The sequence below is a fragment of the Oncorhynchus mykiss genome, chromosome 14 (assembly GCF_013265735.2).
Source record: "Oncorhynchus mykiss isolate Arlee chromosome 14, USDA_OmykA_1.1, whole genome shotgun sequence".
NCBI classification, from domain to species: Eukaryota; Metazoa; Chordata; class Actinopteri; order Salmoniformes; family Salmonidae; genus Oncorhynchus; species Oncorhynchus mykiss.
The window spans coordinates 15,473,386-15,545,474 of record NC_048578.1 but is presented as its reverse complement, the minus strand read 5'-3'; the positions used below and the strand labels follow the sequence as shown (position 1 = coordinate 15,545,474).

Below are 72,089 nucleotides of genomic sequence, written 5' to 3'. Positions count from 1 at the left end.
TGCCTCAGTAGGAATCTAATCTTCATCCCAAGGAAATCCACAGATTCACTGAGGCAACAAAGAGGCACATTCCCTCAATTGCTTCGGGACCACACAATTATATGAATAACAAGGAGAAATGATAAAAGCACGATTGACGTTTAATCGGTCCAAGAGAATAATAGTAATCCAACTCCATTCATTTACTCCATGCAAGAGTAAATCACATGTTAATGAACTCAAGGAAGTCTGGTGGTACTTCTTAGGTTGTAGTCAGAATGTGGGATGGAATAACATGAATTCTACTTGTTTTGTGTTTGTGCCTTGAAACCACTGAGTCTAACGTCCACCAATGGGAACAAAGCAAATTTTTTAAGCATACAGCCAAAGCATCACTTGTTAGAATGCACTAGAAAAGGGGATAACAGTGAACCACTAAACTGTTTGATGACTATATTTCTATGTAATGCTTTTACAACACAATGAGAAGAACACACTAACTATATCAAGTTGAAGATATCTTTCTTTCTCTTACTCGCCCCCCCTCCTCTTTCTCTCTCCTATTTTCAGACAGCATGCATTCCAACATGGAAATTAGAAAACAATTTATATAAATCCTCCCGTGTTCACTCACTGTTTACATTTTTCCAGGAAGGCACACTGAGCCTCGTCTCCATGGAAACTGCCCGTGGCCAATGGTGGGTCTCTTGGCCTGACCATGTGACATGACGCCTGTTGAGAGACATATTGAAGTTGGCAGTCAGGCTGTGTGCTGACTATGTTTTATTGAAAGGAAAATAAGAACCATTGAAACGGAAAAGCTCCTTATACTGCATAAAAGAGTATTTTGTTTATCTCAAAGCTCTTCCTCTAACCCATTATATTAGTGATGATTGTTTTTTCCACACCTCACAGCATGTTTTGAGGGTGGGCAGCCTACAGTGTGTTGTTTTTTACCCCTGCTCTCATTTAAGTTTATAGCTTATGACTGCTTTGAAATTCAACAGTTCCCTTAGGAAAACCTGCCCATTTCTATCACCATTAGTTCATAAGCAACACACACACACACACACGCAATCCCTCAGAAAATGTGCTATATCCCTGGGACTCTAGGAACAGTCTGTCGACATTGATCACAGTCAATGGCTCTAATAGTTATTAGTTTGAGTCTGTTATATGGGGAAACATGTTCTTCTCTTTCCCACTTCAGATGACACTTCTAGTCTCTGGCACATCAGGCACATTCTTCTCAATCACATCCATTTTAAGTAAGCGAAATCAAGATGTGATAAAGATGTTAAATTCCCAAATTGCAATTTTTACAAAGGCAATAGAAAAATACAAAGTCCTAATGAGTTGACTGAATTGAAATGAAATTGCATCCTTGCCATTGCTATGATGTAGTGTTGAGCAGCATCATACCAGCTTTTACCCCTTCAGACAAGGTATTGGGAAGTTAAGCCTTCATTCCCCTGCGATAGGGTGTCATGTCACCATGGTCTCATCTCCCCCGACTGAGCGCTGTCAAGATCCAGGGTAAGCCTTACTTTGTCACTCTCAGTTCCTGATCTAGCCAGCAGCCTCTTTCCTCTCCTATTTTCTGAAAGTATCAATAATGACCGCGTAATTACATTTAGATACAAGCTCCCACAGCTAACAGACAGTCAATCAATTTCCAGCTCCTCTTTTTCCCAATCATTGAACATGTTAATCTAGCCAGGCTAAGGCAATTTGATTTAATGCTGTCGTAATGCTATAATAAAAGTTTAATAGAATATGTAAGCATGGAAATCTGGTTGAAGAAGTTATTAATGTGGGCCATATTAATGCAAAGCTACAGTATGTGATCTGTGAGTCATGACAAAGCAGGTACACTTATCAGCCAACAGATGGCAGAGAGAAGCAGATTAGCCTGGGTGTTGTGAGTGTGCGCTTCTAAGCTCCTTCAACTTAGTGCACATCCATCCAGAGCCTATATAAGAGGCAGGCCTATAGACTTCCTCTCCCTGGGCAGCCCACACTGAAGCCTTTCAAGCCTACACCCTATCAGGCCTTATTCATCAGGGCATATCAAAAAGCAACTTAAGATGCTCTATCCCCCCTGATTTGCCAGGCACTCTCGATAGGATTCTGCTCCACATCAGGAAACAGGCACCCCCTCGGACTCAGGAGCCCATTTAATCAATGAGAGAGATTACAGTACTCCGGGGCCTGCTGGCGCTGAGTTGAGATAGATGTCTTTGGTCTGAATGCAGGGGCCTGCTTCCCCGTTCCACACAGGTCTGAAAAAAACATGGTGCTTCATGATTGACAGGGAGATAGAATGTGTTCTTGTGAAAAGGCTACTGGATCTGTGTGAACACTGTTGTTGGAGAGGTCTGCAGACCAGTGACATCCTGTAATGGTTCAATCGCAACGTTTGAGAAGGTTTTTAGGTATTTGTCTACCGATTGATTGTACACCGTCTATGTCATTGTCATTTTCTTCTCTACCTTAATGTGTGTGTTAGATAAGCTGTTGCTGGTGGTGCAAAAAAAAAACCAATATGACCAAATCCAAGGCTTTCAAAGCATTGCAATTGTGGAGCGTAGAAGGCTTCAGTTCTGTCTCTGTGTTACTTTGTCTCTACTGAAGCACCCTGCTGACTACCATTTCAGACTTCTCAGCCCGTTGCAAAACACACTTTAAAATGTAGGCACGACTTCATTTCTCAAATAAATGTTTCAGCACCAGTTGATGTTTTAAATATTCACACCCATATGTGGTAAACAGCTTAGTCATCAGCTGTGTGTTCCAGGCTTACCAAGCCAATGTTTACAGTACAGATATGTTTAAGCAGCTGCTTTCCTGAACTCAGAAAATCTGTCCAACAAATCTCCTGTTGGCATTTAGAACTTCACAACTCTTGTTTTCATATGCTTATGAATAAGAAATGCTAAAACACAGACCGCCTTTCTCCAATATGTTTATCTTTGAATCATCATTTCTAAGATCAATGAATCTATGAGTGGCATGCAGAATAATCTGTAAAGTAATGATACCCAAATACATCATCCCAAACCCTGAGTGGCAATCATTCCAGAGTTATTATTGGTCATATAGGCTGACTTACATCGACCGATTTGTCTTGGACCGCGGATCGGAAGAGAGCCTCAGGAGGGGCTTCGACAGGTCAGAAAAGCAGCCAAGCAGCGAGCAAAAAGGAGGCATTGTGTACGCAGTCAGGTATGAGCTGTACAATTACATGAATGTGCATTTTATCATGGAGCCAGGAGCTAGGTCCGGGGGACACAAGTAGGTTTTCTTTGGCGTTGGCCGCTCAGTTGAGCTTTGAGCACTGAGTCAAAGGCATCATAGAGCAGCACCAGCAGGCCCAGGCTTCCGCTCCCTCCTCTCCTCACCCTGCCTGCTGCCCTTGGAGAGGAAGACGGAGACCAGCTCCCCACAGCATACACACGCCACAATGGCTCTTTGCATTTTTATGGAGCGTTTATTTTCTCTGGCGGGGAAAGAAATGGGACGGACGTTTGATTTAGGTGATTCAATTTGTTTTGAATCCCTCCGTGCACAATGTCACAGATACTGTGCGGTGCTTCAGAAAATAAACGCCAGGCTGTTTAAAATCTGAAGTTTAAGTTGCCAATCAATAGCGTTTTAGGCCTAAGCTCTTAAAATGGAAGGAGGAGGAGTGCAATACTTGTTTCCCATTAAAGAGAAAGTTTGATGATTGTGAAAGCAGGTGCATTATTTTGTTGTTAAAGTAATACTCTTGGTATTTTTTCATGAGACACTTTCTAAATGTTTCCTCACTCTATGAATGCTTGCTTGTTATTATTTAGTTATTCATTTTGTGGTACTCCAGGTGCAATTTCCTGTCTATGATGGCAGGTGGGTCTACAGTAGGATTATATTTCTTGACTATTGCATCTCTCTCTCTGCCTCAATCGATCTATCCATCCTTGCTGTGACAACAGTAAGGGACTTGTTGTGTGGTGTCATTTACACCCTAAAACTGTAAAGCTCGCCTTCATCTGGGAATTAAATATTGTCCACTGACCGCATGATTGAATGGCTCACTGTGTTACACCGAAAGTGATTGCCATAAATATTTCATCAAGAAAATTGCTTTGTGCAATAAATCCATCATCCATGCTGTGACAGCGGGAGTGGGGCGAGACCCCGCGACAGGGCCGTTACTCTCCGTTTCACCTCGTGAGCTACTGCAATTAACCAGGCTCTCATACATCACTCGCTGGTCATTTACAAAGTCATTGGCTTCCTTCCTGCTTTCATTACAACCAGATATATACACACACCAAGTTCACACTTCAGAGTCGTTGAGGGAAGCGAGTGAATTGTTTGTTATCGGCAAGGGGGTTTCCTCCTGCGTTCTCCAGGGCCACTTCTCCAGTGAATAGGGTTGTAGCTCTCCATGTCCCTGGATGACATCTCCATTGTGTTGTGAAAACACTTATGCAGCATGATGTAGAGGAAATTCCACATGCCTAGGGAAGGTGACAGTTGGGTTTACAGTATATCACTATCACTAGTTACAACTGGGTATACCCACCAGGTTCTGTGTTTTGAAACAATGCATGTGATAAGAAAAAGCTCTCTGTGACAGTTTGTTTACATTGACATATCCTGAGAGAATGAACGGTAATCTTTAATATTCACAATAGGCAGAATCTGGCTGAAGTTAGCTCACCTGGTAAAGCACGATCCAATACATTTTGGTGTTAGTTCATGTATGTTTTGATATCAGTGTATCAGTCAAGAAGAACTGAACGAAGCTGCTAAGGATTTATTTTGATTTTGACCAAATCAGGAGATCCTTTGGCATACTGGCTTGTGTTGATATCATACAGGCTGGGTAGCAGGGGTAATGTAACGTTATTGACTGAGACAAACAACATGGATCCAGTGGTTTATGACCTGCAGTATATCTCTACCCAGCAAATGGCACACTGCTTCATATCTGCCCTGCACATTACTTACACCTATTTTTATTAGGGCAGCTTTGACACGTGGGGCTGGTGATCGATGGGAGCTCTTTTTCACTAGGCTCTATGGGGTATCCAAAGTAGGCCACAAGCTTGGGTTTGGCAGACAAACAAGAGGATACAGAAGGGATCAGGTTTACTGCCTTTATTCTCAATTAGGAGCAGAAAACGCTAAAGTAGAAGACTAGATCAGAGTAGACAGTTTGTCATTAGGCTGGTGGGAAGGAGGATGTATTATGAGGTCCTAGGGGTGAGGTGCTACATTGGTTGATGTCACCCAAGCCAAAGAACGAAGGCAAATAAAAGTCTTATTACGGTAATTGGGTTGACCTGGGAGTCAACATTTATCTAATTATTTCTATTTTTAATCACATGCAAGTAAATCCCTACAACTGCAATCCAAAATGCTATTCAGTCATGACTGGAATAATGAATTCATTGGAGAAAAAAGTAGGGGATATTTGAACAATAGAAAATATACCATTTCTGTTTACACACTTGGTTTGTGGTTGCCAACATGCTAGCTTAGGGCTCCTGAGTGGGGGAGCGGTCTAAGGCACTGCATATCAGTGCAAGAGGTAACACTACAGTCCCTGGTTCATATCCAAGCTGAATCACATCTGGGCATGATTGGGAGTCGCATAGGGCACAATTGGCCCAGCATTGTCCGGGGTAGGCCGTCATTGTAAATAAGAATTTGTTCTTAACTGACTTGCCTAGTTAAATAAAGTTTCAAATAAAAAATATATATATAAACACCAGAAAACGACTTCACTCGGCAAAACAAACGTACACTCTGAAAATCCAGAAAGTGTGAAAGTATAAAAATACCCATTTAGAATTCACCTTGCAAATGTGGGATGAAATAAATGCGAAACTCTGGAGATGCATTTTTCAAGTCTCTGAGCCGGGTGGACATTGTGTTAGGTGAAATGTCATGGCTTGAAATCCAGGAGAGATGCATCCTGGGATTTGCAAGTGGATTCTGTTTGAGGCAGATGCTGGTGAATATGTACTGTATGTTCTCCGAAGTAATGGCTGTCCCTCTCATGATGCGGCTCACCTGGCCATAGCACCACGTAGAGACAGCAAAGGAAGCCATTTGTGAGAGGTTGACAGGTAGGGTGAACAAGGCTTAGTGTGAAAGTGTCAAGTTCTACACTTAGAGGTGCTGTATGAAATGAAGAAAATATATATCAAAACATATTTACGTGGCAGACAAAAAGACAAGGTCTAATATTGGACCTTGCATGTGTGTTATAGGACCTTGTTTGAACGGGTTGAATGCTGAACACTTCATCCACGTGAGGCTGGAATTCCTGAAGGATTCTAAGATATTGGATGTCTCTATGTCTGGGGTTTGCACTGTTCAGAAAGGTTATGAGATCACATCTTGGACGGTATTAAGTCATAACCCCATTTTATTTCAATTCGATGTCTTCCACAGTGACAGCACATCAAAAGTAGCCACTGAACCTTTTGTACCTACAACACCAATCAGACCTACAGAAAATGAACAGAGATACAGTAGTACTATCCAATCATTAAATCGACGATTAAATATCGCTCTCGGATATGAATAACAAACACCAAACATCTCATTCAGCCCAAATGCAGCATGTAAATATGCATTGAACACATTCTCTTCAGAATCTCACTTGTTGTAGGCAGTGTTATTGGTGCTTTGCTTTGGCTGCATACTCAAGCTCTGCCCTGTGTCGCTGCCCTGTGTCGCTGCTCTGTAGAAGTTGCATAGCTGTGAACAAAAAGTGAATTAATGCTCAGTCAGCACTTTATCACTCCTGAAAATCCTCCCTGCTGGAGAATGTCACTAATACCACAATGCCTTCCCTCAGTGGGGTAGCGCTAGCGGCCTTGCTTTTCATGGGCTTTCTGTGAAGGTCCTGTGAAGCCCACTAAAGGCATGGGCTTTCTGTGAAGGTCCTGTGAAGACCTACAGGACATCCTGAACAAGGAGTCACCAGCTTCTACACTAGGGATTGTAGAGGATGGAAATCCTACTGGATCCTAAGCTTCTAGTATGTCTCAATGAAATGACAGAAAATGACTAAGATATTTTTATCTACAAGACTTTGGGGGGGGAAAACGGTCACATTAGTGACATGTTTTTATTAAATACGTAATGTAAATAACAATCTGTATCCACATTTCTTCCCACCAACAACCCCCATGTGATCACTTATGAAATGATTGTCACACAAGTTATGTATTTTAATGGTGCATTATACATGCGAGATTACAAAATGTTACACACTAGAGATTCTGCACTGTCCTTTAGGTGGGTATGGAGTGAGTGAGACCAGCTTCCAAATGGAAGTCTTTAAAGACTCTAGATTCTGTTGTTCCACCTTGGCAGGATTCCCAACTCACTAAAGCAATTCCCAGGGGTCCCCTGAAATTGATAATCATCTGTTTCATGGAAAATAAACACACGTTTTCACTTGGGAACTCGCAAGAGCTCATTTTGCTCACTGAATAGGACAAAACTCTCCATATAGACTATTTTAGGTTCAATGGTGACTTTAGTTGGTCCTTTGCAGTGTAATCAGATGCTCCATTTAGAATTCAACTTAGATTCATGCTGCTGTTTTTTTCCAGATCTTAACCAATTAAAACTAGAGAGGAAGAAAGATGACAGAGCTGAAGGATTTAGTCTGCGCAGAATCTCTATTTTTCCAAGAGAAGACAGCTTTATGCCTAACTCACCAAAAGACCTCATACTCTGCTATGGTAGTCTACACTAAATCAGCCTGACATGACACAAAAACTGTTGCAACGTAGTGCTTGTTTGCAGATTTCTGACAAGACAAAAAGTATTTGATCAAATTCCCTTTTTTTCTGAGTGTTTGAAACAACACCTTGAGACTCAGCAATCAAGGATTGTTGTGTGTCGGAGACAAAAAGATAATCATTGAGATTAGATTTGGTTCAGGCATGAGGCTGCAGTGTGGACGCTCCACTTCTGGAGGAATTGTGGGAATTGCTGGAAAACACTACTGAAATAATTGGCTCCATATGTGGAATGGCTTCTCAAGATATCTTTGCTGCCAGGGTTCTTTCCGCCTTTGGTTATGTGTGTCGAAAAATAATCTCCCTCCCAGTTCGGAGCTCCGCAATGGATAATACATTCACGTGGACATCATGCAGGCAAAGGGCTTCCATATGTTTGTGCTCATGCTTTTCTTTCAAGATTTATGAATGAATAAGCTTCAATCAGTTCCAAGTCCGAGCCAATGATATGCTCCTGTTTGGAATTTCAACTCTTTGTGATCCTTACTGAAGTGGTATTGTTGTTCTTCAACAAGAAGGATCTGTGAACGTGTTAGCCCAGTAACCAGTGTCTAACCCTCTCTGTTTTTCGATTGAAGCACACGAGGACATACTGTATCTTAGCTTATCTTTGTATTGTTAATATAATACTTCAGTGCATTTACACAATGCTCCTTAGGCCCTTTCGTGGAGTCAAATGACCCTGTGGCCTCATTGGTGAATGTTATTCATGTTTTTCATAGTTTCATAATGAATCAACATTATTATTATTGTTTTAAATGCCGAAAATCTGTTGTTTCTATGTCAAATGTTGTTTTTTTTTACATATTTCAGTCTTCTGTGATGTATATAAAGTGTAATATTGGTATGCAAACTCAAAATGTACGACATTTCAACTCTATCGGACATGGTTCAGGTGTCTTCTTTTTTTTAAGCCCATAACAATTTATGTGAGGTGTATACTTTTGTTTCAAAGTAGATTTGACTACTTTGACTACCAAGATACACTCTGTGTTACCCTGATTTAGCTCACTGGAGTATTAAACCAAAAACAGCATTATGTGTGCACAATGTGCATGACTTGTGCTTAGGTCTGTGTTTCTCTTGAGCTATGCTGTGTTTCACATGTAGGAGGCGTCCTGCTGTCTTTGTGGTGTATTACACATATGGAATGTCTATGGCCCATATGATCCATGCCCGGGACTTGCCTAGGTTAGAAGCTGAGCCCCCCCATCCTCTTGAGGACAGTGTAACAGTAGCACCGTGACTAAGTTTGAGCATCCATATGTAAGCACATTTAATACTTCCTCTCCCTGTTGACCCGTCCTCAAGCGATGAAAGCATACCATTAGCACATTAGTATTCTGAGAGAGAGCAAGATGAAGGGAGAGAGAAAGAGAGAGAAAGATGGAGAGAGAGGTACAGTAGAGAGAGAGAGAGATATATATATATAAAAAGAGAGAGAAAGATGGAGGGAGCAAGAGAGGGGTTGGGGGCAGAGAGAGATGTTGATTGAATGTCAGGCCGGTGTCAGCACCCAGGCCTGCTCCCCATCAGGAGGTCTGAGGAAGTGATTAACCCCATCAGGCCTGCTCCCCATCAGGAAGTCTGAGGAAGTGATTAACCCCACCAGGCCTGCTCCCCATCAGGAGGTCTGAGGAAGTGATTACCCCCATCAGGTCTGCTCCCCATCAGGAAGTCTGAGGAAGTGATTAACCCCACCAGGCCTGCTCCCCACCAGGAGGTCTGAGGAAGTGATTAACCCCACCAGGCCTTCTCCCTGTCAGGAGGTCTGAGGAAGTGATTAACCCCACCAGGCCTGCTCCCCATCAGGAGGTCTGAGGAAGTGATTAACCCCACCAGGCCTTGTCCCTGTCAGGAGGTCTGAGGAAGTGATTAACCCCACCAGGCCTGCTCCCCACCAGGAAGTCTGAGGAAGTGATTAACCCCACCAGGCCTGCTCCCCATCAGGAGGTCTGAGGAAGTGATTACCCCCATCAGGTCTGCTCCCCATCAGGAAGTCTGAGGAAGTGATTAACCCCACCAGGCCTGCTCCCCACCAGGAGGTCTGAGGAAGTGATTAACCCCATCAGGCCTGCTCCCCATCAGGAGGTCTGAGGAAGTGATTAACCCCACCAGGCCTTCTCCCTGTCAGGAGGTCTGAGGAAGTGATTAACCCAACCAGGCCTGCTCCCCATCAGGAGGTCTGAGGAAGTGATTAACCCCCACCAGGCCTTCTCCCTGTCAGGAGGTCTGAGGAAGTGATTAACCCCACCAGGCTTGCTCCCCATCAGGAGGTCTGAGGAAGTGATTAACCCCATCAGGCCTGCTCCCCATCAGGAGGTCTGAGGAAGTGATTAACCCCACCAGGCCTTCTCCCTGTCAGGAGGTCTGAGGAAGTGATTAACCCCACCAGGCCTGCTCCCACCAGGAGGTCTGAGGAAGTGATTAACCCCACTAGAGACCGAAGGCACTGGGAAATCATGGGCAGTATGGGGTTGCCAATCACCCCTTAAAAGAGAGGTTGTGACCTACTGATCTGGAAATTGAATTCCCCAGATTTGAGTTTCCCTGCACAAATCCTCACCTCAATCATCCTGAGGCCTTCCAACCCAACCTACTTTGCTATTAAATGACACCGGATCTTGTCCATTTCTGTATTTGTTATGTTTTTATGTGGAATTCTGCGTACTTTCTTCTGGTGGAGTGATCCTACTTGTTTACTATTCTACTTTTGAGGTAGTTGTTATTGCACTGCAGTTATTTATCATTTATCAATCACGCACATGAGAGAGCAACATATTTTCTTAGTAAAAAGGCTTCCAGACTGATTATGAATGGGTAAAATGTACAAAACATATTTTCAGTCTTAACAACCCAGAATGGGCCTATGTTATGAATATATTTCGGTTAGCTACCTTTCTCTACTCCAGCCGAACACACTGTTGTTATGGTGGCAAATCACAGCTTCGTCCATATGGAATGTACAGGGATATTTTTTTGGTCTCTTTTGACTTCCCTGAATGTTCATATACAAGAATATTAGTATCATATGGGTTAGGTGAAAATATAAGACTGGCCATATAAATTCACTATGTTAATGTTGAGAATGTTGATAGTAATCTAATGAAAAATACTGGCAGTGAAGCGTTCATTTAAAATAGCTATGCCTAAAAGTACAAGTAAGAACAGAAACATCAGATTTTTACTTCACCTTTGACATTTAACATTTCATTGAACCATGCACTTTCTCTTTTCTCTGTTCTACTGCATCACTGGAACACTAATCGTTTCCTGTTCATTAACTTCTCTGTCAGGGAGACACCGTTCTCTCCCTCTCTCTCTCTCTCTCCCCTCGCTCTTTCTCTCTCCTCCTTACTCTCACTCTGTCTCTCTCTTCCCATCTCCCTTTCTCCCTCTATCTCAGTTTCGCGGAGGGCTTAGTAGAAAAAGTGGTCACCATCCCAAAGCTTACCTTTGTGGAACAGCCGGGAGCTGCTCCAGTCTCCGACCACAGCTCCAGCCTCTTTTCATCAGAAGATACTTGAAATCTAACTGACCTCTCTCTCTCTCTCTCTCTCAGCAATGACACAACCATTTATTCTGCAAATGACTGCACCTGAAGTCAACTGGAAAGGAGGGGAGAAGTCATGGAGGGCTATACAAAGTTAGCGGGGTTAGCGCTTAGCCGCGGTGTCCTAGGGCAGTTCAGACTGCTTTATTTCAACCTGGAAACTATTCTCACTGTCAGCACTTTCGCTGCTGCTTGGCACTCTGTTTATTTTTGCAAGACATGGAGCTGAATAGACTCTAATAAATAGCCTGGCTTGAGAGACAGGAGCCATCAGGGCTTGTCACAACTTGTAACTTAGATAGCGCAGCAGACCAGACTGCCAAATGGGGGTTCTCTTGCGGATGAGTGAGTGCACAATTCCCTCCATGAGGCGTGTGGATATTGGATTGGTGGGTAGAGAATCAGCTCTACCCACATCTCAGTGCTTAGAATGTTAGCCCACTGACATACTTTTGCCTCTCATAAAAACTGGTCATATTGTATATGTGAACATACAGTATGTGATCAATAAAGCCTACTTACACTCATTACGCAGCATTTGTAATATATTGTTACAGATATATTGTGAAAATTCTTTATTTGTCATCACAATATGAACTGCCCTTCAAAGCTGCATAGTCTATGAGGTGAGGGTTGTATAACCTGTTTGTCTGAACAGTGTCAGGGAAGTCTGGGTAATTGAACCCAGTCTCTGAGCATGTCTTGAGTACATGGTACAATGTTTGTTGAAGTCCATCTGTTTCTTTGCTGTTCCAAAATAAAAGAGCATGAGCCCATTTTTTTCCCAGGGCTCACAGATGCTCCTTTGTGCACTAAATTGATGTCGACAGCTGAAGTGAAGAGGACAAAAAAACAATTTCTCTTAGTCTAACATTTCTAACACCAGTGTTATTGCTGTCATGGTGTTGTTTCATCTCTGACGAATTGACAAGTGAGTAGTTCAGTTCGCCTTTCAGAAGATACTTGGTACCAAGTTAAAAGTTCTGATCTAAGGAATGAATAGAGAGGGAAGCTTGGTTTGGGAAACGTTTAAAACACACACACACACACACACACACACACACACACACACACACACACACACACACACACACACACACACACCAACAAATGTCCCTAATATTTACAGTTACAAAAACATACACTTAACAATATGCAATAACATTTCTTAATGTATGTACTGTTTAATTGAGGTATACCTACAGTTGTAGTTCTTGTTGTGGAGTTCTTTTCTCCTCCTCACTGGATTTCACTTCGGGATTTACCCTCAGAACCACTGAAATTCCTGTGAGGTTTCATCCGATGTTAATCCTCAGAGATTTGTATTAGTGTCCTCAGATACCTTTGATCTTCCCAGAGACGTTGATTGGATGTGTGAATGTCGGGGCCACATTCCCATCATGCATCAGATGGATTAATGAGGTTATTTATAATTTTGGAAGTCACTTTCAGGTTCATTGAAGGCTTTCAGTAGAAGTCAGACAAACACGTTTCAGTTGTTAGTGGTGAGGAGGAGGGGGTTGTAGTGTTTCAACCATTTCACCTTGTTACGAAACTGCAAACTGATCTGTTATTGTGTCTTATGTTCTGTCATGGCTGTTAGGGATGGATCCAAATGTACAGAATGGTTACCTAGAGGAACATAGGGGAGGGTCATGCTTTTTCAATTTCAGTCAAGAGGAGGGTTTAGTATCTTTTTTTTATCTAGTCCAGAGGAGGGTCATGTAATCTGTCATTGATGAAATGTCAATATTTCTCAGTGTTTTTTTAATTAGTTGCTTATTAGGTTATATATCGATGTGTGCCCGATGCAGCCCCTCATCTCTCATTCTCCTCTGGGAGCGCAATATCAAGTACGCCAATTGGCTATTTAGTGTGGTCTCGATCAAATGATCCATAGCCTGTAGGCTACGAAGTGCAGGCTCGGAGAAGTTCTATTTCTAAGATAGCTGCTAGGATGGTGTAAATAAAACTAGGCTGCATTACACCCTGCAATTGATATTCCAACCCTGAGCCCTGGCCTGCTTTGCTCTTGCTGATGATCAAAAAAATGTTTGTGTCCTGCCTAACCAATGGCTGTGCTAAGTAGACTTACAGTGGCAGTTCTGGAGGAGTCCAAGATTTCTTCTGAAAATATTGGTTTATTAGTGATTTTTTTGGACAAGCCCTATCTTGCACGCGGACTGGCCTATAGCCTATGTTCTGTTCAGTTTGAGAAGGAGAGCCTGAAGATGAGGAGGACCGGAGGTCAACTTTGATAGCTTCCTACTACTATAATTGATTTGATTAAAACAATTTATTTCTTGCCCATGCTGCATTTATCAGAGTTATTGACCTCACAATAAACCAGATTTGACTAACTTACATTGTGGTGCTGAAACTTAAAGCAGCAGCCACCGCGGCACAAATCAATCAGAAATGGACAGTTCGTGGTGCTGAAAGTAGGCGGATTTGAGTAGGCATAATTCATTTCAACCTTCTTCATTGTAATTACACTTTACTAACAACAAGAAGGCTTTGTGTTGGAGCCTATTACATCCTATTTAAGAAATACCTGTTAGACAGATGAAATTAGGCAATAGGCTGCTACTGTATATCCATGGATTTGTCAGGCAACTCCTCCACCCACCATGAACTCTTTAAATAGCCTACCTCCATGTCAATGAAGGGTTAGGGTAAAACCAAGACTTGAATTGAGGGGGTATGAGAGGGTATGCCATTTATTAAGAAAATGGCAAAAAAGCACAGGCTTACCACTTGTTAGCTTAAGATTTTGAAGAAAATCAAACGGATCCGATTATGCTAGAAACAAACTGTAAAATACCCAGGAAAGATGTGACTTCCTTGCATATGGGGATGTCATTGTTTAGTTTTTTTTTTTTTTTTTTGCTTTTACTATAAAGAAGATCATTCCACCCTTACTCTTGCTCACACTGGTCTGTGAACCCACAACCTTCTGGCCCGTAGCCCTGTGCACTATCAAAATTCCTGCATTGCCATGTAATGCTTAAAGAACAGTTTCTAAAAGTGCACATCTAACACTCTGGTCTGTTAAAGAAGTGAGAGTAAATGCTCTCTGCTATCCACTTTGTTTTAATTTTTATTTTGGGTACAGGGGAGGGTTACTTGTTATTTTTTTCAAGCGTTCAGGGAAGGTTTAAGTAAAATATATTTAGCTGAAGTGGGGGCCATCTATTTTCATTTCAGAGAGGTCTGAATTTCTCCATGTAACCCTTACTATAAATGCATTTCACTCTCTAATTAAAGTAGGTTACCCAAGTAACGGCAGGGAGTGTGAAAATGAACAGCCATGGCTAAATAACAGTGTTGGGGAGTAACGTACAGTGGTGAACTACAATTAGTTCAACTAGTAATTTCATTACATTTTGCAGTAGCTTTGTGGTAGTTGAACTAAACTCAATATCGGTAGTATTTCAGTACTGTTTTGCAATGTAGGGGTTTAGCTAACTACTGGAACTACACAATACTTTTTTCCCAAAAACGTTTTCATAAAAACATTTCCTTTCTTTTTCGCCATCACACCAACCTGAAACAATTTTTTGGGTGCCTAATTCATACCTTTTCTGTTAATTAGGCTCAATGACACATTCCGTGTAGTGAACTACTTTTTCTAAGTAACTTTAGTTCAGTAAGCTATATTTCTCATAAGCTAAAGCTACCCTTATCCTCTTCCAGTGTGAAGTAATTGGTAGCTTGGTAAACTATATTTTCAGAGTAGCTTCCCCAACACTGCTTCTTAGAGATACTGTAGACCACCAGAAAAATACAAAATTAACAAACTTGTGACACCGTGGTCTGTTATTCTCTAGCCTGAGAGCTATCTTATTAAAAAGATTAAACCCATAGCACTTATAATGTTTATATGGTTCATGGTTTGTGGACTGAACTATATGTGCAGTTACTGTCCTTGAAAGGAATCATTTATAAAGGTCTTTGCTGACTCGTATCCACAGGATTTCATAGACAGCTGCTGTCTGTTCTCTCCGTCCATATCCCACCTTCTGGGAGAGATCGGGAGTCGTAAACACGCTGCGGTGATGCCTGAAACAAGTTTCCATGCCACATTAATGGGAGTGGCAAAGAGAGCGAACCTCTCGCCTACCAGCTGCTACCCTTCTAGCCTGGCGGCAGCTAGCGCCGTTGTGGGATTTCCATTCATTTGGTGCACCTGACAACCTGCTCTGCACGGTATCCTTCCCCTGTATCTCCCCATAAGCCTGGGAGGAACAGAACACACCTGTGTGAGTTAACAGTAAAAAGCTATTTTTGTACATCCTAGACACACTGTTTTTCATGGCTAATGCTAGCTTCCCCAGCTGGGAGTGTAATCACTCTGGACATTGGTGAGGCAATGATTGTTGTTAGGGAAAATGGATGGCACGGTTGCACAAAGTGTTTCTGCTGTTCTAGTGTCAGCTTGACGGCCAGCCTGAGGAGTTTTATTTCCTCTCAGTCTGGACACCATGAGTATAAATGTTCTCAAATTCATGTATTTGGAATAACTCAATTATATTATGTTAGAATACCATTGATTGACCACTACAATATCATCCCTGAAGCTCTGCTGATGCACATTATCAATCATACTGTGTGTGAACTACCTCAACTAACATTTGCTGGTCTATTTGCAACATAAACGCTGTCAGAAAATGGAAGTGTTGTGTGGTAAGTGGTCGAAGACCTTTGATAAATGAGCTGTGAAGGTAAAAGCGTTTCACCTGTCAACACTTGCCACTTAAGACCTGTAATGTTTTTCCTCTGAGCAGTGGGTCCCAATGTATTGACTTTCTTTAAGTATCTATAGATTGTCACTAGCCTCAGACACAAAATTATACCTTACTTCACTGTACTGTTCTGTGGGGCTTGTGCAATTAGGGTCAATCATTTTTGTTACAACACCACACTCCTAACTACAATCCTTACAAGAACTCAACTATTCTTTTGGCACAATATTGTAACTTATGGGAAACATATCTTTGCATATGTACCAAGTCTAGGCTGAATCTTTTTCAGATTTTAATGAAGGTATGGGGATACTAATGGGAAACAATTTCATAGCGGTCATCATTCTTTGTCTTTCTATTCTTTAATGCATGTTTTCCCTTAAAATAACATCATGTCCATGAACAATTCCCCTTTTGTCATCGATGCATGTCAACATCCCGTTATCCCATCATTCCCTCTGCCTGAAACCTTAAACCACCAAACACCTGTTCCTTTGTGTGGCCTGGCATTTTACAGGGATTCTCAGATATGCTATTGAGCCTCTCTCTCCATCTCTCCATCTCTCCCTCTCTCCATCTCTCCCTCCCGCTCTCTCGCTTCCCCTCTCTCTCTCTCTCTCCCCACTCCCCCTCACTCTCTATCCTCCTCACTCTCTATCCCCCCTATCTCCCCCTCACTCCTCACTCGCCATCCCTAGTCTCCCCTCTTTTGAAAGCTTGCCTTTGTGGAACAGCCGGGAGCTGCTCCAGTCCCGACCACAGCTCCAGCCTCTTTTCATCAGAAGATATTTGAAATCTAACTGACCCTATTCATGAGTTGCCAGGCCTGCTTGTGCTGATGCTACATAATATGAGGCTCTGCACAGACTGGGGAATGTTAAGTATTCAGGAGGGGAGACAAGGCAGACAGCTAAGAAGAATTCTGAAAGAAACCACTGGAGGCTTTATCTGAGGCAGGCGTTTTTATTTGTGTGTTAAAAGCCACAAATGCTAGACTAGCACACTAACTCTATGTACATTCATGTTAATTTGCTTTGAATAATCTTTTGAGAATAACATTCAGTTTAGGCAATTTATGTCTCTATTCAGTCTGTATCGTGGAATTTCAGCACTAAAGCCCAATTTAAATTTGAAGGTAATGTCCCCGCTTTGGCGGCGATGGCATTCACGGTAAATGCTGGATATGTCGGTGGAATCGGTTATTAACTTCACATTTCTAGGACCGAAATCTGTAACGCTTCAGCGATATGGATTGAATTGGGCCCTTACACTAGAACATTATTAGCAGTAGCAGCTAGCAGACAGAGAACAAACCGGAAGTCCCTAGGTAAACACACATTCTTAGTAACACAGGCGTTGACAACATAGAGTACTTCTCTTGCAGTCGGGTGAAAACTTGTAGCGCCTCTGAGAGCTGGGGGAAATTTACTTCACTTAAAATGTCCTTTCTGAGAAACGTTTAGTAGTTTTGCAAACAATTTTAGAGTTGGCCTGTGTCAATACAGACAAGCCTAATAGGCTGCTGTGTGTTTAAACTTTTGAATGGGATGACACAGGGGCTTCGGAGGGTTATAATGGGAACACCAATGTGTGAAATATGTTATGCAAAGGAAGCAGGCGGATGGTGAGGCGAGAGACCAGTGTTTGGCACTAGGTTGGGAGAGTCAGCAATAAAGCGTCTAAAATAAACAAGCCACTGACATTCAATTTCTGCCAGGCCACAAGCAAGTGGCGCCTTCCGCATTTGGCTGAAGGCAGCTAAACGGAGGGAAGGTTTGCTGGATATTTTGGCCACCTTTGGGAGAGAGAAAGTGAAGTTGTCTGTCCTATCTCCACCGAGCGAGATCAAGTATAAAGTGTTTTAACGAGATAGCTTAGCATAGCTAGTCCTGAGCAAAAGAAAACATATTTGAGAAATGGTACAGCATCGGGAAACAATGACGCAAAGTAGACGGGGACTGAAAAAAGGTTATCTTTGCTACATGCTGATGAAAGGAACCACACCATGTCATTTTAACAAATCAATCATTTTAAAAACGTTTCATTTTCAGCCGTTATTATATGTCAAATGAATTCACCACCATTTAAGTGAAAATATATTGAGTGTAAAATGATGAATAAAACATAATTTATAGTATCTAGTTGGACAATTTATTGCTGCTAATAAAACCATAGGAGAAGAGGGCATTCACCAATCATCAAACTGAAAGCTTTAATTGAAATGGCAACATTTATAACTAAAAATCCAATTAACTATGGAACCCGTCTGAAAGAAAGGAATTTGACCTTCAAAATGGAATTAGCCTGTTTTCAATACAGGGCTAAAACATTATAATTAATTAGAGAAGTACTTGGTTTATGCCCGAGACAAACACACAAACAATAATTTGTAGTAAAAATGGTCTCTGTTGGAGCCATGCCAATTGAATCACATGTAATGAGTATATTTTGTTATAATAATAGGCAGCTATGTGCAGCTTCCAAAAACAAAAGGATCATAGACTCAAGGTTGCAATGGAAACAGCATCTGCAAGTAAACATACCAAATAATAGAAGGAACATAGTAAATGACTACCCAGAAGAAAGGTTTGTAGCTCAGCTTTGGTATAAAGAAGCCTGTGTGCCAGTCTCTTTAGCTAGCATTCCACACCTTGTAATTGCCAAAGACATGGAGTGGAATGTTAGCTAAAGAGACGGGTATTCAGGCTAAAATAAACCCTAATCTGCATTAAGGAAAGGCAGCAACTAACAGTATGAAGTGCTAGCAAAGGATAACAACTACAAATACATAGACAGAAATAAATAATGCATTGCTCATTCAAATGTCTATATGCCTTAGATTTCTAACTTAAGGTTGGTGATAGAGGGGTAAAGTGAAGCTCATTTTGCATTCAAACAACCCTATCAGCACATATGGCTATATAGCATCTGTGTTGATCCTGTTGATTGGTCAATGGAGGTGTGGGAAAATGGCTAATCCTGTCTCCATGTACATCTACCTATAGGATTTGGTCTGATCCTGTTTAGGGGATGAACCGCCCTCCTGGGTTACTGACACACAACCCCATCCCAGCAGGACGAGCCATCCGAGCCATCCGAGCCATCCCCAGGACAAGCCATCCGGACAAATTCAGCTACAATAGCGTCACGCTCGAATTGGCTCTGTGTGCACTGTCATGGCCTGTTGAGCACAAAGAGGTTTGGGTGGCAGGGGCCGTGAAATAACAAAGAGAAATCATGCCTTTCTGTTTGGATTTCTCTCTCTCCCCATAGCCCACAATGAAATATGTGGCATTCGTGATACACCTTAACATTGACCATAATACTAATCACAATAATGATGAAGGGGAAATATTTGCCATTGGTCTCACAAGATCTTGAGAATACAATAGAACAAAGCAATCAGTTTTGCGGTTTGCGTGTCTCATTTCCTGGTGATTGCTCTTGTCGACTTCCTTCGCCAGACAGGAAACTTGGCATGCGCTCAAAGCCAGAGTCTCATTCCCGGCACGGCGAGGCCGGTGAATACTACCATCGTCCCAAGCGTTACGCTTTCATGTCAAAAAGCTGACCTCCAGACACTTCAGAAAAGCAAACAGTCGAGGTCCAAGAATAGCAGGAGAATAGTTGCATGCCCACGTTTCTCATGAAAGACCCCTTGGTTCCAATCTAGCCTGATGAAGCCCAAACAAAAGGGGAGCTGCCAGCGGTGTGTTCAACGCTGGAGATTAACTGGAGAAATGAAGACCTGTCGTCCACGTCAGCTAGCCAGCCTGACTGGCTGTCTGTAGCCAAGCTGCAGTGGCAAGGAGCCATATTCCTTTCATGATGTCCTTTATAATGAAGTGTAATTAAAGATCTCTGGCTTCAGTGATTACCAAGGGAGGGTGGAGGGGTTAGGGCCAGGGTGGTGGGGGTCTTACAGCAGGTTGGAATAGAAGTCAGGAGTGTAGCTGTAACACCGGCTGCTATGTTGAGAGGTATAGTGTCTGTTTCTGTTGGTGATAGGAATTCCATATTTAGTGGATTATTATGTAATGAGTTATTATTTGATTGAATGAAAAACATGAAAATTTGAATTTTGCAAGACAGTCTTTTACTTTAATTTTCAGCAGATTAAAAAATGCTAAATCATGTGGATCTAGAGATTTGGTAGACATGGCGTAAGTGGGAATATGAAATTACTAAAGATATGTTGTACAAACATGATGACAAGGGATGAGATCTTCTGTGGGTAATTATTATAATTGATTATATCATCTGACTGTCACAGCCAGTAATAGCAATATTTTGTTTGTGTGATATTATTTTAGTTCATAGGCAGGAACTTCAGAAAGGCACATGTTGGCAAAGAGAGTGTAGTACTGTAACACTGTGCACCTGGGCAAAAGTGCTGTGGCATTTCATAAAGTTTCCCAACTAATTTAGGCCCTGAATCATGAGGTGGTTCAAGATGTCAGGTAGACACTTCGGGTGAAAACAAAACCAGTGTGAATGAGGACTATGTGTATGCGGTGTAAAAGGTAATGGGAGCCAGCCTGACAATATCCTGCCTACCACAATAGACCAGAAACATTGACAGCCTGGGTCTTTGCTGAAGGCGCATTCATTTTGTGTCATTCATTCCACACCACAATGTGCACATGTTGTTTAAGTGCCATTCATTCAGCCTGGCTGTCATTTTATTCATGACTGCTTTATGCAGGTCCATGAACCGGGAGTGAAATCTAGCAAGATTGTGGTGTATTTTGATCATTTTGAATAGAAGCATCAGCGCATTTCCCATTGAGAAATCTTTCAGGTTGGACGGAAGAATACAGATTTGAGATGAAACCTGTCTTGTCAAACAGAATCATTTCATTTCCTTCACCTTACCCAAAATAAAACATCCTGCAGGTGTATTGGGCGCCAAGCAGAGCACCGTACATTGCAAGAATGAGCTATTGAAGGGATATCTATAGGGTCTCTCTGTGTTGTTGAACCGGAGCTTCTATGTGAAGGGAGGCCATAACAGAGTGGAACCATGAGGAGGATCATAAGCCCATATTTGGTCAGAAGAAAATTCAAACGTTACATAACTGCAGGACTTGAGAGGAGTGGAACCAAACATCTTAGGTGGCCACCCAGGCTAGGACAAAACACCCAGGCACCAGGGCTAGGACAAAACACCCAGGCACCCAGGCTAGGACAAAACACCCAGGCACCAGGGCTAGGACAAAACACCCAGGCACCAGGGCTAGGACAAAACACCCAGGCACCCAGGCTAGGACAAAACACCCAGGCACCCAGGCTAGGACAAAGCAAGAAGGGGCATTGATATTTGTCATGTGCTGAATCAGATCATGTTACATGCAGATCGTATGATGTATTGTAGGATGTATGTACAGCGTGAATGTTAGTGACACAAATGCAGGCAAGAATAGTGTGTCGGGCACAAATAGCTATATTATACTTCCCTCGTTTCTCACAGCGCTTACTATTATAGTCCAGGCCTTGTGGCAATGTTTGATTACACTCTAACATCCTTGTGCTTGAACACATCTAGTTATTGGCTGGCCCATGAATCATCACATTTACCTGCTTTCTACGAGGAGAAATATCTGAGGCTAGCTTTTCTTAGACTGAGCAAAGAGAAGGAAAAAAAAGCTAAATGAGGCTATTGTTGCTGCTGCTTGCAATGGCTGCTGGACCAAATTGGGCTGCTATTGGAATTCTCTGAAGGTCAAACTCTATGTGAGTGAAGTATTATACAACCCAGAGAGGGACTGAAGGGGGGGCACACAGTGAAATGCTTTCACTCGCTTGCCTCTCCTCTTCAGAGGCACCACAGATTCCTGGTGAGGCTTTATCAGTAGCCTGGTGATTTAAAGCATTGCCAATCACCACAGTGCTGGAGTGAAGGAGGGAGGTTATGCCGGATATTTGACCAGTCAGGAAGTATACTCTGTTGAAACGTGCACACATTCACATAATTGGCAACACTTATGTATAAGGAAAGGAAATAAAAAATGATGTACAGTATTAGGAAAGGAAAGGAAAAAATATGTATAAGGAAAGTGGATGTGGATTGTTTTTCTCCCATTTCTGGAAACAGTACACACGCGCACACAAACACACAAACACGGATGTATCTGGTTCTATTGTAGGGCAGATCTGACTACCCATAAACCATAGAAGATGTAGTAGTGTGGTGACAGAGGCCTAATCCATTGCAGCTTGGCTGTATCGAAAGTCTTGTGACAAAAATTTAACATTTCAACATTTCGCCACAGCACAAAGACCAGATTCGATCCCATCAGGAATCTAAATGGCATGTCTTTTGTTGTGATGCCGATGCATGTTTAGACTACAGAACACTGAAGAAGAAGAAGAGGAGTCCCATTTTATTTTCTAAAACCCCTCGATAAAATCCTCGGTTGTTTTTGTCGTCTCTTTTCCCCAATCACAAAGGGGTCAGTTGCTCCTTCTGTGAAACCAACTGTGCCTTCAGTTTAATGCATTGAGACATTAGCATTTAGATAACCCCTCTGAATATACGAGGTCAGGGAATTGAAAACGGGAGCAAAATAAATATGCTGAAGAATAAGAGTTCACATTTTAAATGAATGTGAAGTCAACTCTATTTTATCAGCAAAGCAGCCTCCTTTCAGAATGAAAGTACAAAGATAAATTAAATTCAAACGGAAGGTGTTGTCAAGTGAAAGGAATACTGTGGGTTTGAGAGGCTGTAAGAATAGTAGGGCTAGATTAAAGTGTGACATTTGTGACAGAGCTGATGAGAACAAAGAAAGGTCTGCTATAATGGGAACCCTCCAAAAAACAATACAGGCAATGAAAGTGTGCAAGATTTTGGTCAAATTTACAAAACACTTCTTTGCTACATTTAGGCCTCTTACAAGCTTTGTTGTAGAAGACAAAACATCTGGACTATGTTCTGTATACAAAGGGAATACTGTTGTCTTTATTTGTAACTTGTTTATTTTTATTTTTTACATCATATTCAAATAAACGTGCAAGTTAACCTAATCACACTTGGTGTTTGTAGGTCGTCAAAGGATTCCCCTTCTACGCTGAGGCTTTGTCTCAGGGATCGTACCTCCCATATCATTATTAACCACAACATGTGAAATGAGATGGAAATGGTTCAAATCGCTCGGGGACCAATCATGTTGCCACCATGCTGAGTGGTCCAGCGCCAAAACCACCAGCGCTCTGTCTTCTCTCAATGGGCCTGTGCAAATCAAATGGCCATTTTATCCATCTGGGCTCTTGAGGTGGGTTTCAATACACTGGTGGGAGACACGCAACCCATCAGTATTCCAGTCAGCCCCTGTACAACATGAAGACCAAGCAATCAAATACCCCTCACCCACACTCATGCAAGCACGCATGTGCACACACACACGCACGCTTACACACACGCACACGCACGCACACACACACACACACCACCCCCCTCCTCTCCAACAAGCTTTATTGAAACAAATTGCAGGTTCCTCCAACAGCTGCACCTCAAGCATTTTCTTGGCGGAAGCTGCGGGAGGCAAGCCTGGAGGAAACATGATTAAAAGCTGACAAAAGGTCTGAGATGTGTCATCGGGCTCCAAGTCAATCAGCGCATCGTTATATGAACAGCTCGGAAGGGGTTCCGGGGGCCGGGTTCCGGGGCCACAGAGGTGGAGGACCAGGTCATGTTACACAACACAGGCAGGTCAGGCACCTTTGAAGTCAAGTGTCAAAATACGGCCCCAAACAGCTTGTGCATAGCGGTGTTTAAACGCAAACAGAGGATGTTACTGCAGTCCTAGTAAAACTGCTTACAGACTGGCAAGTAGCGTATCTTTGAGCAGGCTGTAAATGAAGCTGCAGCGCAAAATAAATTGACTGGCAGTAATGGGTTTTTTTTTCTGCTTGGGAGCAAAATGTGGTGGCAGGTGGTAGTTAACATTTCAAAGTCTAAGCTTTCAGAGATTCCGACCACGGATGTTTTTGTAAGAAAACACGAGGACAGGGTAAGACAAAGACTTCACCTGAATGGAAGCCCTATTGTTTTGGTTGAGGTGTGCTCTGTAAAGGTATCAGGGGATTATCTGCTGTCACATGCATTCGAGCACAATAACACAGAGAACTGTGCAATCACAAGGGCACTTTGTCAGTGACACATTCCGCCATGTCTAGATTTATGGTGGTGGAGAAGCGGGAGCATTATTACCATGGATAATTGAAGGCCTGTAGATGGGGAAATGGGCTACACCAACACAACTCCCCCCTTCCCTCCCACTCTCCTCTGCCTGTCAATGGTATGGCCCATTGATTGGGGGCCTTGGGCTCAGTCGCCACAGCAACTGCACCAAAGCAAACAAAGGGGCTGAATGGAGGGAACATTAGAACACAAAGAGCTACCTAGTGCAGTGGAAGATTTTGGAGAATTAAACCGTTACCTCACAAAGTTGCAAAATTGAGTAGCCGTGGTCGATGTTGTATTTCTTGTTCAATAGAGCATCATGGTGTAGCTAGCATGAACACATTTTGGTTTTACATTATTTCCTCTTGTCCATTTACTTTCAGAATTTGAATGATTTATCTCCCCCTGTAGATTTGCTCATTTACATATGCAAATAGTAACCCGTAGAGACATGATAACGTTCAATTGCACAGATGTGACATTGAATGTGAAATGCATGATGGGAGTCACTGTATAATGATTTAAATATCTGACAAATCTGTCAATCAAATGGTTGTCTGAGAATACCACACAGAAAGCCTATTCACTATGTTCACAGCAAATACAAAATAAACATATTTTTAGTGATTAACTGTTGTTGATCCTTAACTGGGTTATAGGCAATCCAGTTCCAACAAAACCCCAAAAACAGCATAAATGCCTCAGATGGGATTTAAAAACACAACACTCCAGCTACCAAAGAGTTTCCTCAACCACTAGACCGTGTCACTGTTCGAAGCATTGATGGGGCACACAGGAAGTTAACATTCAGGTGAAGATTACATTTTTAGAGTGACCTGGAGATAGTCCCACCCACCCAGTCCCACCTACAATGAACTTGACATTGAGGGGCCCCTTGGTCGGTTTAGTGTTGCTAGGATTAAATGGAGCCCCATAGGAAATAGCAACTTCAATGGCCTAAGGCTGGTTATTCATGCTTTTTAGAAGACTGACAGGAAATCAGACTTAATGGGAAGGTTTACACCTCCCTTTACCTCAGAACAACAATGAAAATGGACCACTTGAGAGTTTTATGAAGTACAAGCGAGAGTTAGGACTTGGGCTTAGTGGGAATTAAATCTTGAGTAATGAAACTTCTGGATTCATTGTCTGGGCCATATGGCACCTGCAAATTACAGGGGAAGGCAATGGTGGGTGGTCAGGGCCCTCTACAATTGATTTCTCTAAATTGACCAAAAGCTACACATTTTAACTCACACTGTGCTTAATGCAATTGCATTGAGGGATCAACAACAGAAGGCAATATGTTAGGGAAATCACAAATGTGTAAAAGTCAACTCTTCATCCTTTAAAAAGGTATAAACCATTTAGCTGACTATACAAATCTATTTTAGTGCAAAGTATAAGATGTGTAACCTGAGCTGCCATGCTGGATTTTCCCCTGGAGCTCGATTCATTTTCTCCTTTTAACGAGAGAGAGAGTTGCTACTCAACACTGTCATCCTTGGCTGCCTCGCTGATTCTGTTTGAAGTTTAATCCCCTGAAGGCCTGATTGTTTTCGACTGGAGTCCTTTGTCACTATGGTCAGAGAACAATTATCACCTGTGTTTAACCACACATTTAAGGGATTACTTGTAGGCTAGTACTAGTCTACCTGTAGCTAGGGATGACTTGTAGAGAAGTACTAGTTTACCTGTGGCTAGGGATTACTTGTAGAATAGTACTAGGATGACTTGTAGACTAGTACTAGTGTATCTGTAGCTAGGGATGCCTTATAGAATAGTACTATTTTACCTGTAGCTAGAGATGACTCTCAGACTAGTACTAGTTTACCTTTAGCTAGGGATGACTTGTAGAGTAGTATGAGTTTACCTGCAGCTAAGGACAGAGTAATGTGTGCTGTGGTCCAGTATTTCTCAGTGATAGAGCTGGTGCCATATGCATCAAGTGTCTATGAATAGGATTGCTGATTTAGGATCAGTTTAGCCTTTTAGATCACAATGAATAAAATTACATGGAGAGGGGAGACCTGATCCTTGGTCAGCACTCCTACTCTGAGATGCTTGATACATATATCCCCTGGGCTAATACCTATGTGCACCTGTATGGGCCCCAGGATGACGAATGGAAACAGGATTAGAAACACTGCCACTGGGGGTCAAAGATGGACTTCAAAATGATGGCTACGATTCAGCTGATATGGATGCCTGGTGAAAATGAAAAAGTAGATTGATTAACTCATGGTCATGCTGGCCATGTGTAATATGATCCATATCCCACTGGCCTAAGGGCTGCTCTGGGTATTACATAAGTTCAGCTACTCTCTCTCTCTCTCTCTCTCTCTCGTATAGTATAGGCTGATCGATAACAACCTGCCAGTCGATAGGGCGTTGCTAATATTGCATGTCTGCTCCTTCACCAGAGGACTGCAATAGCAATAGATAAATGTGATGCCTAAACCAGAATCCATCTAGAAATAGACGTCAATAAATGATTTCCCTGATTTCCCTGTCAATATGAGTGATGTTACAGATTCTATTCAGGAAATGTGTAAGACAGATATTAAAGGGATACTTCGGGATTTTGGCAGTGAGGGCCTTAATCTACTTCCCCTGAGTCAGATGACCTTGTGGATACCATGTTTATGTCTCTGTGTCCAGTATGAAGGAAATTAGAGGTAATTTTGCGAGCCAATTCTAACTAGTGCTAGCATGCTAGCAGATATTGATAGAATTTCAGTAAATCAAATCAAATCAAATTATATTTGTCACATGTGCCGAGTCCAACAGATATTCAACCTTACAGTGAAATGCTTACTTACAAGCCCTTAACCAACAATGCAGTTTAAAAAAATAACAGAAAAAAATAATAAAAATAAAAGTAAGAAATAATTAAAGAGTAACAGTAAAATAAGAATAGTGAGGCTATATACAGTGGGTATATAGCGCTAACGCTAGCCAGCAATTGCACTAGTGCTAGTTAGCTACTTCTTTCAAACTGCACGCAGAGACATGCAAATGGTATCCAGGAGTTCATCTGACTCTGGGGAAGTAGATTAAGGGCCTCATTGCCAAAATCCTGAAGTATCCCTTTAACAGCATGAGCTGTACCAACAGAAATGCAACCTAAATTTCTGTATGTGAATGTCTATGCTTAGCATTCAAGTCAGTATCAACAAATAACATTGCTTGGAAAATAGTCTGTTTATTCCAGGAAAAGATGTCAGTATGTGTCCCAGCAATATTTTATGTTTCATTATCCTCTTAGTCTTCGACATTAAGCTGAAGATTCAGGAATAGTTGGGATTATTTCTGTCAGTAGTGCTCTGGGATCCTTGGGCTAGAATCATTTTGATCCGTGTGACACTACACTGTGTTCAGAAATGAATTCCAAAAATCATTCAAAGCAAGGACAAATCAACCGTTTCCTGCTGCCAATGACTCATTTAATAACTTTGGAGCATAGGCCTATGTATATTCTGGAAAGGAAGAACAACATGTTGAAGACACTGCACTAACATTATGTTTTGCAGCCCACATATCGGCTATACTTTGGAACAGGACGTGTTACTGCTTCTAGCTAGCTAGTTGCTACTTTTTACACCTCAGTATCTTGGGGGCTAATTTTGAGGAGAAACGTGTGATGACCATCTTACGCTCACAAGACACCTGAATGGTATCGAATAACCTGGCCAGCTAGCTACCATGTAGGTACATCTAGGTCAGGGTCCATCTTGGCTCCTCCGGTTCCTGCCCTGAATGTTCCCTCTGCTTGTCACTTGTGATTAATCTCCTAATGCAAACAGCGGAGACTGTTTAGCCATATCATGCATATGTATGAGCTAATAAATGTATCAGCCAAGCTGCATTTTAATCACTGTGCACCCTTTTTTTTATTGAGATGTATTTCATGGATGGAAAAATAGTGGCCCCAAACTATGTATTATGAATTGACCACCTGCCTTACATTTTAGGAACATTTATGAATTTGGAGAGCAGTTTGCGATGAACAAATATTGGATAGCCCTTAGGTAAGATGTACGAAGAGCCAAAATCCTACTCAGATTTAAACAAAAAAAAATGATAGTTTCTGCGTACTGCGTGTATCTAGGACAACATTAGATGGACTGGGGTGATTAAGGAATCAATGATCATCTCAAACATCAATGCTAACACGCAATCATTTTAGCCCATGAGCAAAATTTCAGCAATGTAACACTTTAATTATATATTGTCCTTTAGAAGATTTTTAAAGCACATTGATACATTTTGGAGTAAAATCAAAATTCCCCAATAAAATTTGATTTGATTTGATTTAATATATGCGGTTTGGGATTTTCTGGCATCAGGGAGAACGGGACCCATCTGGTGCTGCATTAGACCAGCTAGTTAGAAGCAGATTGGACGAGTAAAGAAACTGGGAAATTGCCTCTGTCAAGCCTGCTCGACACAATGTATAAAACATCTCTGAGTAAAATCTAAATTCCCAAAATGGAGTAATCTAACGGCGCATCTTGAAAATACATTCTGAGGCGCATAGAGGAGCTACTTCTCAATGCAGTACACAAGATGAGGGAACAGGCTTTAGTCTGACGTGTGTATAGTATTGAATTAATTTCCCTTCTGTCTACTTTTTTATTTTGGAGTTCTTACATTGAAATGCAAATTGCTTCTCATGTGGTACATTCAATTACATTGCATTCTACAGCAGAACGCATCTCCCGCCAAACCGCTTTACTCAGCTTGCAAAATTGAACCATTCTACATTCACCTTATGTATCCATCTTTTTACCATTTTTATTAGAGCTCAATAGGCTCAACTTGGTCACTAAGGTGAAGTAATGGATTCAAGGTTAGTACAGTCTTGCCTCAGGCATCCCCACCAAAAAGCTGTCTGTCTCATGGCAGGATGTCATTTGAGCTGGTGGAGCAGACCATTCTGTGGAACATCCACTGTTTATTTGGCAGAGCACTCTGGCAGAACTGATCCTAGACCTGAACAAAAGGCCACCTGACACAGCTGAAGCCCCATGTGTTGTGTAATACAGGTCTTGCATATCCATATCATTCTTTATGGGTTCTAGGGTATAGCTGAGGTATACAAGAGGAGAAGTCCCCAAAACACATGAGGAATGACAACTAGGCGATACATCCCTCTTGCCTCTGGCTTTGTCTAGCCAGGCGTAACTTTTTTCAGTGTTCTGCTGGTGATTTTGGTTCAACAAGTCTTTCGAAGTCAGTCAAATCATTTCAAAGGGCTATGGCTGACCCTGGCTAATCCATTGACTGAAACCCCCACGAGGCGGACTGTATGGTTTGAACTGTGTAGACCAGCGCTCAGAGGTCACGTTTGTTTGGCTGACTGGATCAAACCACCGAAGACTAATCGTACAGAATTAGTCCATTCGTCAACCACCTCTTGACCATAGAGGCAGTAATCATTAAAATGGTTACAAAAGGAATGCCTGAGTCCTCTTTGAAAAGACATGCTGCTTCCCTTTTTGGGGTAAAGGTAAACTGAACCACATTCCCAACTTAAAAAGTAAAAAGGTTTTTGGTAAAAGGTAACCTTTGCAAAGATTTATGTCTTTCACATAAGTATGTTGTATCATGATAAAACTTGCTGAAACAACATCATTGATTTAAGGGTTGGAAGGGAATGATGATCAAGATGTTGACTAAATAAACAGGATTAAACTAATTATTTGTTCACATCTAAAACTCCACTGTTTTGCTCATAGCTGCTTACCATCCATTGATATTTGCTTGTGGGCAGAGGGGTCGTGCTATTTTGTATTACAATATCTATTTTTCCTGCTATTCACACTAGACCCGTTTACACCTGGTTCTAACGTCCTTTGTCCTGATCTCGCCCACATTCTGATTGATTGTACCCACATTTTTAGACAAGTGTAGACAATCAAAAGAGACATTGTGACCTGATTGTGATCAGGTTTTCCTGACCACCTCCAGAGGTAGTCAGACACGCATTGTGTCTGGATATCTTAGAAGTGTAGACAGATCTGGACAGAGAAACCATTTTAATCATAATTATTAGGCCCTCTAAAATCACTGACAGGTGGCACCATTGACTGATTACATCAATACGTGTCTTACAATAAATAAATATAGTATTTTGAAAGAACAGCTGTGATATAATTAGCATAAAGGTAGGGACCAGGAAATCTGGTCGCAACGCAGACACAGTGGACAGATAATAGACACATTTTATTCTGTAAATGTGGGCACATTCAGAATGTAGACAAGATCAGGACAAAGGATCCGTGTTAGCACCAGGTACAAACGGGGCAACTGACAGACCATGCTGCTGCTGCTAAGTCCAATACCATTACATTTTACCTGAAATCTGATGTGACAAGATTTCTTTTCTGTCTCACAACTTCTCAGGTAAATCCCATACAGTATCTCGCACCTCCCAATTTCAGCCCAAACATTCTTTCAGGTCTTATAAAGGACCCAGTACAGATCATTAAAACATACAACTATGGCTAATCTCCCATGTCTCACTCTAAGCCTTTGACCTTTCCCCAATGTAATCTCTATTAGAAACCATTTATGACTGAAATGACTGAAATTTACTTAACAAGTCTTGTCATCGCCGCACCTTTGTCAGCGTCTTAGCGGCCAATCGAATGTGAAACGGCTCACCGGGCGACAAAACCCCTACGGTGAACTTTCAGGTCTAAAGATTTTGGTCAGGCCGGAAAGGTGGCTCCGACTGAGAGGCAGGAGCTTGGCGCGGCTCCTTTGAAATCCCCTCGACTGTAAAACGCAGCTGCTTTTCACATGGAAAGGATCTGCTCTGAGAACTGTGCCCATGACAGCACAGTGGATCAAATTCCACCTCCCGGCAGGTTCTGGTCAGAATCGGATACTCCTGCTTTGTCACCTGGGCCAGTAGCCTTTCTAGAAAGAGTTGGACCAGTTGATTCTCAACCAAATTAGTCATTTTCAGATGCTAATGTAAAGGGTTTACCCAGTAAAGACTAAACCATTGCACGAAGATGCATAAGCCCTTGTTAATGAGCACATAGCTCATTAACATTTTTGTTGGAGTTAGTGTAAAAAAAAAAATCTAAATATATTTGAAAAACAGTCTTAGGTATCCTTGTCCATTGCCATTGCTTGACTTGAGCAGGAGCTCACTGGAGCTGAGTACCAGCACCTTAAATGTTCTACTGCTTGAGCTCCTGTTCCTCTTATAAAATGTTATCTCAAAAGTATTGTGGACCTCCGACACCTAAATATAAACAATACCAGCACCCAAAATTAGTAGCGGAACCTATTTCAGTCTAAGTCAAGCACTGTCCAGTGCTCACGCAGAGACCAGGATTGGATTTTTAAAAAGAATCATGTTGGAGACCTAATATCCACCCTGATCAGTGCTCTGAGCATATCCCTATTGCTTTGTTGAAATGTACTGTACCCATTCACTGTACTGTACCAACTCACACACACTGAACTGTGTTCATATTTCAATCAATCACCAGGGTTATCAGTACACTAATGATGTCATTGATGCTAATGGAAAAGGTGACATTCTCACTGAGGTGGATAATGATGCTAATTATCTAAACATCCCAGTGATGCACATGTAGCAGCTCATCATATCCACCAAGGAACTATCGATTACCAGAAAAAAATGGAAAATCTATTTTTCTGTTTGCGTGTGTGTGCATATGCATTTCGTCATATAGAATTAATCCAAAACGAACCAACACATCGAACATCCATAGAATGCTTTTCAGATAGAAAAGGTTTGGTTAACATCAACAGATAGTTTATATTGTTACAATGTTTAGATCCCATCTATTACAAGGAGTCAAAGCTGAACAAGATTGGTTTATCTATTTCATGACTGTTTCTGGCTATGCCACAATTCAGCATTGTGTAGGCTTTGTGATGGAGGGATTAAACAACCTACAACTGATAAAAATGAATCTCTCCTCTTCTGTGAAATTCAGCTGGCTTCAGGGTGACCCTGCGTCCTTGTCAGTTGAGGATGAGATGGCTCCACAAAGCCAATGCTATATAGCGTCTTCTCCAGATGACCGCCTGCACTCACAGGTCAGCTGTGTTTCATTTTGATCTGGCAGAGATGAAAAGAACATCAGACAGGTAGGCATCTCTCGCTGTCTGCACTAAGCTAACAAAGGGACTGTTGTGCTCATACAGTATGTCGTGTTTATTGTGCACAGCAACATCTCTCGAGGAGTAATCTGAGGACAGCAAAAACACTGTATTTTTTACATTGCTTTGAGGATCCTAATGAAATAGACAATACTCATATTTTCTCAGGCAGTCTGATGAACATGGCTGCTGGCAAAATCTTTAGGGAAGTTATTTAGAAAGGCAGATTAGAAAGAAAATGCATAAATTAAACTGTTACTAAAGCCTTATTTGCAATTAATGCTTCCCTTTCCAGCTCATTGCCAGCCTACGTAATTTATCATTTATCATTCATTCTCCTGCTGATTGCCAAGCCCAGATTCAGTTTCCTAGCTATATGAGAATAATAATGGTCTCCATTACAGGCAAATGAGTTTAAACTCCAAGTCACATGAGGGAATAAGACTGTAATCTACATATTTTAAATGTAAAACCTGAAGATGGGGAATGATGGCATCAAGAGGTAATTCAGTCACACTTACCAAACACTTACCCCACAGTACCAAAGCAATGTTTGGGAACCGAAAACATCAATGTGAACTGTACCTTTCAAGTACAGTAGAGTTATTAGGGTTATAATGGATGTTCAAGCACATCAATCCCATGGAACCCTATTATTCAACACCATTTTAGAAATGGGTCAATCATACTGTTTGTATTAATGCAACTGTTAGAACATAATTGTTTAGATTGCACTGGGTCTTTAAGTTTGTCCACCGTAAACAAACTAATATCTCCAGAGATGAGTTATATTAAGCTCTTCCATTCCAATACCAAACTTAACAAAACATGCAAATATGTCCTGTTTAAATTGCGGTCAAAATGAATTAACTGAGAATGAACCTGCTCAAGTGCATCAACATTCATCGCTCATAGTTTCTGGAATCGACATTGTAATGTTGCTCAGCAGACCATTAAGTCAAATGGGGGGGCTTTTGTCTTTGCTAGAATGCACTGAGTGACATTTGTTTGTTCTATACCTCTGGGCCTCCTTATATCTATGCAGACAGGGCCTCATTTATCGACTAGCTTGCCTTATTGGTCCCATTTATTCCATGCTGCATGGTGGAGTAAGAGTCATTGAATGAAACCATCAGTTATCTACGCAGGCCTGCATAGAAAGGCATCGGGGGAGTTAATATGCAATTATGAGGAAACCCATTTCCCTGCTATTCAATAAAGGAACAAAAGACAACTGCGTACTATTTTGTTAATGCAGCGGATGACAACAAAAACGCATAAACAGAAGCTTTGCTTTATGGAAACGCTTCCCATTAACCCTTTGCTATACCCTTGTGTCTCTGAGGAACAAAGGAATATCAAACCAAAATTGTATTCAGAGGAAAGTCATGGTCAAGTAGAAGCCATTCCAGAATCGGGGGGTTGGAAGGTAGACTGCTCTGAAGCATTATTTTGAATACATTTTGGCGGTTCAATATTTGATCAAACACTCTAAGCTATCTGTCAAGTGAAATCCAAATTACATTTGCTGAATATGCCCTCATTTGCATAAGTAAAGACAGCAGTCTAATGGATATTAATGACAAGACACAAACAGGGTTATGTGCTGGTCAGAGTCTGTCACAAACCAAGAAAACAAACTGTAGCTACAGGCCCAGGTGGCCAGGTGCACACAGAGAGGACATTTTCATAAGAAATGAGTCAGCATTCATCATCATTACGATGATCAATATGACAAATAGATTTTTGTAGCTATTCCTGAAAACCCATTAGACATCATTACAGTGATCAATACATGCTGTATTATGCAACTCAGTCTCATGAGCTTAACGTATACTGTAAGTGAATAACCAGCTACATTGAAAATGCTGTTCAGGGAGGACTGGCATTGGTGACCAGGTGTAGACACTATTTTTAGATCATGACTTCTATGAGGGGAAAGCTCCATCAGATACAGTGCCTTGCAAAAGTATTCATCCCCCTTGGCGTTTTTCCTATTTTACTGCATTACAACCTGTAATTTAAACAGATTTCTATTTGGATTTCATGCAATGGACATACACAAAATAATCCAAATTGGTAAAGTGAAATGGAAAAAATAACTTGTTTCAAAAAATTCAAAAAACAAAAAAATGGAAAACTGGTGCGTGTTTATGTATTCACCACCTTTGCTATGAAGCCCCTAAATAAGATCTGGTGCAACCAATTACCTTCAGAAGTCACATAATTAGTTAAATAAAGTCCAGCTGTGTGCAATCTAAGTGTCACATGATCTGTCACATGATCTCAGTATACAGTGGGGCAAAAAAGTATTTAGTCAGCCACCAATTGTGCAAGTTCTCCCACTTAAAAAGATGAGAGAGGCCTGTAATTTCCATCATAGGTACACTTCAACTATGACAGACAAAATGAGAAAAAAATCCCAGAAAATCACATTGTAGGATTTTTTATGAATTCATTTGCAAATTATGTTGGAAAATAAGTATTTGGTCACTACAAACAAGCAAGATTTCTGGCTCTCACAGACCTGTAACTTCTTTTTTAAGAGGCTCCTCTGTCCTCCACTCATTACCTGTATTAACGGCACCTGTTTGAACTTGTTATCAGTATAAATGACACCCCTCCACAACCTCAAACAGTCACACTCCAAACTCCACTATGGCCAAGACCAAAGAGCCGTCAAAGGACACCAGAAACAAAATTGTAGACCTGCACCAGGCTGGGAAGACTGAATCTGCAATAGGTTAGCAGCTTGGTTTGAATAAATCAACTGTGGGAGCAATTATTAGAAAATGGAAGACATCAAGACCACTGATAATCTCCCTCGATCTGGGGCTCCACGCAAGATCTCACTCACCAAAATGATCACAAGAACAGTGAGCAAAAATCCCAGAACCACACGGGGGGACCTAGTGAATGACCTGCAGAGAGCTGGGACCAAAGTAACAAAGCCTACCATCAGTAACACACTACGCCGCCAGGGACTCCAATCCTGCAGTGCCAGACGCCCGTCTGAAGTTTGCTAGAGAGCATTTGGATGATCCAGAAGAAGATTGGGAGAATGTCATATGGTCAGATGAAACCAAAATATAACTTTTTGGTAAAAACTCAACTGGTCGTGTTTGGAGGACAAAGAATGCTGAGTTGCATCCAAAGAACACCATACCTACTGTGAAGCATGGGGTGGAAACATCATGCTTTGGGGCTGTTTTTCTGCAAAGGGACCAGGACGACTGATCCGTGTAAAGGAAAGAATGAATGAGGCCATGTATCGTGAGATTTTGAGTGAAAACCTCCTTCCATCAGCAAGGGCATTGAAGATGAAACGTGGCTGGGTCTTTCAGCATGACAGTGATCCCAAACACACCACCCGGGCAACGAAGGAGTGGCTTCGTAAGAAGCATTTCAAGGTCCTGGAGTGGCCTAGCCACTCCCCATAGAAAATCTTTGGAGGGAGTTGAAAGTCTGTGTTGCCCAGCAACAGCCCCAAAACATCACTGCTCTAGAGGAGATCTGCATGGAGGAATGGGCCAAAATACCAGCAACAGTGTGTGAAAACCTTGTGAAGACTTACGGAAAACGTTTGACCTCTGTCATTGCCAACAAAGGATATATAACAAAGTATTGAGATAAACTTTTGTTATTGACCAAATACTTATTTTCCACCATCATTTGCAAATAAATTCATTAAAAATCCTACAATGTGATTTTCTGGATTTTTTTTCTCATTTTGTCTGTCATAGTTGAAGTGTACCTATGATGAAAATTACAGGCCTCTCTCATATTTTTAAGTGGGAGAACTTGCACAATTGGTGGCTGACTAAATACTTTTTTTGCCCCACTGAAAAGCCCCAGAGTCTGTAACACCAAGCAAGCGGCACCATGAACACCAAGGATCTCTACAAACAGGTCAGGGACAAAGTTGTGGAGAAGTACAAATCAGGGTTGGATTATTAAAATATCAAAAACTTTGAACATCCCACGAAACACCATTAAATCCATTATAAAAAAATGGAAAGAATATGGCAACACAACAAACCTGCCAGGAGAGGGCTTCCCACAAAAACTCACGGACCAGACAAGGAGGGCATTAATCAGAGAGGCAACAAAGAGACCGAAGATAACCCTGTAGGAGCTGCAAAGCTCCACAGCGGAGATTGGAGTATCTGTCCATAGGACCACTTTAAGCTGTACACTCCACAGAGCTGGGCTTTACGGCAGAGTGGCCAGAAAAAAGCCATTGCTTAAAGAAAGAAATAAGCAAACACATTTGGTGTTCGCCAAAAGGCATGTGGGAGACTACCCAACCATATGCAAGAAGGTACTATGGTCAGATGAGACTAAAATTGAGCCTTTTGGCCATCAAGGAAAACGCTATGTCTGGTGCAAACCCAACACCTCTCATCACTCTGAGAACACCTTCCCCACAGTGAAGCATGGTGGTGGCAGCATCATGCTGTGGGGAAGTTTTTCAGCAGCAGGGACTGTGAAACTGGTCAGAATTTAAGAAATGATGGATGGCGTTAAATACAGGGAAATTCTTGAGGGAAACTTGTTTCAATCTTCCAAAGATTTGAGACTGGGACGGAGGTTCACCTTCCAGCAGGACAATGATCCTAAGCATACTGCTAAAGCAACACTTGAGTGGTTTAAGGGGAAACATTTAAATGTCTTGGAATAGCCTAGTCAAAGCCCAGACCTCAATCCAATTGAGAATCTGTGGTATGACTTAAAGATTGCTGTACACCAACGGAACCCATCCAACTTGAAGGAGCTGGAACAGTTTTGCCTTGAAGAATGGGCAAAAATACTAGTGGCTAGATGTGCCAAGCTTATAGAAACAAACCACAAAAGACTTGCAGCTGTGATTGCTGCAAAAGGTGACTCTCCAAAGTATTGACTTTGGGGGGGGGGGGGTGAATAGTTATGTACGCTCAACCTTTCAGCTTTTTTGTCATATTTCTTGTTCGTTTCACAAGAAAAAATATTTTGCATCTTCAAAGTGGTAGGCATGTTGTGTAAATCAAATAATAGAAACCGCCCAGAAATCTATTTCAATTCCAAGTTGTAAGGCAACAAAATGGGAAAAATACCAAGGGGGTGAATAATTTCGCAAGCCACTCTAAGGGAGACAATTCCCTTCCTCTGAGATAGAGGACACAGGAAATCTACGCGATGAGCACCACACTTTATTGAGGCTACTATCAAGGTTATTTATGTCAGCCAGAAGAGATGCATAAATATGCGTTTCACATTTCATTCTCTACAGCGTGCCATGTGCTTTGCATCATATTAGCAATCATCCATACAAACGATCATCTAAGACTGCCAGATAAAACAGGCATATTTATTATCCTACACAGTACATCCATAAATATTTACTGTACATCTGCAGGCTTGGTTTTACCCCAGTTTTCCATTTTAACTTGGGTTTTTAATGTGATATGCTTAATTCAAACAAATGCCCATAGAAAAAATGATACATTACTACAAAATGTACATTAAAATGTGGCGACTCAGCAGATGCTCTTACCAGAACAACTTACTTCAACAATAGATTTGGTATAGGATTATACATCGTTTTCAAAATGCAATCTGGGAATCACAGGAAGATTGTTGCAAAAGGTCTTATAAATCATGCATTACCATATTTCCAAGTTCAGCAAGAGGCATATACAGATTGATTTACATTGCATAATTAATCTCCAGCATAATCAATGGGAGTTTTGAAATGTAACTCCAGATCAGTAATCGGGGAAAGGCTCACACTTGCACTACTGGGCAAAACAATACTTTTTTTTTTATTGCAAAGCAAATGTGTTACTGGGTCCCCAAATGCTTGTATGATAAGCTCTTATGCAGTTTGAATACCTAATCAATTTACAGCCACAGTCCCCATACTAGTGCCATAGATCATTCAGTTGCTTCCTTGTCTGATAGGCCCATGCTACCTCAACACAGCCAGATAATTTGCTTAATGTAAATGGATGAGTATTACTCCTTCTCAGTCACAACAACATGAAGTAATAATGACCCACAAACATTTTAGTTCCACTGTGGAGATACAAAAACCCAAGTATCTAATATGCTGTAGGGTTCATATGCTGTAGAGTTAGCTCTATATTGCACTGGAAAAGAGTTCAGGATAGTATACATTATTTATGCTTAATGGGTACAAGTATAGGGGTTAGATCCTCCAAGATCAATACATTCCTCTCTTCTGTGACTGGGAAAACCTGCCTCTGAAAACATTTCTACTTAGTATTAGTTCCTCTTTTATTACTTTGCAGCTCAGTCAACAGCAAGGTATGGAGTTCTAATGAATTCCCTTGAAATAGATGTAATCCTCCCGATTGGACGGGTTTCAACAACCTCCCCTCCACTTTTAATTAGAACTGCAGTCACTCATATGCTATCATTGTTTAAAGAGTCCTGCTCTCGAATTCCAGACTCAGGTTGTTAATCATGGAGAAGGCAGGCAGCAGTTACAGTAGATTACAGAATGGTACTCTGAGTTGCCTGATTGTGGAAAGATTCCTGCATTCCTGATGTTTACATGCACTTTAAAGTTAAGTTTGATGTGATAGTTATACAACTTTTCTATTGATAGAGCAACAACAACACACTCTTTTTAGGCTTACACAATGCACAATACGTTTAACCATTGCAGGGGTTTTGCTCATGTCATGGCCCCAGTCAATGAAAGTGGGCACGTATTTTCATAAGTAGAATATGTTCTATCCATCATAGGTTTCTGGCGGTAAACAAAAAAAACATCAAAACTCCTTGGGTGAATTATTGGGGTTAAGAGTTATTCTATTGCACGGAAGCTTGATGATGTCATCCTAATTAGGATCCACTGGGCTCACACATTCTCCCAGTGGCAGAGGAGTGAAATGACACGTTGCTTTTATTGTTAACAAGGGAGTGAGGATTCAACAATAGAATACCTTCCTGATCATAGACCTGTGAGAGCACTAGCCTGCATCCAATACGCTCTGCCTATATATTCCATTATACCCTGTCTTCCATGACATTTTCACACTGTTCCCCTCATGCACTTTCCAATTTACACCTGTACCAGTGTTCATTATTTTTCTGCCCATAAAATGCAGTCATAAGGAAGCATGAGATTCTATTCTGAGACAGTTATGTCTTGCGGAGCCATCACTTTCCCTATATGCTCCTGTCTCCCCATCCTATGCTCTTTGTTCCTTGAATGGATTCACATATACCGACCAGGGCTATGCCACTGTATAAATGTGAGTATATTTTATCTGCGCTCATTAGGGCTCTGTGAGGGGGTTGGAGAGAGTGGCTTGAAGGGCAACACAGTTTGCCTTCATTCAGCCCTCAGCATGTAGAACAATGTGGCTTGACGGAGGAGGTTTTTCTCACAATACCAAAGCAACAGAAGGAACACTCTAAAAGGGGAATACCAAAGTAAATCTACTGACAAACTATGACAAGCCCTGTAATTCTGCAGTATAACCTACGATACCACCACTACCCCGCCAAAATACACTGTAGGCCTACTACAATGGGATAATCATGATATTCGTGACAAATATGTAGTATTGCATTGTAATAGACGCAGTGGGGAATAGTTTGGTTAATGGTGAGTTTCAGTAAGGAGGTAATCCTACATATGACAGAAAATGATATGGCATTAGGCTACTATTAACAATATTATCCAAATACTCAGCGATATGACAAGAGTCAGGTGGGAAGTGTTGTATCACTGTGGTGGAGAGGTTGCTCTAGGAACAAAGGGATTTTATGCATGCATGGTCTTGAAAGGGTTAAGGTGTGCACCAGAAATGCGCACAAACGTGTATGTAAGCTATTTTAGTAGGCTTTGACATCGCACCCACAATTAACTCCCTATCCCCAATGTAGGCTATACAAAGAAACAATTATGTATTTATTGCGTAGCTCGATCCTGCCCTACTGTATCAAGTCATAAAGCTACGGGTGTAGCTCTAAACACATATGACTGGTGCGTGGTGAAACCGTTAAAAAAGTGTGAATATATTTCTGTGTAGGCTATGTGACTATGATATGTGGTTGTTTTCCAACTTGTAAACGACTGCCAGTTCGGACCTTATCGAATCGGTTTCCCGCTTTCCAAACCTACCCTTGCAGAGAAAGAGTGCGCTGCAACCTGATCATAAACTTGGTTTAAGAAGAGAGCCCCGCCCTCTTTTCAGCTTTCGGGTCTCCTTATAAGCAGCAAGCCTGTTGTACAAGCGTTTATACACTAGAAGAACACTGGAGCAGTCCAGTTCACCAACCATCCTGGAAACGAACTCTGGCTGTAAACCTGGAGGATTACATTGGTGCTTTTGCATAGAAGGGAGAAAAATAATCATGGATTTTCTCAATCATAACTATTTGAGTGCGCGCAACCCATATGACTATACCTTTAATTTTTGGAACGACTATCTGGGTCTGTCGACGTTGGTCACGAAGAATAACAAGCACATGATGCCCCAAAGCCCAAACTCCATCACCGAGTCCCTGAAAGCAACCCTGGGTTTGGATGACTCTCCAGAATGTGCGTGCGTAATCTCGGGCAGTAGTGGAGGCGGACACCTGGACTGCTGTTGTCCATCCGCGAGCCCCCCGCCTACCTCCATCCTGGACTTGAAGGAGCGCTTTTCAATTCTGAGTCCATTCCAAAACCAAATCGGTGGCATCCCACTACAAGACCGGGATTTGGGCTTCGGGGGGAGCTTCGCAGGATTTGACCTGTTCGGAGTGGAGAGGAAGATGCGCAAACCAACGTCAAGGAATAAACAGGAGCCCAAAATCTGCGTCTTCTGCAGGAATAACGGTGCGCCGGAGGAGGTGTACGGCTCCCACGTTCTGAAGACACCGGACGGGAGGGTGGTGTGCCCCATTCTTCGGGCTTATACCTGCCCTCTTTGCAGTGCCAATGGTGACAATGCGCACACAATTAAGTACTGTCCACTCTCCAAAGATCAACCAACCCAGCGACCATTAAAGGGAGGGAGGGCAGTGGGTGGTAAGCGAATGAAAATATTCTAGAGATAGATTTGTACACAAATAAAGAAACTAAATTGAATTGCACTGAACAATTTTCAGATGACTGTTTCCATTGCGGCTATAGCATATCCCAGTCCTAATGGCTAGGCTACATGACTTCATAAACAAATAAAACAATATATTGATTTTATGCTTTTTCCAAAATCTCTTATATTTTTATAGTTGCTTTATTCACATAGATGTTTTTATTCGTTATACATTGAATTGATTTTCTTCTTATAGTGTATAGCTCTTTGCGTGTTCATTTAAATTCACCTATATTCATAATCACAATGTGTGAATACATGCTGAATGTTTCGTGGGGTACATTGATTTATGAGGGCGTGAGAAGGTTGTGATTGTCATGTTACCAGTACTTTTTACTGTAAGCTTAGCTATTCTTTTCTCTTTTGAAAACCAAAGTTATGTTTGTCATTAAACAAGGGTAAGAATGTTCATGAATAAAACTATTTCCATTCGAGATGTCTGTAAAACAAGGTATGGCTCTTTTGAGGCCCATTCCTCGGTCTGCCACTCCACAACACAGTTTCAAACTTGCTCTGAAGTTGACATGTAATATCTGTAGCATAAAAAAACAAGACAATGACATCTCTGTTATGGCCTGGTGTTTTCTGGGTAACTTCATACTCAATAATAGCCAAGCCAAATGACTCATCTCCCATGTCACACATCACCCAGACTTATGAATAATCATTACCCCAATAAGATATACCCTTGATGTTTACATTCCCAAGAGAGGGTAACACACTGGATATAATTGCTTGTAGGCCTTTCTTTTCAATGCAGTTTTTCTTTTATCAACAATTACCCCAAAATGTCCTCAACAGAGGACTGAACTGGGGAGGCAAGGAGTGCTCTGCGATGGTAGAGTCAGGAGGACAATTCACCTTGAGAAATAGTGGGATAGCGCAAATGAATGTTATTAAACAAGCCTTTTTAAAAACAATGTATTAGCCCCCTTTTGCATTATTTCCCTGAATAAATCCAAAAAGATGCAAAATTATTGTGAATGTAAGATGGAAAGATGGAAAGTTGTCACTTGTGAGACTGCACATTTCTGACAGTTATGTTAACCAAAGGATTATACCATTTTAATGAACTGAAATGAGGAAGAGAGATTTGCTGTATTGTATATAAAGTTGACTTACGTTTATTCAGTATTTTAGCATTTCAAGTGACTTCAGAGGGTACTACCTCAACAGGATTTTGTACTTACATGTAAAATGTCAACTGCAGTTTATTAATATAGTGCTGCCATTTATAATAAGGGTTTGAATAGTATTTTTGATCTTTGTATAACATAATTGTATTTTTCTTTTGCTGCATTCAAACATGACAAAAGTGTATTTCCAATAAGCTCTACTCATTCTTCACCAAAGCGTGATTGTCTGTATATAGTGTTATCCCTACTTTAACAGTTTACGTGTTCAATGTTACATTCTTGGGGTTGTTTGCAAGAGAATGGGATATATTGAAAACAGTTGACAATTTGCCACTTGTAACAGAGGTTTTTGATTAAATGAAATGAGAAAAAAGAAACACTTTGTTATTAATATTTTACCACAATTTCCCTATATGCCTTGTGTGCAGAATAATACTATATGAATGAATTAATCCCTGTATGCTGCCTGTGCAGAATAATACGATATGAATGAATTAGTCCCTGTATGCTGCCTGTGCAGAATAATACTATATGAATTAATTACATGAATAAATAGCTTATCAAATATTATAACTGATGCCTTGATGTTATTGATCGACTTGATAGACACAGACCTCGTTCACCAGTTTACATGAACAGTATCTCATTGCCATTGTCAGATATTAAATGTAGGCTAGACCATACCATTAAAGATTGCACATATCATTCTTGGCTCTCTGTCATTGGCTCTGCCTACAGAACATTAAAGTCCATACTTCAACAGATGGAGGGAGTGGTCTTCCTCCGCTCTAGAAGTTAAAGTCTCTCTGCATGAGAGCCACCTCAGCTGGAGGAACAAAGCCCCATGGTTGTTCCAAGCACTTGCCCGTTGTTCATGAAGGCTGCCCACCCTGGAATGTCTAGGCCAGTGTGCCTCCCTACTCAACACAGATCATTGTTTGCTCTGAAGTCTATTGAATAATGCCCCCCTCTCCTAGCCTCTCTGTCTGCTATCTCTGGAATGGCAGCAGCCAGCAGTCCATAACTTCTGGACCTGTTTTGAGAAAGGGGGATTCAGACAGACAGTATACACTAAGCACTCGGGTGCTGTGTTGAGGCCTTGGGCACAGCCATCCACAACTCTCAGCCCTCTCCTCTTCCTTTCTCCCTCCCTCTCATTCTCCAGCTGGGGCCCTGCATTAAAAATGGATGGATACTAAGTGCAACAGGGATTTATCTCTCGGAGAACAGTGGTGGGGAAAAGCCTGGAGGGGATCATTTCAGACAAACATGGCTGCCATACCAGGCCCTATTCCCATGCTGCCCCACCCCATTAGCTGTGCTGCCAACAGGATTTGATTAATCTAGTTAGTTCCTCCATTTATGGGGTGAATTTCTAACATGATTTTATGATGGGAAATGGCTGTCTGTCAATATCATACTGTAAGCCTATATTATACAGATAATAGTTTTTGTACACGGTATGAGGAGGAATAACAGTACATGGACTGGGTTCATATTATGACTGTATGTGTTATGTTAGATGCCAAACAGTAAACAAATAATACTTATTAGTGCCATAATTTAGCACTTACACTACAGGCCTACTGTAAAGACTTCTCAGTCAGTAGTGGCCATCCACTAGTTTTCTGAGGTGAATAATGAATCTTTTGGTTGTGTATACTGGGTTGTTACTGTAGAGAAGACCTCTAATTATGTAACAGTATGCTCATATATCACATTTCCTCACAAATCTCCCATTGACATCAATGCATCATTTACAGAAGATTTAATAGAGGTACTCAGGTTTGGATTCAATCCGATCATGCTTGTAGACAAAGCGTCTTTAAAGGCAATGTTACCGCGTTGGCAGAGATTGCATTCAATGTCAACGCTGATGTCGGCTCAATTGTAATTTACCTTTAAATGTCAAGTAGGGATTCAGATTGAATCTCAGCCTTAGCTGAAGTTAGGACTTGGGCCTAACATAATAGCCTACTGCAGACTGCATCATATGTAGAAATGTAAATTAAAGAACTTCACCAATTAATCTGAATTCACATATCTCATGGATAGATGACTATGTCCAAATAAATGTACTTCTATTTCTATATCATCTATGATTAATACTACCTACCTCACAATACCAACCGTAATTGAGCTGGGGATTTCTATACCAGACGCTCCCACCTGGAACATGAACCTGCAACTCTCTGGACACCACTTGTGTAGCCCTGACCTCTATCATACAATGCTGAATAAACATGGGTCACTATTTCTATTACAGAGTGCTGGGGCGAATCGACTCAGCTGTTGCTGTTAGCTTGGGCTAAAAGGACACACTCACACTGTTCATTGGCCCCATGGGCCTTCATATCCCCCTCTGTCATTTTCTATGTGATAACATTATTGAAGATGGATAATTGCTTACAGGGCAAGGTGTCACACTTATTGGCTTCCTCCCCGCCCCCCCTTTCTCAGAATCATTCTTCCTAAGGATGCTGCCTCTTGTCACCTGGGGACTTTGTGTAGAGCATATTAGACAGGAAGAGCATGAAAACCATTCCAGGGAGGACGGTTAAGTGCATCCAACATATTGCTTTCCCCAGCTTCCCGTGGCCCTGACATGCATGAATCATCGAAGAAACACAAGTCCCCATATGGAGGGGTATTAGTGGGAAGTCTTCCAGTAAGTTGCCATTTGATGGTGTAAGATTTGAGCATGTTCATGTTAGACATCATTCATAAATATAGGACTTTTACAAGACACATTCATGTGGTCATTGTTGAGGTTGTTAAGACTGAAAGTGCATTGTGGTCGTTACTTTCTATTATCTAACCGATTTGTTTGATTATTATTGGCACTTTAGTGCTATTTACCATATTATTACTGAATACAATTCACAAAGCACACCCATGCTTTTTTCAAGCCCCTTCTTGCACCCTTCATACCTGGGTGTGCCTCTAACCTGTAGTGCCATTCTTATTTTTCAAACCAATTCTGCAAATTTGGGGAGGAGCACCAACACCAACTTGACACCATGCACTTGCAAGGCAAGCACACTATCCCCGTGCCAATAGAATGAACACACTTGGCAGGATGTAGAAAGCAGGGTTGCTAATATACTTTGGCCCATGTTTACAGAGTAGTACTCTTGGTGGATTAATTCAATGCATACACTGTAAGCCAAAATTGCATCCGACCAGAACAGCAACTTTCATTACAATTGGCCTGAGGTTGTTGTTGTCTTACTGTGATAGCCAATATTCTGGTGTTAAGTTCTTTTCTCGTTCTATTTTGCAGAGGAGAGGAAAGCCGGGGGGGGGGGGGGGGGGGGGGGGATTGGATCTGTAAAAGTACAGTAACAGAAAATAAATCACTTATGCTACCGTTGAAGTGCTACTGTCATGATGTGTAAAGCTAAGGGAGATTCCTATGGGAGCTAGTATATCCAGACAGAGAAGCATCTGTTATTAACCACATGAAGGGACCACATAGGACAACCGTATATTACAGAAATGTCTTTCTGTAGGCTTTGTTGTTGTTGTTATTGTGCATACCAAAAACATAGACACAAAGAGGTACACAGTATAAGCCTGTAGCTGTGGAAAAACTCATAATATGATTCCCATTTATACTGTCATTGATTTAAGAACTGACATTGCCATTTGCTGTCAGTTCTCAAGGATCCATAGGCAACTAGGTGTTGCTGCAAAAATATGACTTTACTCCCCAAATCCCTAACCTTATACAATAAAAGTTGAAATACATTCAGATTCAGGAGGTTCCTAGTTAGTCTCTGTTTGTGTTTTGGCAGTCGGAAAATTCCAGAGCTTCATTGAGCTCCCATGTGGTTGTGGTTTGGGTGAGATGCACAGTAATGCGTTTGTGACGCAAGTGGGAGGAAATTGCAGAAGCTTCCTGCACAACTGCTTTTATACCACTCCCAGGTGGATAGCAGGCCTGGCTGTAACAGTTACAGTCCACACCAGGGGTTTCATTAAGATGTGAGGCCGCATGGCCAAGACTGAAATGTGTCTCAATAGTGCCCCCTACAGGCTGATAGTTGAAGAACACATATGCATGCAGAGTGCGAGACAGAGGAGACAAAAGACTTGACACATTGGAAAGAATTTACAAAAAAAAAAAAATGAGCAAACTAGAAAGCTATTTGGCCCTAAACAGAGAGTACACAGTGTCAGAAAACCTGACCACTGTGACTGACCCAAAATTAAGGACATCTTTGACTATGTACAGACACAGTGGGCATAGCCTTGCAATTGAGAAAGGCCACCGAAGGCAGACCTGGCTCTCAAGAGAAGACAGGCTATGTGTACACTGCCCACAAATGAGGTGGAAACTGAGCTGCACTTCCTAACATCCTGCCAAATGTATGGCCATATTAGAGACACATATTTCCCTCACGTTACACAGACTCACAAAGAATTCAAAAACAAATCAAATTTTGATAAACTCCAATGTATATATTGGTTGAAATACCACAGTGTGCAATGACAGTAGCAATATTTGTGACCTGTTGCCACAAGAAAAGGGCAACCAGTGAAGAACAAACACCATAGTAAATACAACCTATATTTATTTTCCCTTTTGTACTTTAAGTGAAATAATCTTTAAGTTTATGCACGTCATTAAAACACTGTATATGGATATAATAAGACATTTGAAATGTCATTATTCTTCTGGAACATGTGAGTGTAATGTTTACTATACGTTTTTTTTCCTTCTTTATTTCACTTTTGTTTCTTTTCTATTTCACTTGCTTTGACAGTGTAAAACATGTGTTTCCCATGCCAATAAAGCCCCTTAAAAATGAATTGAGAGAGATAGAGAGAGATGAAACATGAATGAACTCCCATATCTGTTAGGTGAAATACTGCAGTCACAGTACAAGATTTGTGGCACGTTGCCATGAGAACAGGGTAACCACTGGAACAAAAACAAAATTGTAAATACAACATATATTTTATCTGTCTATTTATTTTCCCTTTCATACTTCAACGACTTGCACATTGTTACAACACCGTACATAGACAATTATATGACATTTTAAATGTCTAAATGATTTTAAGTTAGTGTAACATAATGTTTACTGATTGTTTATTTCCCTTGTTTATTTTCCTTTTGGTTTATTGTCTATTCCATTTGCTTTGGCAATGTAAACCTATGTTTCCCATAACAATGAAGCCCATTGAGTGAAACTACGGTTTCGTTCAGTAAACAGCTGTAATTGCAATGGTGTGCCTTGCTGTTTGGGGGTTTCACGATGTGACGATATAGTAAAATTGCTAGTACTTTAGCACCACCTGGTGCTGTTTGATAAGCATCATCATTGGATGACAGGAAACGCGGAGTAAACCTACTGTAGTGTAATTGAGATCCACAAGGTGTCAGCCTTATACAAGCCTGGGAAAAAAATGCCTTTCTGGATCACAATGAATAATGAAGCTACACTGCAGTCTGTGTTTCAGCCCATTGGAACCCCCGACTTGATTTGAAACAGAAGCTGCTTCATTGGGAAATGTCATTTATACGTGGACCATGGATGCAAGGCTTGAAAGTCCATGAAATCAACAAGTTCAGATATATATTGTTGGTTTGCAATTCCCTCAAATTACAAATAAAACAAACAATGCATTGATACATTCTTACATTTTAGGTTATGAAGGTGAGACCATTGCACTTTGCTCATAGAGATTGTGGCTTTAAGTGGCGCTATGGTTTTACACACATTTGGCATGTACATAACGTGTGGTAAACATTAGCAACAGACAGTACATAGCTAGTATGTTTGTATTACAAATTAAATGGCACACTTTAGATTTGAAAACAAACAAGATGCTTGTATTCAAACCTTCCCTCACTCAGTATATTGCCGTTTCTTTACATGAGTGAATTGGACACGTGAAATAGTTTCAGGTTATGTGGAATGGGGCTTCCTTGCGACAACGATGCATGCAGCAATGATAGTAGAGCCATCTATGCTTTTTAAAGTGTAAAATGTATTCTCAAAGACTCAACATATCTCTCTGTGTGTGTGTGTGTGTGTGTGTGTGTGTGTGTGTGTGTGTGTGTGTGTGTGTGTGTGTGTGTGTGTGAGAGAGAGAGAGAGAGAATCGACAAACTTGTGACCCAAGGCGGCCCAAAGCAAGACGCCCCATAGATGTAAGTACCTTTTCAAACACTAGATGGTGGTATATTGCATAGTAGGCACTGCAACCCAACACAGCACACTTCACTTGCATAGAGGACCTCCACAATAACCTTGCTGTGAAGTAAACTGCCCTGAATAAGAATAGTTTATTCAGTACCACTAATCAGAAGCCTGTAGCTAACTGTACAATCAACAAGCTAATGCAGTACAGGTGTGCTCCGCTAGCTACACATACCTATTAAAATAAAATGGAGTGGTCATACAGTGCAATGTTGTGCAGTTTTCACAAGGGGATGATATGTAGTTACATTACACCTGTAAATTAGGTTCCTGTGAATGAGGTGATTTTGACAAAATTGTGATTACGCAATCACAGCAGGACATGGGCTCTCAATGGCCAATGAAAACATTATCAGTTTGGCAGTCTAGCAAGGAAAACAGAGATAGTGGATTTCAGCCAGAACTCCTACACACACTATTACACAATCCTGATGTTGAAAGGTGCTATATAAACAAACTGAGATACACGCTGGACGGAGACTACAGTGATTAGAAGACAGGCTTAAAGACGCACTGTACAATTAGTGGTTAGTTAAATATCGTTTCCATAAAAAGTCCCTGAAAAAAATGAATGCAATCAAACATTTGCGCACCAAAAAGTCTGTTTAAATTCTAAATGTCATTTACGTATTGTGAACTCTCTCCTAGGTCTATAGTTGATATCATTTTGTTGATCATTTTGGACATATTTTGCAGTATATTTGACATTTTTCTCACAACAGGAGAACCCTCAGCAAACCCTTAAAAACACTACGATGGCACATATGTTTTTTAAGGCCAAACCATCTGCTGCACTCACCATTAATCCTCACTTAACACACCAAGCTTAACTCAGGGAGCTAAAGTATCCCAATCATTTCCAAAGGAATTTAACCATTCACAGCTTCTCAAAGAAGCTCAAATAATAGCAGGCATCAGTAGGTTTTTATGGCTTCCCCCTTGAATGTTAAGGCAATATGGTCGCAGGCTGGCCGGGGTGGGGACTGACTTGTTTCCAAACGCTTAATTCAATTTGTCATCTCCATTCAGGGGGCTCAAGTGGTCTAATTTGTGTTAATGAGGGGTAATAAAGTCATAGCCCCCTATATTACTGCCAGGGGGAGGGGTGGGGCCATGAAGGAGATGTATACATGGGAGGGTTGAAGGGAGGGGAGGGAGGGATGGGAAGTGTATTGACTCTTTGGGGTTTCAGGCCTGCCTGTCTCTGTCATTCACTCGCCATCCCTCCATCACGGTGGCTGTCAGTACACCGCCCCTCCCCTCCCTGGCCCGGCCTCCATTGTCCCCCTCATTAGATTGCCTTTGTTGGTCTAATACTTCTGCCATCTGGTCAGCTGTCAGGGCCCCAGCAGGGCCGGAGCTGGGCCATGTGGTCCTCCTCTCTTTATAGCCTCCTCTCCTCCACCTGGTTACATAGGTACCTCTGGCCTCCTCTCCTCCACCTGGTTACAGAGGTACCTCTGGCCTCCTCTTCTCCTCCTGGCTGCAATAGGTACCTCTGGCCTCCTCTCCTCCACCTGGTTACAGAGGTACCTCTGGCCTCCTCTTCTCCACCTGGCTGCAATAGGTACCTCTGGCCTCCTCTCCTCCACCTGGTTACATAGGTACCTCTGGCCTCCTCTCCTCCACCTGGTTACATAGGTACCTCTGGCCTCCTCTCCTCCACCTGGTTACATAGGTACCTCTGGCCTCCTCTCCTCCACCTGGCTGCAATAGGTACCTCTGGCCCAGCTTCCCCTCTGGCTGCCACAATAAGGCCCCTTTCACACTTGAAGGAATTAGGAAAAGATTGATGTACCCTCAGTGTGAGTGCACCAAGGGGCACGTCTCGGGGACTGTCTTTCTCCCTGACCATGTTGTGCGGAGAAAGCAACAGGCCCTGTTTGCAAACAGCCAGTCCCCTTTTTTTGTCTTGTTTGGTCGTAAGCTAGAAGATTTGCATATTAATTAAACTTCACATTGCCATTGGTTTATTCACAGTGGGGTTTGTTCAGTGGATTGTCAGGGCCTTGAAGAAATATGACTTATATTTTGATTGATTTATATTTTGGTTTTGAGAAAGAGGAGAGTGGACACGAGGAGTATACGATTGAGATTCTCCCATTGCGATGGCCATATTCTCTCCATAGTGAGAGACCTCTTGATTCAATAGGTGGTAGTGTGGTCTTGGTCAATGATCCTGTTGAATGGACTACCACAGGAATATATACCTTACTCTCTATGGTATAATCCACTTGTACTGTAGGTTGATCATCAGAGACCGGGCCCTTTCTATTGAACATTTGATATAGTCATTAAGAAATGGACATCTCAAGTGAACAGAGAGGTTAAAAAGTTGCTGAGACGTCTTGCACAGGATGACAACACAGTCGACACTAGCATCCTCCGTGTTTTGCCTGCTGTGTTGTTTTGTAGGGGGAGGAATGTGTGAGCGCTCAACAACATTCCCACTGTTTGTTCCTTTGTGTTCCCTTCTTCTTCACCATTTCAAACAAAGATATGTAATGGATGACCATAACCCTTGGGTGACCCTGACCCATAGGTTGAGACATTTTCCACATACCATAACGCCACTCTTTCATCCATCCCTCCACAACATCGTCCATCTGTCACCTGACAGGGCGAGACTCAACTATGGCCAACTTGGTCGCCACGTTACAGGGTACCACTACGAGTATCATTGTATGTGTTTTGAAATGTGGACACAGAGGACTAGAGGGGATACAGGAAGGAGATTCAGTGGCATTTGCCTAAGAGGAGACATGAAAGTCGAACACATTTCACCTATCTTGTGTTATAAACCCTGTGGCATCTCTGTAAACAACCTGAAAGTGGTCTGGACAAATTCAGATTGAAGTCTGTATTACCCTGGAGTGGTCTGGACAAATTCAGATTGAAGTCTGTATTACCCTTGAGTGGTCTGGACAAACTCAGATTGCAGTATCCTGGAGTATGTGGGTTCATAACACCCTGGTTAGAGAGTAAAGAGACGGTTGGCTATCATCTCAGAGTCCCTGCCACACTGTCAGCATGACTATCAATTGTCCTCTTTAGTGGCCTTCTCATCTGATCATCCAGAAATGCCACAAATTAAGCCAAAATGTCTTCACACTTAGAAATAGAGAACCATAACTACAGTACTACTGTAAAAAATAAGCTACATTCAATATACCACATGCTTAGAATGTGTTGCACGCTTGCTGTCTCATTCCAGCCATTTTTACATCAATGAGTGTTCAAAGAAATCCTAAATCTGGAGAGAACACAGTCCAACAACAAACAGCGTTGGAGCGTGTTATTTTAGCTGTGAAAGTTTGCAGAAGAATTATAAACTCTGAATAACTTAGAGGCTCATATTTAAGGCCTCAATGCTTGAAAGTCAAACTTCATTAAAACATCTGACTTATCTTGTGCTTACGTGCATGAAACACATGCGAGTGCACTCTTCTGTAATTAACTGGGAGGTGGTTAAAAAGGAGAAAATGTCTCCCATAGCAAAAATGTGTCATGAATGGATTATGCCTATGATAATTATGAGATTTTGTCAGGTTTCTCTCACATTGAAATTAAATAAATACTCCACTCCCAAGTGTTAAAAACAGGTCAAGGTGAAAATCGTAATAAAAAAGGAATTGCTTGGAGTATGACCATCTTGGCTTCACTATAAAGCGGGTTCTCCTAGGTACAGGAGAATTTCACATTTTTGAGTATTCTGTCTTTTGTGTCTGAAATTGTGGTGAAACATGTTAATAGAGCAAAATCCTTTTGATGTGTTGTTGTAACTTCAAATGTAGGCCACACCATATCAAAACCAACAAAACCCATAACCAACATCAAAGCCATATTACAACTAACGTTGTAAAATGATGAGGTGCACTTTCTTTCAATCTTCCCCCGAGAGAGAGATATCAAGAACAGTGCTATAAAAGGCATTGCACGCCGCCCATTGTACCCCATGGCGTGCATCACCACCGGTCCGCTATCTCATTGGATAGGCTAAATGAACAAGCCTCACCAAGAGGCCTTTATCCACGAGTGACTCCACACTCTCTCCGTCTCCAGGCCCTGATGCTTCTGCACACTCACAGGGTTAAAATAAAACTTACCGCTGAACCATATTGCCCTCCCTCCCTCCCTCTCCCTCCCTCTCCCTCCCTCCCTCCCTCCCTCCCTCCCTCTCCCCCTCCCTCCCTCCCTCCATATCCTTTATTCACAGCCGCGTAATTGGTAGTCAATTTGAGCTCCCCCTTTTCCTATTGTGAGCAGATTTTGCTCTGACAGAGTGCGGAAGATTAATGGCCACGAGCAACCGAGGGGGGCTCGCCTCAGCAAGCATGGGCGCCCTAAATTCATTACACCAATTTCCCCCTGTCCTGGGCTCCCCTCACACACACACACACACAAAGAAAATAAATAGAGAATAAAAAGAATAGAAAAAGTCAGAAGGCCTTAGCGAAAGAAAAGAAAAATGGAAGGAAAAGAAAGAAAGATTAAAGCAGCTATGTGGTTTGTTTCTCAGTGTACATCCTAGCCAAAGGCATATACAGCATGTGTCATCTATACATTGATGCTGACAGTCGTCCATAAAGGATTTTAGGTGGGTGTGACAATCCTCCATGTTTTGTTAACATTTCTGTCCATATTCTGTCCAGTATTCTATTCATTTTGTGAACGAATTGAATGCATTTTGATCTATTCTAAAGTATGCAAAAAATACCATTGGAGTATACATGAATGTTTAGCCTAATTGCCTTGAAAATACCTTTGGTTTACATACCGAGAGCACAACGTTAGGTTGAACAATAACGACTCAAATCGGAAGCACTACTTTGATCGAAGCAAATCACAACATCCTTTTATTTACTGAAGCAAACACTCCTGAGCACGTTGCACTCACTGGTTTCAAGCTCCTTGGCTGACCAGGAAACACCTTGAACTTTGGTATGATCAGAGTGACCTGTCCACTGGGGTTGGCCCATAATTGAGATGATTTATATCTCCTGCCAAAGTCAGTCTCTCTCTCTCTCTCTCTCTCTCATATGCCCTGTGAGATGGCAAAACGCCCCAAGGTCCAGGAGGGGAGCTGCTGTCCTGGGGGCCGAGCCCATGGAATTGTCCCCCTCAGTGACAAGCCTGTGGAGAGCCCCGCGAGCACCGTCACCACTAGACCCATCACAACCCTGCCCTACAATGTGCTGTCTGTCACCTGTCAGCCGGCTCGGCTGGCAGACATCACCAAGGCCAAATGCAATCTCCCATGTCACTGCCACATCCTGTCTGCTCTGGTGTTGGGAATACGCCGTTAAAAATGTGCCTTTTGGCATGATTAATTTCATGATAAACCTTGTGTAACGATCGTCGTTGGTGGAATTAGACCAAGATGCAGCGTGGGGTAGGTTAATCATATTCTTTAATGATAACAAGATCGAGAGAACCAACAAAACGTACAGCCTTGTAGGGCTCAACAGCAACCATACAAAGACAAGATCCCACAACATAGGTGGGGGAAAAAGGCTACCTAAGTACGATTCCCAATCAGAGACAACGATAGACAGCTGCCTCTGATTGGGAACCACACTCAGCCAAACACAAAGAAATACAACACATAGAATGCCCACCCAAATCACACACTGACCAAACCAAATAGAGACATAAACAGGGCGTAACACATTGACTTAATACATTTTCACACATGGTTTGATACTGAACTGATATTGGATTTAAAGTATTTTGCATGGCTGAAATTTAGCTGCAAAATAAAGGCTATACTCATCAATTCTGTTCCTATCATAATCATAAATAGCACAAATTGCTAATATTTACAATTGACTGTGGGAAACAAATATTTTTCATCTTTTGGGGTAACAGTTCAAATGTTTTGAATTCCTACCTCATTTGTATATATTTTTATAGCTTTGTCAGTAACTTGCCAGACGGCCATCTTTGGTGGTGGCAGTTGAGTCTCTGAGGTTTTCTTCCCAGGGTGGATTCATAATTCTTTGTCCTGCCTTCAAAGCCCTTGGCAGATTAACACGGCAACAGTGCTGTGTGATTTGGCCTGCCGTGTAATTTATGTACCTTCCCTGGCTCAAGGGTTTGCCTCTGCACCTGTTAGGGACCTACAATGAGCAGTGTGTCCATGCCAGGACTGTTATGTGTGTGGAGATGGTGACTATGTCTATAGGGGTGGCTGTGCAGGTCAGCTTTTGAAAGCAAATCATCCCCCCCCCCCCCCCTCCTTTTTCACATGAGTTGTGGTCGAGAGAGAGGGCCTTAGGGGTGCACTTCGAGGCCAACCAATAAATCCTCAGTGACCTCTCATACTGTAGACAAACTAGATTCATCGATAGGCACAACATAAAAGGCCTCCACTGTGGTAATGTGGACAAGGTGCACCGGCCGTCTCAACAGTAGCTCCTTCCTTCACAACGTTCAAGATGGATGGAACCGGTACCACTGCCCAACGATAAGAGCTAGTTTACAAGTTTCCACTTAGCAGCACCTGAAGACCCAAGACCAGGGATTGGAAGACACCCCAAATGTTTAACATTAAGGTTTCATCCTTGGGAGGAGTGGGAGCGTCGGGGGAATGGGAGGATGGGAATGTGACAGAACGTCAGTGGGTGCATGGATGGGTAACGGTGAGTGGTAATAAAGATGTCACGAGCTAACATCAAGAGACACAAAGTCTCAATTTCAGCCAATGTGCTGCCAGCCAGATGTGGGGGTATGAAACCGCGATTGGACCGTGACCCGACCTGTTTGCCATGCTTAATCCAAACCTAACAGGAAGAACCTCAGAGCCCTTTTGAAGTGGGTGCCAAGAGGTGTCCAGACCCTTAACGACCGGCAATTTATTACAACACCGTCCTGCTGTGAGTGAGAGGTCGAAGTATGCCTGGTGAACCCCATAAAGCCTTCACCCTCTCCCCTTCTTTCTCTCCTGTCTCCTGTCCTCCACCCCCTCATTCACCCCTCTTTTTCCTCCTACTCTCTCCCTACCAGCACCTGTTTAACACCTTGGTCCATTTATGACCTTTGTCAAGCTGCTGTTAAGTGTTTCATGTTACTGTTACCCTAGTAGGGGTGCAATTGGCTGTGCAAACTGGGGTTACATGTGGTCCTCAGGCCTGCTGGACAGGCTCTTAGTAGCCAGCTCTTCCCTCCTCATTATGTATGCCTCGGGACGATGAGGTGTACACGTCAACTCCTCCTAGAAACAGACTTGGCCTGGGAATACAGGAATCAGAATGTGTCAGAGAGAGACTTATTTAGAATATGTTAAGAACTGTGTTAAGAACCTTTTTGGGCGTGACTTCTGATAACGAGGCGTCTGGGGAGGGCGAGATTGAGTGTCATGTTGGGAAGCCTAAAAAGCAGTTATCTTAACTAACAAACAGGACAAATGTATCCTCTGAACTGGTCTGGCACTTGTCCTAGTTTCTTTATGTTGAGTTATGTTGGAATGTGCTAAATATGCTCTCAAACATCATCAAATTATTTTTAAATGGCACTTCTGTCAGTGGTAATTGAAAATTCAGCACAACCTGGGAGTGACTTATGCCAAGACCAGATAATAAAATGGAAGAAGAAAGAGCATGTGAACCAAATAATTCCCAGGGGACTCCCTCCCTGCCTTTCATCGAAACAAGTGTGAGGCCACAACATCCAACTGAAACAAAATGTGCACAAATGTATACCCTCAAACATGAAATCAGGTTTGCTCTCCTTACTTTGCCCCCTGTCTTTTTGACACTGCCAAATAAAAGTGTTGGCCTTCATATGGGGTGTACGAAAGAAAAATTGAAGAGCGAAGAGGAAAAAAGAAATCAAAGAAAATATCTGGCAAAGAGATTTACGACTCTGGAGAAGCGTTTTCACTGCCTCTTAACCAGCAGCAGAGAGCTCAGAACTATGGTTCTGACAGCCTGCCTCTTAACTAGCAGCAGAGAGCTCAGAACTGTGGTTCTGACAGCCTGCCTCTTAACCAGCAGCAGAGAGCTCAGAACTGTGGTTCTGACAGCCTGCCTCTTAACCAGCAGCAGAGCGCTCAGAACTGTGGTTCTGACAGCCTGCCTCTTAACCAGCAGCAGAGAGCTCAGAACTATGGTTCTGACAGCCTGCCTCTTAACCAGCAGCAGAGAGCTCAGAACTGTGGTTCTGACAGCCTGCCTCTTAACCAGCAGCAGAGAGCTCAGAACTATGGTTCTGACAGCCTGCCTCTTAACCAGCAGCAGAGAGCTCAGAACTGTGGTTCTGACAGCCTGCCTCTTAACCAGCAGCAGAGAGCTCAGAACTAAGGTTCTGACAGCCTGCCTCTTAACCAGCAGCAGAGAGCTCAGAACTGTGGTTCTGACAGCCTGCCTCTTCACCAGCAGCAGAGAGCTCAGAACTATGGTTCTGACAGCCTGCCTCTTAACCAGCAGCAGAGAGCTCAGAACTATGGTTCTGACAGCCTGCCTCTTAACCAGCAGCAGAGAGCTCAGAACTGTGGTTCTGACAGCCTGCCTCTTAACCAGCAGCAGAGAGCTCAGAACTGTGGTTCTGACAGCCTGCCTCTTAACCAGCAGCAGAGAGCTCAGAACTGTGGTTCTGACAGCCTGCCTCTTAACCAGCAGCAGAGAGCTCAGAACTGTGGTTCTGACAGCCTGCCTCTTAACCAGCAGCAGAGAGCTCAGAACTGTGGTTCTGACAGCCTGCCTCTTAACTAGCAGCAGAGAGCTCAGAACTATGGTTCTGACAGCCTGCCTCTTAACCAGCAGCAGAGAGCTCAGAACTGTGGTTCTGACAGCCTGCCTCTTAACCAGCAGCAGAGAGCTCAGAACTATGGTTCTGACAGCCTGCCTCTTAACCAGCAGCAGAGAGCTCAGAACTGTGGTTCTGACAGCCTGCCTCTTAACCAGCAGCAGAGAGCTCAGAACTATGGTTCTGACAGCCTGCCTCTTAACTAGCAGCAGAGAGCTCAGAACTGTGGTTCTGACAGCCTGCCTCTTAACCAGCAGCAGAGAGCTCAGAACTGTGGTTCTGACAGCCTGCCTCTTAACTAGCAGCAGAGAGCTCAGAACTATGGTTCTGACAGCCTGCCTCTTAACCAGCAGCAGAGAGCTCAGAACTATGGTTCTGACAGCCTGCCTCTTAACCAGCAGCAGAGAGCTCAGAACTATGGTTCTGACAGCCTGCCTCTTAACCAGCAGCAGAGCGCTCAGAACTGTGGTTCTGACAGCCTGCCTCTTAACCAGCAGCAGAGAGCTCAGAACTATGGTTCTGACAGCCTGCCTCTTAACCAGCAGCAGAGAGCTCAGAACTGTGGTTCTGACAGCCTGCCTCTTAACTAGCAGCAGAGAGCTCAGAACTGTGGTTCTGACAGCCTGCCTCTTAACCAGCAGCAGAGAGCTCAGAACTGTGGTTCTGACAGCCTGCCTCTTAACCAGCAGCAGAGCGCTCAGAACTGTGGTTCTGACAGCCTGCCTCTTAACCAGCAGCAGAGAGCTCAGAACTGTGGTTCTGACAGCCTGCCTCTTAACCAGCAGCAGAGAGCTCAGAACTGTGGTTCTGACAGCCTGAGATAGGTAAAAAGGAGTGTTGCTTAAAATGGTTTTACGACTCTTGTTATCAAGACTAAATAAATCAATAATAATCCCACTTAGGAGAGGCCTACATATTTCACCCCTCTGCTCTCTCATTGGTGGGGCCGTTGAGGCCTGGCTGCAGTGTTTCTGGGACTGTTCCTGATCCCTCAATTTGTAACAGGATGTGAACTTGATCTTTTCTGAGAGTTTTGAATGAAAAGTATTGCATTGTTCCTGTATTGGTTAGCTTCAGAACATCTTAAAACTACAAAACTGGCACGTTAAACAGTGCGCTGTGGGTACTGTAGTTACAGCTCCTGAAGAATATCCCATACCTTGTTCTATGAACACTCCATTTAATTGAGGATGGCGGTCATGTCCTGCCTCCTCCTTGAGACTGCTGCCGGCTGAATGGCTGTGCCATCCTCATCCCATCTCAGATATCATAACAGGTATTTATGTCTCTGTCTTTCTGTCTTTCTACTTTACTTGACAGAAACAACTTGTCTTTTCCAGCTCTTCGAAATATGCTTCTTCATCCTGCTCTGTCTGTGTGCGTGTGTCATCCTCAAGTTGGTGAACAGGAACTAAAAATAGAAGTTACAGTTCTGACATTACGAGATTCAAACACTGGCATAGCAATGTGTACAGTAAGTTCCTGCTATGTTACGTTCTTCTGCCCTACTGCCCTATGGATGCAACCAATGGGAGTCAGTCTATTCTATTGCATACAAAATGTCCTCCTTCTTCCCTGAACAGTAAGTTATATATATGTTGACTATATGAACTACTTTTATTCAGAGGTGTCCCCTGGCACAGGAACTGGCTGGAAGATTCACCAGTTATCATTGCAAACATTCAAATGACATGATGTACATACAGTGCCTTGCGAAAGTATTCGGCCCCCTTGAACTTTGCGACCTTTTGCCACATTTCAGCGAGCGATAATATTGAAATGGAAGGAGTATCAGACCACTGCAAATCTACCAAGACCTGGCCGTCCCTCTAAACTTTCAGCTCATACAAGGAGAAGACTGATCAGAGATGCAGCCAAGAGGCCCATGATCACTCTGGATGAACTGCAGAGATCTACAGCTGAGGTGGGAGACTCTGTCCATAGGACAACAATCAGTCGTATATTGCACAAATCTGGCCTTTATGGAAGAGTGGCAAGAAGAAAGCCATTTCTTAAAGATATCCATAAAAAGTGTTGTTTAAAGTTTGCCACAAGCCACCTGGGAGACACACCAAACATGTGGAAGAAGGTGCTCTGGTCAGATGAAACCAAAATTTAACTTTTTGGCAACAATGCAAAACGTTATGTTTGGCGTAAAAGCAACACAGCTGAACACACCATCCCCACTGTCAAACATGGTGGTGGCAGCATCATGGTTTGGGCCTGCTTTTCTTCAGCAGGGACAGGGAAGATGGTTAAAATTGATGGGAAGATGGATGGAGCCAAATACAGGACCATTCTGGAAGAAAACCTGATGGAGTCTGCAAAAGACCTGAGACTGGGACGGAGATTTGTCTTCCAACAAGACAATGATCCAAAACATAAAGCAAAATCTACAATGGAATGGTTCAAAAATAAACATATCCAGGTGTTAGAATGGCCAAGTCAAAGTCCAGACCTGAATCCAATCGAGAATCTGTGGAAAGAACTGAAAACTGCTGTTCACAAATGCTCTCCATCCAACCTCACTGAGCTCGAGCTGTTTTGCAAGGAGGAATGGGAAAAGATTTCAGTCTCTCGATGTGCAAAACTGATAGAGACATACCCCAAGCGACTTACAGCTGTAATCGCAGCAAAAGGTGGCACTACAAAGTATTAACTTAAGGGGTCTGAATAATTTTGCACGCCCAATTTTTCAGTTTTTGATTTGTTAAAAAAGTTTGAAATATCCAATAAATGTCGTTCCACTTCATGATTGTGTCCCACTTGTTGTTGATTCTTTACAAAAAAATACAGTTTTATATCTTTATGTTTGAAGCCTGAAAGGTGGCAAAAGGTCGCAAAGTTCAAGGGGGCCGAATACTTTCGCAAGGCACTGTATGTGTGTGCTTGTGTTTGTGTACGTATGTTCTTGCATATCATGGTTAGCAGCTGTTAATGCGAGTGTAGCGAAATGCTTGTGCTTCTAGTTCCGACAATGCAGTAATAACCAACGAGTAATCGAACCTAACAATTCCACAACTACTACCTTATACACACACACACACGTGTAAAGAGATAAAGAATATGTACATAAAGATATATGCATGAGTGATGGTACAGAACGGTATAGGCAAGATGCAGTAGATGGTATAGAGTACAGTATATACATATGAGAGTAATGTAGGGTATGTAAACATAAAAGTGGCATAGTTTAAAGTGGATAGTGGCAAGATGCAGTAGATGATAGAGTACAGTATATACATATGAGATGAGTAATGTAGGGTATGTAACCATTATATTAAGTGGCATTGTTTAAAGTGGCTAGTGATGCATTTTGTACATCAATTTCCATTATTAAAGTGAGCTGGAGTTGAGTCAGTATGTTGGCAGCAGCCACTCAATGTTAGTGGTGGCTGTTTAACAGTCTGATGGCCTTGAGATAGAAGCTGTTTTTCAGTCTCTCTGTCCCTGCTTTGATGCACCTGTACTGACCTCGCCTTCTGGATGATAGCGGGGTGAACAGGCAGTGGCTCGGGTGGTTGTTGTCCATGATGATCTTTATGGCCTTCCTGTGACATCGGGTGGTGTAGGTGTCCTGGAAGGCAGGTAGTTTGCCCCCGGTGATGCGTTGTGCGGACCTCACTACCCTCTGGAGAGCTTTACGGTTGTGGGCGGAGCAGTTGCCTTACCAGGCGGTGATACAGCCCGACAGGATGCTCTCGATTGTGCATCTGTAGACGTTTGTGAGTGCTTTTGGTGACAAACCGAATTTCTTCAGCCTCCTGAGGTTGAAGAGGCGCTGCTGTGCCTTCTTCACAACTCTGTCTGTGTGGGTGGACCAATTCAGTTTGTCCGTGATGTGTACGCCGAGGAACTTAAAACTTACTACCCTCTCCACTACTGTCCCGTCGATGTGGATAGGGGGGTTCTCCCTCTGCTGTTTCCTGAAGTCCACAATCATCTCCTTTGTTTTGTTGACGTTGAGTGTGAGGTTATTTTCCTGACACCACACTCCGAGGGCCCTCACGTCCTCCCTGTAGGCCGTCTCGTTGTTGTTGGTAATCAAGCCTACCACTGTAGTGTCGTCCGTAAACTTGATGATTGAGTTGGAGGCTTACATGGCCAAGCAGTCGTGGGTGAACAGGGAGTACAGGAGAGGGCTCATTACGCACCCTTGTGTGGCCCCAGTGTTGAGGATCAGCGGGGTGGAGATGTTGTTACCTACCCTCACCACCTGGGGGCGGCCCGTAATGAAGTCCAGTACCCAGTTGCACAGGGCGGGGTCAAGACCCAGGGTCTCGAGCTTGATGGCGAGTTTGGAGGGTACTAGGGTGTTAAATGCTGAGCTGTTGTCGATGAACAGCATTCTCACATACTGTAGGTATTCCTCTTGTCCAGATGGGTTAGGGCAGTGTGCAGTGTGGTTGCGATTGCGTTGTCTGTGGACCTATTGGGGTGGTTAGCAAATTGGAGTGGGTCTAGGGTGTCAGGTATGGTGGAGGTGATATGGTCCTTGACTCGTCTCTCAAAGCACTTCATAATGACGGAAGTGAGTGCTAGTCGGTTAGCTCAGTTATCTTAGCTTTCTTGGGAACAGGAACAATGGTGGCCCTCTTGAATCATATAGTGTGAATGTGTGATGTCGATATGTGTTGTGGCATGTTCAACAGGGTCACCTAGTCAAGTCACACATACAGTACCTTGGAAGAAAAAACCATGACAGGAAACAGAACAGGATCTCCTGATTGACTTGGTAATTTATTGCACATCATCAGATGAGTGTCATATTCACATAATTCACAGTCCAATTCTCCAGCACATTCAAAACAATTAACAGGCCATAAACGGGGGATAGACAGGCTTGATTTTGTACACTCTGAAGGTACAGTATGTGAAGTAGGAACACCTTGACCTGTGATACGTCATTGCTAGTGGAATGGCAAGGCATCCTGCTTAGTGGAATGGTAAGGCATCCTGCTTGTGGAATAGCAAGGCATCCTGCTCAGTGGAATGACAAGGCATCCTGCTTAGTGGAATGGCAAGGCATCCTGCTCAGTGGAATGGCAAGGCATCCTGCTCAGTGGAATGACAAGGCATCCTGCTCAGTGGAATGACAAGGCATCCTGCTCAGTGGAATGACAAGGCATCCTGCTCAGTGGAATGACAAGGCATCCTGCTCAGTGGAATGACAAGGCATCCTGCTCAGTGGAACGGCAAGCCATCCTGCTTAGTGGAATGATTAGACATCCTGCTTAGTGGAATGATTAGATATCGTGCTTGCGCTAAAACTAACAAGGAACAAACCAGTGTGGAACCTGCTAGAGAGGGCGGCCCGAGTGGGTACTTATCTCTTCGGGGGTATTTGGGGGGTGATGTGACAGGGTGTGCCATGTTTCACTCCCTCGACACCTCTTCCGGCCCACGCCTGGCACGGCAGTGGTTCATGGATGGCACTGCCTGCCTGAAGGCCATATGGCCAATCACTCAATTGGCTGAAATGTTTTATAAGGGACCAGGCTACGCAGGGGTCATTGTCTGGCTGGGATGGCCACTTTGCTACTGGCTGGCCTTTCAGGGACATGGCCAGCATTATGGTCCCTAGCTAGAGGTATATAATACTACAGGATTCATTTGGTAAAAAAAACGATTCTCTTGGATGTTTCTCGCTTTGTGACCGACCATAAATTTGTTGTGGGGCATTCTGGGGAATGTGGTGGTGAGCCCGTTGAGAGTCCAGTGAGGAAGAGACATTTGGATTCAATTTCCTCAGCGGAAGAGCAGCGTTTATGGGTCTGTGACATTATAGCTCAGCGACTGGGTCCCATATCAGTCTGTGACATATAGTTTTGGTTTATTACATTACACCCAACATAACTGATTGCGGCGCTACACTGGCCTATGTAATTAAGGCTAATTTTACATCTTCAAGCATGTTTTTGAAACATAGTGTCCAATATGGCTGCTTTAGCATTCAAACAGTGTAAGTACAATGACATCTCTTTGGTTTTATTTATAGAAAATACATGTAATCGTTCTCACAACCAGTCCACGTATGAAAACATTAAAAGCTCATCATAAAACAGCAATACACAATTGTTATTCTTATAGAGGAGAAATGTCAACTTAAATGTCAACCATAGTACACCTCCACATTTGATCGATTTATCAGAACCTACAACTTTATTCCCTTCTTCCAGGAGTTCTGCTCCTTGACATGAATCTGAACATTTTCCCAAGGCAAAGACTATAAACCCTGAGTTTTACAAGGATAACATGGTTCACGGCAACTATGTCCTCTACTCAGATGTCCAGCTTTACCACACGTGAAATAAAAACCGGGCCTAACTTGATTGAAAGCCAAGGCCTGACTGTTGTTCACTTTTTCAAGATTCCAGTTAGCATTTCTTGGCAGACTTTTTCATCCTCCTCAACTCCTCACAAGCTTTAAAAGCCTGTTAACTATTTCAGAGATTTAAAACGGTGATATGTGGCCTATGTTGTAGTGGAGAGAGGAACTTGCCATGGGAACAGGCTTTAAGCAATGGGGCTATGTAGATACAGTATTAGTTACCTTTCTCAGAGTAGGAGCAACTCCCACTGTGGCCTGGTTTATACGCACCTGTTCCTCTCTTATACAGACAGACACACTCATAGTATGACCCACACATAATGTCCATTATGCAGCCCACCTGCTCCCAGCATATCACAGGATTTATTGTACTGTAATATTAGTCAAAGGGTAAACCTGTAACAGACATGGGGATAGCAGTTTGAACCCGCCTTTCCCCCAACAATTGCTATGTCAGAAACAAAACACATAGAACCTACCCCAACAATAGAACTAACTAGCCCAATAATTTGATGATATGAAAAATAAAATCTGTAACTGCTCTTAAAGAATGTGACATGGTCGCATTTCAAGAACAGCTCATCACGTCAGTATGAAGACGACGGCTCTTTTAATAGAAGTCTGCAACCAAATTTGCTCAGGTGGTAAATCACTTAAACGTCTGGGCGACTAGCCTAGAGTCACTCCATTTAGGATACGCATCCCAGTTTGATCCAAATACCACAACCAACCACGTGTGGGTTTTCATACAATGATCCTTAAAGAGTATGTTAGGATATCCGAAAGTTGTTTAGAATGGTTTGTTTATTTAACCATAATGCCAATGGTCAATGTAATTATGGTTAAATAAAGTGCCTTCAGAAAGTATTCACACCTATTGACCTTTTCCACATTTTGTTGTGTTACAGCTTTAATTTGAAACATTTTAATGACTACCTCATCTCTGTACCCAACACATACAATTACACACACACACACACACACACACACACACACACACACACACACACACACACACACACACACACACACACACACACATACATACACACACACACACACACACACACACACACACACACACACACACACATACATACATACATACATACATACATACATACATTCATACATTCATACATTCATACATACATACATGCATACATACATGCATACATACATACATATATACATACATACATATATATATATATATACAGTGCCTTGCGAAAGTATTTGGCCCCCTTGAACTTTGCGACCCTTTGCCACATTTCAGGCTTCAAACATAAAGACATAAAACTGTATTTTTTTGTGAAGAATCAACAACAAGTGGGACACAATCATGAAGTGGAACGACATTTATTGGATATTTAAAACTTTTTTAACAAAAAAAACAATTGGGCGTGCAAAGTTATTCAGCCCCTTTACTTTCAGTGCAGCAAACTCTCTCCAGAAGTTCAGTGAGGATCTCTGAATGATCCAATGTTGACCTAAATGACTAATGATGATAAATACAATCCACCTGTGTGTAATCAAGTCTCCGTATAAATGCACCTGCACTGTGATAGTCTCAGAGGTCCGTTAGAAGCGCAGAGAGCATCATGAAGAACAAGGAACACACCAGGCAGGTCCGAGATACTGTTGTGAAGAAGTTTAAAGCCGGATTTGGATACAAAAAGATTTCCCAAGCTTTAAACATCCCAAGGAGCACTGTGCAAGCGATAATATTGAAATGGAAGGAGTATCAGACCACTGCAAATCTACCAAGACCTGGCCATCCCTCTAAACTTTCAGCTCATACAAGGAGAAGACTGATCAGAGATGCAGCCAAGAGGCCCATGATCACTCTGGATGAACTGCAGAGATCTACAGCTGAGGTGGGAGACTCTGTCCATAGGACAACAATCAGTCGTATATTGCACAAATCTGGCCTTTATGGAAGAGTGGCAAGAAGAAAGCCATTTCTTAAAGATATCCATAAAAAGTGTCGTTTAAAGTTTGCCACAAGCCACCTGGGAGACACACCAAATATGTGGAAGAAGGTGCTCTGGTCAGATGAAACCAAAATTGAACTTTTTGGCAACAATGCAAAACGTTATGTTTGGCGTAAAAGCAACACAGCTGAACACACCATCCCCACTGTCAAACATGGTGGTGGCAGCATCATGGTTTGGGCCTGCTTTTCTTCAGCAGGGACAGGGAAGATGGTTAAAATTGATGGGAAGATGGATGGAGCCAAATACAGGACCATTCTGGAAGAAAACCTGATGGAGTCTGCAAAAGACCTGAGACTGGGACGGAGATTTGTCTTCCAACAAGACAATGATCCAAAACATAAAGCAAAATCTACAATGGAATGGTTCAAAAATAAACATATCCAGGTGTTAGAATGGCCAAGTCAAAGTCCAGACCTGAATCCAATCGAGAATCTGTGGAAAGAACTGAAAACTGCTGTTCACAAATGCTCTCCATCCAACCTCACTGAGCTCGAGCAGTTTTGCAAGGAGGAATGGGAAAACATTTCAGTCTCTCAATGTGCAAAACTGATAGAGACATACCCCAAGCGACTTACAGCTGTAATCGCAACAAATGTTGGAGCTACAAAGTATTAACTTAAGGGGGCTGAATAATTTTGCATGCCCAATTTTTCAGTTTTTGATTTGTTAAAAAAGTTTGAAATATCCAATAAATGTTGTTCCACTTCATGATTGTGTCCCACTTGTTGTTGATTCTTCACAAAAAAATACAGTTTTATATCTTTATGTTTGAAGCCTGAAATGTGGCAAAAGGTCGCAAAGTTCAAGGGGGACGAATACTTTCGCAAGGCACTGTATATATATACAGATATGAGGTAGTCATTAAAATGTTGCAGACAGATGTATAAAATCGAGCACACAGCCATGCAATCTCGAAAGACAAACATTGGCAGTTAGAATGGCCTTACTGAAGAGCTCTGTGACTTTCAAAGTGGCACCGTCATAGGATGCCACCTTTCGAACAGGTCAGTTCATAAAATGTCTGCCCTACTAGAGATGCTTTGGTCAACTGTAAGTTATGTTATTGTAAAGTGGAAACGTCTAGGAGCAACAACGGCTCAGCCGCACAATTGGTAGGCCACACAAGCTCACAGAACGGTGCTGAATCGCGTACCTTCGTTTGTCCTCGGTTGCAACACTCACTACCAAGTTCCAAACTGCCTCTGGAAGCAATTTCACTGTCGGGAGCTTTATTAAATGGGTTTCCATGGCCGAGCAGCTGCACACAAGCCTACGATCACTATGCGCAATGCCAAGTGTCGGCTGGAGTGGTGTAAAGCTTGCCCCAATTGGAGGAGGAATAATGGTCTGGGGCTGTTTTTCATGGTTTGGCCTACGCCCTTTGTTTCCAATGAAAGGAAATCTTAACACTACAGCATCCAATAACATTCTAGACGATTCTATGCTTCCAACTTTGTGGCAACAGTTTGAGGGAGGCTATTTCCTGTTTCAGCATGACAATCAACCCCATCGAACACCTTTGGGATGAATTGGAACACTGACTGCAAGCCAGGCCAAATCGCCCAACATCAGTGCCCAACCTCACTAATGCTCTTGTGGCTGAATGGAAGCAAGTCCCCACAGCAATGTTCCAACATCTAGTGGAAAGCCTTCCCACAAGAGCGTAGGCTGTTATAGCAGCAATGGGGGGACCAACTCCATATTAATGACCATGATTTTGGAATGAGATTTTCGACGAGCAGGTGTCCACATACTTTTGGTCATGTAGTGTATCTATAAGGTCTTAGTCTAGCAGGGGATTTCAAACACAGCTTCAACTACAAAGACCAGGGATGTATTCCAATGCCTCACAAAGAAGAGCACATACTGTTAAAAAAATAATACAATGAATATCCCTTTTAGCATGTTGACGTTATTAATTACACTTTGGATGGTGTTTCAACACACCCAGCCACTACAAAGATACAGGCGTCATTCTTAACTCAAGGAACCGCTCAAGGATTTCACAGTGAGGCCAATGGTGACTTTAAAACAGTTAGGGTTTAATGGCTGTGATAGGAGAAAACTGAGGCTGGATCAACATTGTAGTTACTCCACAACACTAACCTAATTGACAGAGTGAAAAGAAGGAAGTCTGTACAGAAAACAAATATTTCAAAATGTGCGTCCTGTTTGCAACAAGGCACTAAAGTAATACTGCAAAAAAATGTGTCAAAGCAATTACATTTTTGTCCTCAGTACAAAGTCTTATGTTTGGGTAAAATAGAACACAAGACATTACTGAATAACACTCTCCATATTTTCAAGCATAGTGGTGGCTGCATCATGTTATGAGTGTGCTTTTAATCATTAAGGACTGGGGAGTTTTTCAGGATAAAAAATAAATGGAATAGATCGATGCACAGGCACTAGGAGCTGAATTCACTACATTTAATCTATTTTGAATTCAGGCTGTAACACAACATTTAGAATAAGTCAAGGAGTATGAATACTATTTGAAGCCACTGTACAAGAAAACAGTACCAACAGTACCAACAATTATAACTCAAGTTCCTGAATTTCTAGAGGGAAACTGGGGAGAGAAAGTTAACAGCCGTGTCTTCTTCAGTTTGTCTAGTCACCAACCTATCTCTGTTGTCTGCATTTCCCCTAACCTCTCTCTCCTCTCCCGTTTCAGCTGCCCAGTCGTTTGGGCTGATCATGAATCATGGAAATTGATTATGCTGTCACCCTTCAAATCCCCCTGCCCAGAACTTGACCGGGGTGTGTGTGACTATCGGTCGGTCAAGCCTGCTTAGGGATGCACTGCAGGCCTACCCTGGAGAAGGGCCCGGCCGGTCTGTCAGCCCCGTGGGTCATGCAACCTCCTAACCGTGGTGAATGGAAGGAGGAGGGAATGAAGACGTCCTGCTTAAAATACCAGTTTCCCTGCCGTCTCCCGTCTCCCCTGCCAGTTCCCCGTCGCCATCTTTCCTGTGTGCTAGCCCAGTGTCATCCGTCTTAATCCAAGTGCTGACGACAGCCTACTTTCGCTAGAGAAGATTCCCACCAAAAACATGGAAATATCTAGAGAAGTAAGGAAGGAGGAGTAGCAGCATGGGTTCCTCTGGTTATTTGTTGGTTTTGAATATCCAAGCCTCAGCACATCTGAAGAGAGGCAAATACGATTCAGCAAAACAATATTTGCGAGTTAATGCAATAAGAACTGGTGTATTAGACTTTGAACTCATTCCAGAATTTAAAAAAGTGTGTTCATTTAAGTAATGTGCTTGTGTTTATGATTACATGTCATTGTGCTTACCCTGACCGGAAGCAGTCTGCACTATCCCCTGCTCACTTTCCTCTCACTAAAAGCCCTGCTAGAATAAAACAATACAAATAAATAAATGTTGTGACACATTACCAAAACCAGAATATTTCCCTATGTCCTCTATACTTTTGTTCATGTCAATGTGAAAACTGCAAGCCAGGCTTGCACTCTTCAGACCAGGCTTTCTCTCAAACTCTACTAATGGCTTCTGCAGATTGTTGTTATTTTTTATTGTGAGGATAAATCTGCTGTAACAAGCTGAAAACACCAGTAAATCTGGCACTGGGCTCAGGTTGCAAAAATACTTTAAGGGTTAGCGTTGCTATGGTGATGCCGAGGAGTGTGCCATAAAAGAGTGGACCGTCTGTGACAGAGTTACTATTGTTATTGTGGGGCGGCCATTAAAGCATTCTTTGAGGACACAGATTGAGAAGACCTACTTAACCTCTCTGTTGTATGTCTGCACTTTGGCCTTTATGTGCCAGCAAATCTATTCTCACAATATTATTAATTCAAACACACTTTTCATTACTTTAAATAATTATTTGACTTGGAATATGAAACAGAGGTAACTTATTATCATATCTCAGAAGGAGAGCCCACTCACTTGCTCTTGGAAACCGTTTCCAGCAGCATCTGCTCTCCCATCCACAAACCGAGCATTTTCAACACTGCCAAGCTTGAGATGAAAGCCAGGGTAGGGATGCAGGGTAGTATGAAAAACGCCACATAAACAGATTTTTTTTAAATGGATTCATTGAGGTATTTACATAATTTGTTGTAAGAAATGCAACTTGGAAAACCTGCTACAGTTAATTGGTAAGTGCCAAAATGGATTGCTTTTCGGAAAAAGGACATGTCATCCAATTTTCAGTATACAGTATATCAAACACTGTCATGCGACTGGAACCTGACTTTATGAGACCGGAACCTAACCCTATAGGACCGGAACCTGACCCAATAGGACCCGAACCTGACCCTATGGGACTTGAACCTGACCCTATGGGACCGGAACCTGACCCTATGGGACCGGGACCTGACCCTATGGGACTTGAACCAAATCCTATGGGACCCGAACCAAACCCTATGGGACCGGAACCTGACCCTATGGGACCGGAACCTGACCCTATGGGACCGGAACCTGACCCTATGCTGCCTAGTTGTGACAATCCCTCAGTGATGGACACAGACTCTAATCAACATTGAATTTGCTGCTATCGATAAACTGCTGCCCACACAGCCATTTGAGAATGATCAAGCATGACTGACTTTACTGTCAAATGGGGAACGACAAGAAGTGATTGTGTACCTAATTTGAAGGTATTGACCACATAATGCTTGTGGTAATGTTCTTAATTGGAAATACTTCCATCATGTCATTGGAAATAACTGCTCCTCTAGTGTGCTGTAGGCCTAATTACCTATACATTTTTCAGAATGTAATCATTCGCCTCTCCTCTGTGTATCCTTTGGTTGTAGAATGTTCAGTTGAAAGAGGAAGGATGTTCCAACTTCCATGGTCTTTGACAAGGGTTTAATATAATATCCTTTCTATCCTTTCTAAAAAAAAAAAAATGATTTGCACTCTGTGGAAAATGTGCCTTAGTCTCCTATTGGGCATTCCCTAGGTTATTATTAGCCTGCCTGTTTCATGTTTCCCCAGAGTTATCACTGTGGACAGAACCATATCTTTTGGCAGCAAACCACATTCACTGTTCATTTTAGAAAATGGCATTAAAATACAGTTAAAATGACCAAATTATAATTTTTGGACTGCAGTTACGGGGTTATTTCATTCCTGAATGAATGTTCTACCTTGTACTGCTTTAATATGGTTTAAAATAATCACGTTGTTTTGAAAATCAATCCAAATACATAACTTTCATGGATTAAGTTGCAATTCTGTTTGTTCAGATTAAAATTTTATCTTGTGCACCAGCTCAACAGAATGTCCATAGTGTTTTTTATTTTTTGTTTGAGACCATCTTTATTTTGTTTATTTATTTTTCTTTAATAGTGATTTCTGAGCATAAACTGACAGCTGTAGTTAACAAACAATGTCTTAGCATCCACTAGCCATCCCCTAGCCATCCCCTAGCCATCCACTAGCCATCCACTAGCCATCCACTAGCCATCCACTAGCCATCCACTAGCCATCCACTAGCCATCCACTAGCCATCCACTAGCCATGTAGCTTTGCATGTTAACCTTTACCTCTGCCGTTTTGTTTCCTTGGTAGATCCAGAATTAATTGTATTATCACTGGTCAGGCACTGAGGGTTATTGCCTTGCTTTCCAATAGGTGTGAATGCAGTCAAAAGACAGAACCTGTTTAACTAAATGATAGTCCCACTAAGGGCAAACCTGATGGTATGGCGTATCGCTGCAGAATGCTGTGGTAGCCATGCTGGTTAAGTGTGCCTTGAAATCTAAATAAATCACAGACAGTGTCACCAGCAAAGCACCATCACACCTCCTCCTCCATGCTTCACAGTGGGAACCAAAAATCTCTAATTTGGAGTCATCAGACCAAAGGACAGATTTCCACCGGTCTAATGTCTATTGCTCATGTTTCTTGACCCAAGCAAGTCTCTTCTTCTTATTGGTGTTCTTTAGTAGTGGTTTCTTTGCATCAATTCGACCATGAAGGCCTGATTCACTCAGTCTCCTCTGAACAGTTGATGTTGAGATGTATCTGTTACTTGAACTCTCTGAAGCATTTATTTGGGCTGCAATCTGATGTTCAGTTAACTCTAATGAACTTATCCTTTGCAGCAGAGGTAACTCTGGGTCTTTCCTGTGGCGGTCCTCATGAGAGCCAGTTTCATCATAGCGC

General features: G+C 42.3%; 1 protein-coding gene across 1 annotated transcript; it reads left to right on the top strand.

Moving 5' to 3' along the window:
* Window positions 1-40,669: 40,669 nt before the first annotated feature.
* Window positions 40,670-43,225, top strand: nanos1 (nanos homolog 1). The gene has a single exon (XM_021561351.2). The coding sequence runs from the start codon at window positions 40,798-40,800 to the stop codon at window positions 41,476-41,478; it is 681 nt and encodes a 226-aa protein (XP_021417026.1). The 5' UTR covers window positions 40,670-40,797; the 3' UTR covers window positions 41,479-43,225.
* The last annotated feature ends 28,864 nt before the right edge of the window (window positions 43,226-72,089 follow it).

What these genes read in the sequence shown, in the direction of transcription:
- nanos1 (XM_021561351.2), top strand. Translation starts at nt 40,798, where the DNA reads ATGGATTTTCTCAATCATAACTATTTGAGTGCGCGCAACCCATATGAC.